Source organism: Anas acuta, chromosome Z (assembly GCF_963932015.1).
Source record: "Anas acuta chromosome Z, bAnaAcu1.1, whole genome shotgun sequence".
NCBI lineage: Eukaryota > Metazoa > Chordata > Aves > Anseriformes > Anatidae > Anas > Anas acuta.
The window spans coordinates 44,615,461-44,671,137 of record NC_089017.1 but is presented as its reverse complement, the minus strand read 5'-3'; the positions used below and the strand labels follow the sequence as shown (position 1 = coordinate 44,671,137).

The window sequence follows — 55,677 nt, the reverse complement described above, 5'->3', positions numbered from 1 at the left end:
TTAAAAAAAAAAAAAAAATGTACCCTGAGATCTACAGTAACTTCTTAAATCTTGTAATAGAATAAAACTTAGTATATTGAAATCAAATACTCAACTTTGTTGTTATATTTACCACTTTTTATTTGTTCTGCTTTAAAATGTTTGATACTGCTTATGACTAGTGAAAAGGCTCTACATCAAAAGAAAGGAGAAAAAAAAGAAATATGAAAAAAAAATACAAGCAGACAAGTAAATACTTTTCCATTAAAAAAAAAAAAAAAAGTTTGGGACTATCACTATTTGGTGGCTTAATTTGTAATGTACCTAAGATGGAGAAGACTGTTTCTGCATGGGAAGGTTAAGACAGAAACAGAATTACAGATGGGAAAATTCAGGTGTCTAACTTGCATGTGGCAGTACTGCCAATGGTGTCTCTGAGCTCTGAGGTGCTTTACAGCAGTAGCAGTACTCTTCTAACTCAGCTGGTTTGAATAGTCTACGTGAATTGGTTTCCTAGCTGTGACCACTAGAGAAGACAGAATTCCAGCAACTCCCCTGTATTTATGTATCATGACAGTCTGATTGTTTCCAAAGACTTGCAAAAGAGCTCTTCTATCCCTGTGATGGTTATGTGATCAAGAATGAAAAACAGGAAAAACTACATAGCCACAGGCTTTGTATTTCCTAGGGGAAAAACAATATTTTTGCCATGCTGTTGTTTGCTTTTTTTTTAGCTAGTAGGTTAGGTGTCAGCATGCACTGAAGCATGTTACTGCAAAATGTTGTATTTCCCACAGTTAACGTAAGTTGTTGAATTGGTACTGATATTAGGCCGAATTATAATGAGGTTTATGTAAGACACTGTGAAAGCCCTCCTTTCAGAATGAGAAAGCTGAGGTATTTTGACCAACCTGTTCATTTCCTGCCCTCATGCTCAGATCAACAGGTGGAGTGGGCTGGGGGCTGAAGTGTTACTGCAAAATTGTGCCTGGGAAGTTTTATTTTGTGCAGTGAGGGTAGAGCAGCAACAGGGTGGCAGGGGTGTGGATGGAGAGCTGCTCTGCTAAGGTCACTTATTAGAAAAAAGAAGGAAAAAAAAAAGGGGGGGGGATTAAAATAAATACAAGTAATTACTTTTGAGCTTTAGAGTATTATTTGCAAGTTGGGATGGTCAATGGTGAAAGAAGCATTTATTAAAAAAAATTAAAGACCTGCATTTGGAATGCTTATTTAGGGAGTGTAAAATGCTAAGGGTCAACACTACCCACTCTCTTTGTCCTAGAAGACCTGGTATAGTTAATACAGCTGCAGTCTGGGTAAGTTTCACAAGTCTCTCTCAGAATCCTCAAGAAATGGCAAAAAATTCAAAGTTATAAGCAGATCACAGCCTGAATTTTTTTCCCCTCCAGTAACTCAGGTGGATATAGCTTTTCAAGAGATGAGGAGGCATCTAAACTGCCCCTGTTTATGATTCTTCAAGCTCCTCCCCACAGCAAATGGTGCACTAGGATGGGGAACGGGGGCTGTGGTCAGTTCATAAGGATTTATCTCTGCGGCTCTTTCTTCCTCATGCTCTTCCCATGCTCCCTGTGGGGTCTCTCCCATGGATGCCGTCCTTCCCCAACTGAGCCTGCGGGGGCTGCCCACAGGCAGCAGCTCCTCAAGCACTGCTCCCACACGGCTCTGTCCCATGGGGTCCATCCATCCCCCAGGAGCAAACTGCTCCAGCACGGGTCCCCCACGGGTGGGGGCAGCTCCCCCCAGACCCCCTGCTCCTGCGGGGGCTCCTCTCCATGGGCTGCAGCTCCGGCCCGGGGCCTGCTCCTGCGGGGGCTCTCCATGGGCCGCAGCCTCCTCCAGGCCACATCCACCTGCTCCAGCGGGGGCTCCTCCACCCATGGGGGGGCTGCAGCGTGGAGATCTGCTCCATGGGGGACCCATGGGCTGCAGGGGGACAGCCTGCTCCACCAGGGGCCTCTCCCTGCACAGCCCGCAGGGGAACTGCTGCTGCCTGCCTGCAGCACCTCCTGCCCTCCTGCGGCACTCACCTGGGGGCTGCAGGGCTGCTTCTCTCACACTGCCTTGTTCCCCTCTCTCACCTGCTCTTGTGCAATGTTTTCCCCTCTTTCTTAAATCTTCTCTCTCAGAGTGCAACCAGCATTGCTGATGAGCCCAGCTTTGGCAAGCAGCAGGTCGCTTTTGGAGCCAGCTGGAACAAGCACAGGACAGTCCTGGCCTCTCCCAACAGGAGATGGCCCTGCAGCTCCCTCTCGCTCTGACAAAATCTTGCCAGGTGAATCCAGTACACCCTCACATGCCCATCAGCATTCCTGTGTCCATATCAGCCACCACAGAGAAATTACTTCAATTGTTCTACAAACTCCCTGTAGATGACAAAGTAAATGGTTTCGATGGTTTTGATTTTTCATTTATTTTGTGTGTGTGTAAGACAAAAAGAGGTAGAGAGAAGCAGTCCTGCTTACATTTTTTTTTAGTTGAAAATGCTAGACAGATATGCAGGGAAAAACAAACAAACTAAAAAGACCCTTTGCTTCTAAAAAATAAGTAAATAAATATTCATTTTCTGTTAACTATGAAACTGGTTACTTGAACTGCATTCTCACTCATGGCAGAAATTATGACACATACTAATTTCTATGGAAATTATTCATTAAGTCAAAACCGATTTTAAGTGAGTAATTTCCATCTGTTTAAAATTTGCTATCTTCAAAAAGTATTTAATGTAAAATTAGGTGCAAAGATTCAGCAGACAGCCAAAGAATGTTCTAAATGAATATCAGTAATTTTAGGAATAAATTTAGTGAGATCTTATATAATTAGCAGTGCTGTCAATAACTGACAGCATAGTCTGGTAATTAACTGCACTACAAGGGTAACATCAGAAAATCATCACATTATGTCCTGGGGTTCGGGACGTAACTCCTGACGCATCATATACACCCTTAATGATAGATTATATTATCTAGATGGCAATGGTAGTTTAAAATAAACTAGGTCATTACCAGAGGGGAATGAAATTCCGGTATCACAAACAAATCCACAACTTCTCCATGGTCTGAGAATCTCCTACTGAAATAGTCTTCATTCAGTATCTCCAAACACTGCACCAGATATGGTTCAAATCTGGCAGTCAAGAGTTGCTTTTACTGACATAGTTAAAGGAGAGAGGGATTTAGCAAATCAGTCTTCATTGCTGCCTTGCAGCAGGAGATACACTGACCTACTTCCATCTGGAATTGTTCTGGCACTATGAGGTTTGCACAGTTCCCATTATTAAATATTCCCATATTGGAAATGTTTTCTCACATAAGATCTCCTGTCCCATATATATTTTTACTATTATTACTCCATAATTATTACTCATAAGAAGGACACTTATGCTGGCAAAAAATAAAATAAAAACAAAACCACATATATATATATATATATATATATATATATATATATATATATTTGTTGTGCCTCCTTTTCTTCAAGTAACTGGTACTGATATACTGAAGAAATTAATAGTTCTTTCAAGTATGCATTACTGGTAAGTAATAGGACTGGCCAAGCCTGAGAAATTGTGGTGGTTCTCGGTTTAGAACTCAACTACATAGCTAATAAATAAATAAATAAAAGGAAAAAAGAACATCATAACAAATTGAGTTCTGAGCACCTTTAACTATCTGAAGTACATTTTTGCAAGAGAGGAGTGAATGCCTTGATTAGAATTCTAATCTGAAGAATGCTGACTAATTATGCACTTTCATTCAGTACAGCCTGCTGTGTGCAGATAAAGAGTTTTCATTCTTTTACAGCACTTAATGTATGGAAGGACATACCTTTGCTTTTAAAATACCATTGAAAAAAATAGGTTCAATCCAAAACCTGACATCTTTTTTTGTTATTCAGTCATTTGTCTAGTAATTGTCATCACTCATCTGCTTTTGACAGGTATTTGTTCATCTTTGTTAAGAGTATGTGGACAAAATATACTCACAGGTTTCCAAATCAGACAAGTTCACTTAATCTAACATGCATGGAAGGTGTCTGTAATTGCCAAACTCTGGCATCAACACTATTTATGCTTATAATAGTTAATTAGACAGTTAAATAGCTGCATATCTTTTCAATTTTAGAAATGAAACTTTTAATAGGCATTGAGATAATATTTTCTGATTGAAGTTTCTCAACCTAAAAAAATACAAATGTAAAGAGGAAAAGGTCTGTGTACATTCTTGATTTGCATTCCAGCTGTGGGATGATGGATGGCAGAGAAACTAACTGGTGACTTCACGAGTAATGCCAACTAGAAATTTGCTTGTGATTCAAGAAAAACATGTTTTAGTTGTGATCACAGTTTCAAGTCAGTTCTCTTTTTATGCTTCATTTCTCATTTATTCTTTTCTCCTCACAATTATTAAAAAAATAAATAAATAAAATGTAATCATAACAGAATATACTAATGCTGAAATTGTCACTTTGTGAGAAGTCTGTTGGACCTCTGATATTTACCTCTGATTTTTACCTCTGATATTTACCTCTGATACTTACTCTGATTTTACCTCTGATATTTATTTTAATATTTATTAAACCTCTGAGATTATTAAACATTTCCCTATCTACGTACATGTCTCCAAAGTGTTCTTTTGGAAGTGAATGTTACTAGGTTCTTTACAGTACTTTTCTAACAATGTATTAGCATGCCTAAATTCTATTATATTCTAATAGTTTTCTCCATTGACTGTAACACCCTGTTAAAATTACAGGCAGGATATGACCCCTTCTCTCTCCCCCTCCTTCCCCTGGACACAGCTTGTCAAGCTCAGGCAGAAACGTATATGCTATACCAGTCTTAGTTCATGAGCAAAACAGTAAAGAGGGATTAATTTGTGCCAAACTGTGCTTTCCATGTAATAGGATTCTGGCTGGTACATTCAGTTTTACTGATCTCTGGAGAGACAAGCCTGAGCATTAGTTCACTCTGCCTGCTTCTTGTCCTAAAGGTATGTAAGAACAGCATGCCCCACATGAATATTTACGTTAGTAAGTAAGAGCCCTCTCAGATGTCTATTTTATTGACATTTGAATTATAAGACTTCTTAGTAAGTTCATAATAGTCACAGAAAGCAAAACTAACATGAAAGGTATGAACATTAAAATTGTATTCTGACATTTAACTTTTTTTTTTTTTTGTCAAGGAAAACTACCAGCTATATTTAGTGGATGCATAAAAAGCTAATGAAGTCATTGATTCAAATGTCAGAGTTTTAAACTTGAAAAGTATTTATGTCTGTCAGTTTCTAAAAAACAGCACGCTCTTAGGTTTAGATGGAGTATCAGGAACTGTAGTTTGTTTTTCATGTCATTGCAGTGAAATTTAATACTTGTAGATTATAATTCTATTATTGTTCTCATGAAATGAACACAATTTATATATCTAAAAAGCATCTTAAATATTTCCATTAGCTGCATTTTATTATGCAAGTTTTTGATATATTTTCTCAGTTTTTAAAATAAAGTTGTCAAAGAAATTGTCAGTTGCCAGTAAGAATGGTAAACCCCAAATTAACCACTGAAATGTAAAGAATGGGAGGTGATTAAGTCAGTCACAGAGAGTGATAGACAAGGAAGAAAGACATTTTTTCCACCACTTGCTATCTTCTCATAGAGACTAGCACTTACTCCTGGGTATGTAAGGCTTCATAAGCAAGCAGGATGAAGTCCTCAGTCTATGAAAAAAATATTTTAAAAGCCCCAAATAAAAACAGCTCATTAGCTATATAGATTTGCACTGCACTAAGCATATCTATGTCCATCTATCTATCTATATATCTTTGTATGTATTTATATATATATTTTATCATATTGTATCGTGTATATGTATATATATATCTATCTTATGGATATATCTATAAGAGATCTAAGTTCTTGCTTCATTTGAAACCAATATGCTTGATTCAAATATTACTCATCCTTGAAGCTAAGTGGCTGAAAGAACCCAAGTAGCTACAGGCATTGTTCCAGTGCTTGGATGTTCAACAGCTTGGATGCTTAGCAGAATTCATAGCTATTAAGCAGAGTAACAGCTCCTTATAAAAAGTAAAGGCAGAACTACATGTATATGCCTGAGAACAGGATACATAAAACTCAACTTGAAGAGCAAGAACTGCTTAAATTGAGTAATGGGGAACAGTGAGAAGAGGATTATATAGTAAATCCTCCTGGCAGCCTTTAGGAATATAATTCTGATTTGCTGGGGGCACAGAGTACTCTCCTGGAATTATACAAAAACAAACAAACTTTTCTTTTTTTTTTTTCCAAATGCTTATAATTCTACAGATTGTCAGTAAGAGTTGGCCATGTGCATTCATCTCAGTCTCTATACAAGCATTTCACTAGAATTAAAAATTAAAGGTAGGAGAGGAAATTATTTATTGATGGTTATGTGAAAGCACTCTAATCAGTCATACATCACTGCACTAACAAAACCGTGTTCTGTAATAAGATGAGGAAAACCTCTTTTGGAGTGTAAGCTATATTACTCCATTTCCATTTTGCTATCCAAATCCAATTTTTGTGAAGAGAAGCTTACATCTACCCAAATACCTGTAATCTGCCATTAACAAAGTGGTTTTATTGGGAAATTCATACTTTTGAACCAACAAGTATGACTCACCATTGTTTACAATAACGAGTCCCTATGCTGTTTGCCAGGTACATTCTGAACTACCTCGAGGTTGTACATCTCCAAATGTACAGATTGTTTAAAACACCTTTTGGTTTCCTCTTGTGCTATATTAAAATTCTTTAGAGAAATATGTCATTTAAGAAAGCAAAATGCAGTCAAAACAGTAGCCTAAGATCTCTCAGTTTGTTCAGCTATCTTGTAACAGGAAATGAAAATAAACCCTCCCTAACCAAAATGTTGATCCTATGGTCTCTATTTTCCTTGAATTTCTCTACACAATGTTCAGTACAAGTGTTTTTCTTCAGAAACACATGACCTAGTTAAGATAATCTCTGCTTTGCTTTGGTAGACAAAGACCATAAAAGGAGTTCTCTAGAAACAGTTTCCAGGATTTAATGAGGACCGTCAGTGAATTATTAGTAGCTTTGTCAGGTGAGCCTTTCTTTACACAGGCAGGCAGTGGGTGACAATTACACTTGTGTTAGCTGCCCTGTACATGTTCTGTTGGCAATTCCCACAGAATTTCAGTGGAAACTATTCTTTCCACATCTCATAAATCATAGTATCTCACCTTGTGTCACCATCACCCTGACTCTGCTTAATAAAGCTGTTAAGCATTCTCAGTACAGAAGCCTACAGAACCTTGAAACTGTACAGAGTGAAATCAACACACTAGGTAGCACAGGGTCTGCTGCATTTAAGAAAAAAAAAAAAAAAAAAAAAAAAAAAAAAAAAAAGTATGACTCATTTTGATGTCATTTTGTTGAAAAAATAATACAATTTAAATGTTCCTTAAAAACAATAGAATTACATATTTACTGTGACATTAAGACTAGAGTCACCCAGAAGCAGTCATTTGAAAAAGTTATGGCTGGTTCTCAAGATTATATTTAAAAAAAAAAAAAAAAAAAAAAGGTTTCTTCCTGAACAGTGAAAATGTGTATGACAAGAGCTAATTTACACATCTGATATCTGTGGTCATAGCTGAGCTTCTCTCACTGTAAATTCTTAAAGAGAACAAGACATTGCACCTCATAGTATGGATGGCTGAAAGTCATAATCCTATGGTCAGCACTGGAGTTTTGCTTTCCCTTTCCTTTCCTTTTCTAAAGCATAAATATCGCATGTGATCATTCTGCTTTGAAGTAACACCCCCAAGGATTACTAGGAAAAAGAAAAAGGATTTCAGCTACTAGAATTCTTAGTAACACTGCCAATGCCAATCAGTTGAACTCACTGAAAAAACACAAGGAATAACTTTGGCCCTATATATTTCAGTGCATCATTCTTAATTTATAAAGCCCTGTTAATATTACTGATTTTTAAGCTCTAGTTGTGAAAAAATATTCATTTTACAGCCCACAGTCACACAATCTCTACTCCTAGCAGAAGAAACCCCCCAAGGAGAAAAAAAAAAAATCAGAAAAAGGAAAAGCACTTGTATATTTGTCTCATTTTTTATTATTTTATTTTATTTTATTTTATTTTATTTTATTTTATTTTATTTTATTTTATTTTATTTTATTTTATTTTATTTTATTTTATTTTATTTTATTTTATTTTTATGTTTTGCCTTTCTTTGGGTGCTACAGCACTAAAACACACCTCAAGAAAAAGTACATATTCTTACAAAAAGCCTCAGACATATTTATATATGTTACCTGCAAAAATTGGTCAATTCCCACTCAGCCCTGCTGTTATGAATACGTTTAATTAATTGTGCTGGTGTTGCCAGACCTGGTGTGACTATGAGAGTATTCATTCTGTTCTTTCGAAGATACTAACTGCAGATTACAGCTAAAAAAGATCTCTGGACCTCTTTTTTTCCCCTATATTGTTTCTCCATGAAAAGGAAAGGAAATGGAGAGGAGAGGAGAGGAGAGGAGAGGAGAGGAGAGGAGAGGAGAGGAGAGGAGAGGAGAGGAGAGGAGAGGAGAGGAGAGGAGAGGAGAGGAGAGGAGAGGAGAGGAGAGGAGAGGAGAGGAGAGGAGAGGAGAGGAGAGGAGAGGAGAGGAGAGGAGAGGAGAGGAGAGGAGAGGAGAGGAGAGGAGAGGAGAGGAGAGGAGAGCAAAGAAAAGAAAAGAAAAGAAAAGAAAAGAAAAGAAAAGAAAAGAAAAGAAAAGAAAAGAAAAGAAAAGAAAAGAAAAGAAAAGAAAAGAAAAGAAAAGAAAAGAAAAGAAAAGAAAAGAAAAGAAAAGAAAAGAAAAGAAAAGAAAAGAAAAGAAAAGAAAAGAAAAGAAAAGAAAAGAAAAGAAAAGAAAAGAAAAGAAAAGAAAAGAAAAGAAAAGAAAATGTCAGTTTTATGGAAAAAGGAAGCAAGGGATAATTCTTTCTTTAATGTAAAATCACTCATGGATTAAGGATTCCTGGAATTAAACTTATGAATCTCCTGAGGAATGAAAACCACATGTCATTCAATGGTTGCTAATGCAGAAGTTTATCAGGCAGATGTTCCAAATGACAGTAATCAAGTTAGAAAGCTTTTGAAAGAGCTCTTGAGTTAGTAAATTACATCCTCAAAATAAAATATTTAGAACTGGGAAACTGAGGGCTAGAGTGACTGATTTAAAAATAAATGGAGATGAATGCTGACATTCGAAGAGCAGGAAGAAGATATTTCTCTTCTTAAAAATCTCTATCATTTTCCTTTGTGTTACAGATTGCTGATACAACTTTTTTAACAGTGGAACTATACCCACCATTATAGGACAGAATATATTCTGAAAAGAAAAGCATGTCTAGAGAAAATGCAAGAATAAAATGTGATAGAAGAACCTTCTTGGTTTGGGTAGCTATATACATGGAGAAGGGAGCACAGAGTGCAAGAACTTGGTTGTTTTTAAATGGACACTGCAGAGTTTAGCTCAGAATAATCTATTTGTATTTTCAAAGGATGAAGGCTAACCTGTACACTTTACCCTATCTGCCAAAGCTAGGACTCATACCTCATGTTACAAGACTACAGGCCTTGCATTGAGACCCTGCATGCACCAACAGGTTCATCCATCTTCTGCTCCTCGGGGTTCGGAAGGCCATGCTGGAGCAATCACCTGACCGTGGGCTGCTGGCAAAGTGCTTTGTGTTCCTGGTCTGACCAGAGTGGGACCCTGTCCTTGCTGGTGCTGCCTTTTGCTTTCCCTAGTGGATCAGCCCTCTCCTACGGGGAAAAAAAAAAAAAAAAAAAAAAAAAAAAAAAAAAACCACAACCCTTTGCACACTTTCAGTTATTTCTAGGGTCCAGAGACAGACATCTTAGAGGGTTTTGCAGCCCATAAAGTCAGGTGCATTAGAGAATGATAATAGCTACTATTCCTTGAGACCTCTTTTAATGTAAATATCACCACTGGCTGTATTTAATGTCTTCAGGTAGCTGACTAAGATGATTTATGTAAAACTGGAGAGAAAAATGACAGTTACTGCAAACTCAGTTCAGTAGACAGAATGTGACTGCAGGGATGGCTTCAACTTATCTTTGAGGGCTGCAGTTTTTAATTGTCCTGACTATTCAAATAGACCAAATGCTTTCTTTTTTCACCAGTAAATGCAATCTACTGCTGTAGGTACTACAAAAAGGTCATGCAGTTTATAAATGGAAGCAAAGTAGGCCTCAACATAACAAAATAATGATCAGTTGAGAAAATAAATAGTTTTTGTGACTTTGTGCACAGCAGCTACCAAGAACAAAACAGACTGTACAGTTCAGAAAAATGCACTGCTCCCATTTGTGGAAGAAGCATCACGCCCCACCAAAAGTTGTACAGCACAAAACACACCTTTCACTATACAGAGTATTAATGGAGGGACACCAGTAAAGCGTCAAAGAACCAGGCACCACACCCTACCTCTTATTTTCCACCCCTGAATATGACTTGTGATCTCTGTGATCCTTTCTCCTGCCTGAAGAACCACTGGCTCCAAGGTGATGCTTTAACATCCTGGCCATACAGCCCACAAGTATGACTTGTACAGGCCACAAAGCTGCTCAGAAAATCTTGCCTGCCCTACCACAGTTACAATCAGCTGCCTCACATATAATGCTGCATCCAGGGGGTACTACCAGGCCTTGGTAATGTCAACATTTATTACAGCTTTTGTTCAAACACCAAACGCCACAATAGCTGGGGATAAAGACAAAGCAGAGAGTAAGAGTACAGATGACAAATCTGAAAAGCAAGCTGAACTCGTAGGCACTGGTTTGTGAATGAACAACTCATTTGGGAACAAAACTACTCAAAGTTTGAAAATCCTGTTTAGCTGGGGAGTCTGATAGCTTCCCAGGTGTCTGTCCAACCAATTAGACAAACTAGAACAATCTGTAAAGAGGATGAAGGAAGAGAGAAAGGTACCATTTTAGAGATGTGACAGCACTAGAAAATATTACCTCCTGGGTAGCATGCAAACTCCTTCAGGGATGAATGAAAGAGGCTTGTTGAAACTACGAAAACTCTGCAGAATCAACAGTCCCCCAGATATGACTGTTTATACATTTTTGCCTTATAAACAAAACAAACCCAGATGAATTGAATTGTGAACTTATGAGAGGATTCAATGAACTAGAAGAGCTGTGCTGAATTGGAGAAAATTATACAACCCAGTGGAGGACTTGCACAGAGAATTTTTTCAAGAGTAGCTTGTGACTAATGTTCATTCGATCCAATAACATGCACGTCATCAAAGAAACGAAAATAAACTGTGGGTCAGGCAAAAGACACAGTACAGACAACACTCCAAACAGTGGCTAAAGATCCTTAATTCCAAGTAAAAAAATAAGTAGAAACTCAAAAAAGTCCCAAATCAAACCAAAACAAACCTAATAACACAAAAACTAATACATGTAAAGATAATGGAGGAGTGACTGCAAGACATGTAGATCAATTATATCATAAAGGAAATGTTACATGTGTTCAGATTCACCAACCTACAGTCAAAAAAATGGATTCCATCAAGTATGAGTTTACATATCCACCTTTGGCGTTAGCCAGCTTGAAACCAGGAAGAAAGAAAGCCCTCTTCCATTTGATGGCATTTAGTGTGACCAGCAAAGTATATAATGTTTGTACACTTACATTAGCTCATTAGCTTTTTTTTTTTTTTTTTAAATAATTAATCTGTCTCAGAAGAAAATGGATGAAATTTTGGAACAGCAGCTGGTGCAATGCTTTGTACCAAGTAATTCTCTGACCTCAAAAGAAGTGGCAGAAATGCTTGATCTTGAAGAAATAAATATTGACAACTATGTCTGTTGTAGTTTCTTGTTCAGAGCTAGATAAATGATAATCACAACACTTGAAATGTGCTTTAATAGATTGACTCTAGCACATTTAATGTCAATAATGAAGAAGGATGTAGTTATTCATAGAAATAGAAATGTAAGGGTTACCATTATCATATTTGAAAAAGACATAGCATTTTTTTTACGTAGCACAGAGAAAATAATCATATAATTATTTTGTGAGTAAATGCTTTAAAAATTATAATTAAATATTTTATCAATATGGTCACTACTGCCACATTTACTATGCTCTTCCAACTGCCATTATACATGAACGCAATTTGGAATATGAAAATATAGCCTAAATGACATGGTATTGAATTGGTTATTAAATATGGAGCTTTAAAACACCTATGAAGCTACAAAACAGGTGAACAGTGCTTTGTTCTTCCAGGAAAATGCAGAATCTTTTTAACAATCACACCTCCTACCATCTACGCTGCTGCAAAAACATGTCTGCCATTTGAACAGCATCAACGCAGTTGCAGGACGTGTTTAGCTCACTTACATAGGCAATCAAAGCTTACCTCTACACTACACCTGAACTATTCAATCTTTTGGTTGATTTGACATGCAGGATCCCCAAAGACACAACCATTCCATACAAAAATTACCATTACAGGCAATTGCAGCCACCATACAGACATCTCTTAGCAAGGATCTTGCATGATGTTAATACAATATTCCTGCAGATGAGGTAAATGGAAGTGGCTATGCCAGGTATAGGCTGCTGAGGCAAGTCCATGTCACAGTTTGCACGACTTTGAAGTACAGAGTACACACCTACAATGTCCTCTCTCCAGCAGTATCAGCAGAATTGCCCCACAGCCAGTGCAAGGGACACTATCTCAGGTATGTAGCACAGATAGCAACTAAATCTGGCTGTAAGCCCAGTTTCAAGGGTACTTCAAAATGCAATGCAGATCTAGCCAGATATATTGAAGTCGCAGAGAGGTTCAGTTGGGACTGCAAAGCCAGAACTGCAAAGCCAGGACTGCAAAACTTCAGCTCTGTCTGTTGAGCAGTATGCTAATGTTACATTGCTGCAACAAGATAACCTAACACAGGTTTGCAGCACAAGTTTTGAGACCTAACAAAGGTCTTTGTGGTAATGCTACTGCTGTAACAACATAATCTGTGACATGCCCTCATGCAGACTAAAATGATTAATTTGGATTTGTGAAAAAAAAATAAATAAATCTTAAATATCACAGGGGAACTGAGTAACACCAAAATAATAGAAAATCAATGAAACTGTGCAGAAAGGCAGTTTATTTATGCATGCCAGTTTATAAAGTATAGTAGTATGCCTGTTCCCTTTTCCTTGACTTCCTTCCTATTGTATCTGCTGTGTCAATTTCAAGTAGCTGCTATGTCAAAGAAAATTTTAATTGTAGGAAATTTTCAGCTCTCTTTGATTTTAAAACCACCTGCTCACTTTGGTGTTTAAAAGCACAAAAGTGCTATCTGCATGACACACCATTCACATTTTTCTCAGTGATAGAGGGCATCATAAGAGCAGTAAACAATTTTCTCTAGGACTTATTCTGTTACATGATTTTGCTGTAGTTTGCAACAGAATGTTTTGGGGACCGTACAATTTTAGTAGATTCACTTTGACATTTGTCCGTTCTACACAAAATGACTGTAAAATAGGTTTTCAGGCAGAGTGAAATAAACAAATAAAATAAATCAAGCAGAAAATATATTTTTGAAACTTTGGATTGTGAAACAGATAGACCCACATCTAACAGTCAGAACTCTGTATTGCTTTTTTCTTATAAAAATGTAGATATATAGCTTTTTTTTACTTACTAAGAAGCTTACATTTTAATACTCTGAACTCTAACCTTCAATCTGAAATCCAGTGCATGGCTGTATTTTGAAAGTGGACTGCCACGAGCTGCTATTTTTCTCACCCACCCTTGCTCTTGATGGAAGTTCTCTTTAACTGCTGAAAATGGGACATACAAAAAAAAGGCTTTCCAGAGACTTCAAATCAGATGACCTTGTATAGTTCTGCTGGAGGAAAAGGAGATCCCATGTGGTGGGCAGAGCCTTGCATCTGAGCAGAATACCGATGGCATTGTTAGTAGGAAGATTTGATACAAATATTTCAGAATTAGACTAAGAAAATTTGGCCTTCAATTAAAATCTTTAACGCTTCGTTTTCAATTTCTTCACAATTTTTTCATAGCATGTAGACACAACCCAAGATGTGTATTTTCTGTGATTATACCCCTTCTTATGACTTTGCATATGCTGAACTTCTAAGAGTAAGGTTGGCAGTGTCTTAAAAAATGGGGTACATAGATCAGTATAAGTGACTTTCTAGTTGAATATATTTTTCTCTTAAATGTGTACAAGGATTTATCACACATTACTTGCAATGTGAAGTGTCAGAAGGGCATTTTACAAATTCTCTTAACACTTCTGTTGTTCAACCTGAGTAAAAGTTACATGGTTGCTTTGGTCATGTTTGGTCAGTTACATGGTCAAAACAAGGTTGGCCACTGGACATTTTCCATATGTAGTCCATTTTAGTCTTATTTTCTTTCTGTGCTGGATTTTCCAGGTGGGGTAGAATATCCAGCATCATGAATCCATATTCATGATGGTGCCATACTTCTGCAACTTATAGGCAACCCGATTTGCCAGTGCCAGAGGAAATGTGTGATTAAAAGACATAGGAAAAGTCAGTAAAACCAGGTGATCATACTTGGAAAGCATACCTTCCTGAGTTGCACTGTCTTGGGGTGATCCTTTGAAACCTGAAGATGAACACAGCCTGAGAGGAAAAGTCCACAGTTTGAGATCAGCCTCCGTCAGAAGTGTCTTCTTCTGTGGGTCAGTGTGGTCCAAGCATAGAAGACTACTAAAAAGTAGCATGGTCTTTTCAGAAGAAAAACTGCATTAATGGAAAGACTGATGGTGGCACTGCTGGGGGAAGAGAGGATTTGAAATGTAAAAAGATCCAGGGCAATCCAGTAAGACATGAGAAGAGTTAAGAGGCAGATAAAGGCCAAGGTTTGGTGTCCTCTGGTAGAGACATGTGGGTCGTGTTGTGAGAAAGGCAGCTGCCAGCTTTTACCTCCATGTGTGCAGGGATCTGGCTGTTGTGCCCCTTTGCCTATAAAACCTTGGACAGTCCCTGCTGGCTCTGGGCCCAGATGCCTGCTTGCTTCTGGGCCCGGGAGAGGGGAGTGACCAACAGCAGCTGCAGAGGAGTCTCTCCCCATGCAGTTTCTAGATGAATCTGAGTACTGTTTCCTTGCCATTGCACAATCCTAGCCTTGATAACAAGAAGTTTTTTGCTATTTAAATAAGCTCAAATCTTGCCAACATACCGAGATATCGGTTATGTATTCTGCATAAAAACTGAGTAATTTCTATTCAAATATATTCATTGTAGACTGTAATTGTAGAAAGGTAAGAACTTGCTATGGCATATTTTCTTAATACAGATAGCCTCGTGTTGCTATAATGGAAAAAAGAAACAGATTTAAGACATCATTAATCAACAAAACCACTACCCGTGTGATGTTGCAAAAATATATTGAATTTTAGAAATGTACTCAATTAAAACAAAGTACAAATTAAAAACTAGAAACCAATTTAAGTCACATAAAACAAATAAGATTCCATGAGTTTTCAATTTGTCACCTTTTCATTTAGAAAACTGGAACTTATTCAAGCCAGCTGGGCCATAAAGGACTGGGACATAAAATTGTTTACCTTCTATGGCTCCACTGTAATAGCATTAAGCGACTGGTTGTATTCATAAATTAAATCAGCAGAATGGTACGCATGGACAAATAATTAAAATAAGTCATGAACTCAGGCTACTGGATATTTTTATGGCCAGCAGACTAGGTGTAACATAATTAGCCATATGTACAGACTAGCTATAGTACAGACTTCATCGAAGGCTCCAATGTATGTATTTCTGGAGGTGAAAACTGCTCTTTTTTCAGCTAAATATTATCACACACAGAACTGTATCAGATGTTTAAACAGAACCCAGATGGACTGGATCTCTTATGTTTTCACCATTTAAAAATATTTTTTATCAAAGGGATGGATCCAGTTAGACTGAATGCTCTTTGACCAACACTATCTGCTTTGGCAAGAAGATTGAAACTGTGTATAAATCCTCTGATTTTACTGACAGTAAAAGACGGTATCAATGCATATGTTAGATTTGCAAATGAATTCTCTTAAATTTTTACTTTGTACAATTTATGCCTAGAAAAAATACCGTTTGCATGTTTTTCCTGTAACGTGCAAAAGCCATTGCACGTTTGCTTTTTGGATGGAGTGTAAAATATTCTCTTCAAGCTGCTCCAGTGCATAGTCAGCTTATCAGTGTGTAAACGTGTAATTCTGAAAGGTTCCTTATGCTTGCAGTTTTTAAATCAATTCATATAAGTGATGTATTTTGTAAAAAACAAACAAACAAACAAACAAAAAACTTCAAGCTTCAGATTGCCAGGCAGACTGGCATTAACCGTGATGGTGGTGCGACTACATTGGGCAATGCATAAGAACATTCATGTGGTATTAACTGAGAGCATTTTCTTTCCACGAGCTGCTTGGAGCCTGTTCCCCAAGCACACTGAGGAGGAACAGAAGACCTGGCAGTTACAGGGAAGATGTGGGCAACATTTCTAGTGGCTGATCAGTTCCTGATGAGAACGAGAACGGAGAGAAGGTTAATTAATCTGGGACTTTATTGTAGAGAAGCTGCAGATGACAAAAACGTGCGGCTGCACTGCATCCTCCTCACACCTCCGTGGATCTGGGGAGCCCAGCATGGAGCAGGCGGGACGCTCCGCAGCCACCTGCCTGCCAGCACCACGCCGTGCCGCACCCCGCCACCGCTTACCACGGGTGGCCGAGGGCAGCCCGAGGGAGCCGACCCGTCCCCGGCCCGCAGCAACAGGTCCCTGCCCACTGCGAGGCGGAGAAGGGCGGCCCCACAGGGCGGCCCCACAGAGCCGCCCCACAGCCCCTTCCCGCCCAGCCCCGGCGCCCCGGCGGCATGCCCTGCCTCGAGGGCCGGGCCGGGCCCCACGGCGGGGAGGAGGAGCCGCAGCCGGGATTGGGGGCCGCCGGCGCCGCCCGCCTGGCCGAGGGGAGGAGGCGGCAGCAGCAGCAGCAGGAGGAGGAGGAAGAGGAGGAGGAGCGGGCCGCAGCGAGCTGGCTCGGCTGCCCCTGAAGATGGCGGCGGCGGAGGCAGCCGCTCCTCCGGGCGGGGGCTGCCCGGCGGCGGGCGGCGGCTCCGTGCCCGTCCTCTTCTGCTTCTCCGTCTTCGCGCGGCCCTCCACCGTGCCGCACGGCGCCGGCTACGAGCTGCTGATCCAGAAGTTCCTCAGCCTCTACGGGGACCAGATCGACATGCACCGCAAGTTCGTGGTGCAGCTCTTCGCCGAGGAGTGGAGCCAGTACATAGACCTGCCCAAGGGCTTCCTGGTCAGCGAGCGCTGCAAGGTGCGCCTGGTGCCGCTGCAGATCCAGGTGAGACCCGCCACAGGTGTGGGACCGGGACCGGGACCGGGACTGGGGCCGGGGGGGGCGGCCGCGACGGCGCCGGAGGGGACGCGGAGGAGCGGCGGGGAGCTGCGGGAGCGCTGCCGGGGGCACGGCACGGCACAGCCCGGCACAGCCGTCCGAGTGCCCCAGCCCTCGGTGCCCGGGGAGCACGGCGCCGGGGACAGCCCCGAGGGAGCGGCCCGTCCCCGCGGCGTTTCCGCGTGGAAACTTTAATTTCGCTCGGCTGGGGAGGCGTCTGAGCGCCAGCCACGTGTGTGCGGCGAGTGAGAACTTGTTTCACCCGTCGGGAGGGAAGCGGAGCGGTGGCTGGGGTAATAAACGCTTCTCCTTTAAAAGAGGCAGCTGGAGTTAGCCGGCTTTGGGTAGCGATAATGTTATTAGGTGGAAACTCAGAGGTTGCTCTTTCCAGAGCTTGGTTTCGCAGCTCTAGGATTTCTGTATCCATTCTTGCCTAAAGAGCTCTTTACAATTTACAGGTTCATAACTCACTAGTTTCGTGGCCATAAACCAGGAGACCAGACTGCCAGACAGATACAGTACGTGTGTTTCATACTAAGATGTCCTTATGCATACTGGAGATTCGTGCCAGTCATGCTGTAGTAGTTGCACTCGAAGCAAAATTGCTTTTTTTTTCTTTTTCCAATGTTAAAGAATTCAACCTTTTTAAAATGGTTTTTATTCAGGGCGTTCTTCTTAATTTGTAACTAAGAAGTATTAGTTTGGTGAGCTAAAATTACAAGCAAGTTGAAAAAACGATGTCATAAACACTGAAGCATTGCTAGTCTTTGCTTTGTTTCCAGAAACGGTCTAATTCACAGTGTTTGTAAACTCTGCTTAATCATAGTGTCTTGAACTCGTAAACTCTCAAGGTGGCCTGTTTGCTTAGCCTGTATATCAAGGATGCCTTTGAAGTCCTTTTCCTTTCCTTAACCCTGTGTATGGAAATAAAAATAAGGACTTAACTCATTGAAAAACTTGTTTGGTCATTCATTATTCATTTTACCATTTGTCACTCATCAGATTTAGCTTAAAGCCTTCCTTCTTTCTGTGTTGGAGACAGAATGGATGGGAGTCCAGCCATAGAAACTGCAAAGGACAGTCTCCCCAACTTGCAAAGAGTCGGTACGAGTGATGTTAAGTCAAGTAAGGATTTCAAAAACACCTTGTGTAATCTGAGGCTATGACAGCAGCAATGCAGGTCAGAATTCTGTTTCTTCTGTGTGCAGGTCTCTGCAGAGACCCTTTCGCAGATGGCTGTCTGTACTGAAACTATAAATGCAACACAAGCATTTGTAGCAGCACACGCACCATGGTGTAAAAGGTCAGTATTGGGACGTGGAAGAATACATCATTCCCGGAGTGCATACAACAACGCAGCTTTAACTTGACTGCAAGGATTCAGGATGAGCCACAGTGTAAATACAATGTCTAACTGATTACCTGCTTTCACTGGTACTGTTACAATTCTGACAATACCAACTGTTGATATGAAAAGGATAGTACTTTAATATTATTTTAGTTACCTCTGTGATGTGCTTCAGCAGCTGAGAATGAGATGGAGACATCAGTGATGTCAGTCTGCTCTCCTTAAGCCACCGGCAGGTGCTCACAGATCACTTGTTTTGGGAACACTTGGTCTGATGCAGACACAGCTGTGCTTTTTAAGACCTTAGATTCTGCAGGATGCACGAGATTTAGAGATGGGAAGATTATACTTTCTTTCCCTGTGTTGATTCATACAGTGCCAGTATTGTTTGCCTTCATTTTTATGGTGTTTTTTGGCAGCTATATGTGTAACACAGATTCGGCAACTCTGCAATTAGCATAGTCAATAAAAATACCATTTTGAACATGTCTTTCAAAGGAGATACCCTTTACTCAATGATATTAGTTGACTTGCTTTTTCAGAAAGACATTTGCTTTAAAATTGAGACTCATAGATAGTAGAATCCATATTTCTAGATATTAATTTTAGTATTTTTGTGGGGGTGTTTCATAATTAAGTGCACACGTGTATTTTATAATGTTTTTTTAACCCGTGTTGTAGTTGTGTCCCCATTTGTAACGATTCCTCTTCTGTGCAGACCTGTTGTGAAAAGACATGTTTCGTTGCAGTATCTCAAGAAATACCAGCACTGAGTGATATTTGACTGGACTATTTCAATTTCCTGTCTCTGCAGTTGAGGAAGGTAGTAATCTTGCTGAGGAATCACCATATGCTCCCCTCTGAAACCCACTCCACACAGTTCAGTATAAGACTTGATCTGTACAGGGATGTTTTTACTGTATGTTTCTTCTCCAGTTATATTTGTGCCTTTTTACTGTGCTCTTATAGCTACATTTGTTCTCTTTAGCTGTACTGCCACAAAACTCTCACTTGAACTTCTAATTTCCGTCTGGTGTTGTGGAGAGGTTATAATAGAGCCAGCTGTTCAGCTTGGCTACTGGTCTTGAAACTTCTCAGCCATAGACTTGCAACAAAAAGGAACTTCTCTGACCCCTGTGAGGAGGGTATTTGCTTACACCTTGAGGGACTAACAGAAGGGAAATGGTTACTTTTAATGGAATTTACATGTTTTAAAACATTTAGCAGAATAATAGTTATAGTCTAGGAAAGGTGCAGGACTGCATTAACCTTTTCTAACTGTAAATACATCTGAATAGTACTGCTAGAACTATTGTTTTTGCTGTAAATGTAGCCTTTGGAGAGAGAAGAGGAGCAGTAAGGAAAAACACTGCAAATATCAGAAGAGAAAACAGCTATGCTTATTATAGCTATGTAATAGAGGAGTTCACTGTTGCTGTCATAACTTCAAGGTGACTTCTCATTGGTAATACTTGTTCTACATCTATAAACTTGTAACCTTAAGATTCTGTAGGTAAGAGGGTAAGATTATTATTGAAATAAGAGCGTAAAGGGCCTCTGCTTTAAGCTCTTTTCGAAAGACATGTTGACATCTCATGCATATCGTTTCTTGTGTGGAAAAGCTTGGAGAATGATGCTTAATTGTTGCTGAGATGCAAACTAAATAAAAATAAAACAATTTATACACAAATGTATTTATATGTATTGAGTACATCTGTCTAGCATTCGGATGCTTTGGAAATAGAAGGAATCCTAACGCAGGAGCCTGAGTATTTCTGAAGACCAGGAAAATCCTGGCCAAACTACAGATTACAATATGTGAGTTAGGTGAGAGGAATTATTTTTACTTTAAACTTTTAATGGTGCAGTTTTAAATTCTGTTACTACTGCAATTAAGAAACAGTATTTCAAGATGGAAGAAAGGAACACTTGGAAACGAGGAGCTAAAAAAAAAAAAAGAAAGGTTTCTTCTAATTGAGACACTTTTGTTTATGTATCATTAATCCACAGCAGGCATTTTGATCACTTCAGGTTGTTATCAAGAATTTCATATTGTCTTAATTATATGAACATGATATGCTTATCTTGATAAATCTTTACTTTTAAGTATTGAATTGCATGTAAAAGGATGCACTTCAGCTTAGCATGAAATAAATGTAATCATAAACTGAGATACTTACAACTAATTTTTCCATTGGACTGTATGCAGATGAATTTCTTCAGTTTGTTTTCTCTTTGAAAGATAAACAACAATCTTACAGATTTCCTTTTAAAAACAAAGGATCAGAAAATATGATACTCAACTTCTTTTCATTGTCTTTCTATGAAGTTTTTGAAATACCATATCTGCAAGGTCCTCTCTTCTGCCCTACTAGCGCATAACCTTGGCAAGACATCTATAAGTGATGTCACATGGGACACTCTCTGCTTCAGTTCTCATCCACTACAAATACTGGGGGAAAATTGCATTTTTTGTGTAATGGTTCCCTGAAGTTTGATAGGGAAAGTACAGATAAAGGGCTAGTATACATGAATATTTTTGTCAATTTGATTCTGTAATTACAGTCCTTCATCACAGTCACACTTTGTATGATTAATAATGATCAGCAGAGATGAAATAGATGTGAAAAAACACCTGTCCTTTCTCACCTGGGCCTTTTCTAGAGTAGGATTTAAAGCTGTGTGTAACTCCCGGCAACATACCTTTAAATCCTGGTCTGGATAAGGTCCTAGAGATGACTTCTCTAGCTGGGTAAAAGAACTGCATCAGGTTACGTTGCCATCTGACATACCTATTCTTGTTTTGCTGTGGATAACTTCCAGCTGGAAGGAAGAAAGCCCTGATAACTTAACTAGGAGGACTAAAACAAAACAAATGCAAAAGTTTGCATACAGTTTAGGGGAACTTCAGCTGATACAAATAAAATAAATAAAAACGCTGTTTAATGGTATTGTAGCCGAGCAGATTTCTGCTTGGGGTGGATTTTGACAGAGAATGTGTGGCTGCAGTGGAGTACCATTTTTGGTTTGTCCAACCTGCCTTTCTACTTCTTGATGCTCTTTGTTTTTTCAAATGTCCTCTTCTGAGGAAAACAAGCAAGTATGGGTTTTGATCTCACCATCAACTTCTTCCTATTTCTTGTCCTGCCACATGTTGCATAGTTTGTTGCAGATTGCAAGTTAATAGAAAATAGAAATCAGTAGAAAATAAATAGGAGAATGAATTTAAGAATTGTGTTAGATTTTGTAAGAGTTGTTATATAGCAAATATATACTGTCAACACAACTTTGTTTTAATGTTTCTGATATTAAACTGAAGTACAGAAATTAAATCATATTAAACCAACGTGATAATAAAGAAAAGCAAAAGGCTTTTGCTTCTGCTACATGTAATGCTTGTCATAAACACATGGGATTTAGTGGAAGTCTGGGACAAGGACACTCTGGCTGGAAAGGCAGTCAGTTATCTTTAGTGCTTTAATGTCAAATGGGACAGAATAAAATCTGTTCTGAGTCTGCTGCTTGGAAATAGTCATGCAAATCACTACTGTAACTCTGGATAAATACTGTTCTTGCAATAGGGTCTAAGCTGTGAGGAAATGCAAACATCTGAAAGAAATAGAATGGAAATCTGCATTTTTCTGAAAAGTTGGAGAAACAAGGTGAAATACAATGCCGTTCAAACGGGAAAGAAGCAAGTAAGGTAAAAATAATTAACTATGCAAATAAAAGATGAGGGAGGGTTCAGGTAATGATTTAGAGGTTAAAATGGACCTCAGGAGTCAAAGTATCATCGATCACTCACACACACACACACACACACACACACAAAAGAGGCAAATAGAATAATGGAAAATATAAGCTGAATGGAGTCCACAAGGCCTGTGAATTGATCCATTTTATCAGAGGCTTTACTGATATTGAAAAGTCGTGTGGGCTGAGAAGTACTACTGCTACAGTAGTTGGTGGCCTCACTGTATAGACTGTAGCTGGAAAAGGCCCTCAAGGAGAGCAATGAAAATTATTACAGTAGTAGGAGGAAAGACCGAAAACGTTAGATACATTTTAGAGTATGGGCAAAAAAAAACAAAAACAAAACTAAACTGAGACCTGATCCGAGTCTTGAGATGTGGTAATAGATGTTTGTATATAACTGTACATGCGGAAGAGGAAGGTAATGCTGTTGTTTTTTCAAATCCACCATGGACAGACCTGGAAATAATGCTCTTGGGTTGCAACAGGTGCTGTGGGTGAGGAAAGAGATGAAAGGTAAAGATACAGCTTTGGAATGGATTGTGTAGGAGTTATATAAATTGTGTATCACTGTTTTTTTGTTTGTTTGTTTACACGTCAGACCAGGTAGGTCTTTGCAGAGAAAATCTTGGTGCAGTTGATCCTTCTGTAAGGATAGACTCTTAAACTTCTTTCTGACTTGTCTTTTTCTTTTATACTCATTTTTGTTCCTCTGCTGAGGAAGCTAGTGCCATCTGTTGCCCTGGCGTAGGAAGGTGTTCCATAAGGCAGCAGATTAACTCCATGTAGATCAATCAAAAATCCCATGATGATTTGCCTAGTTGAAAGTGATCCTAAAATTTTTGAAGTGGTGAATAGATTTATAGGAGAAAATAATGATCTTTGCTTGTCATATAAATGCTGAGACAAAATGACACATTTTTGGAGTAGGAGACACACTGCTGAGCATTTTCAATTCCAGTTGCTCTCCTGAGCAGTAGGGAAGCTAAATGTCGTGGCTGAATAGTCTGATGCTGGTAAGGGCCAGAGTTAGAATGGGTTACAAGAGGCGCTCACTGTGTTCAGTTGTACTTTACTACTTGCCGGCAAGTGACTTCTGTATTGTGCAAGTATGTAGAGGGACAGTGTTCAAGAACGAGACAGTTGCTCAATATTTACTTCTGTTTTCAAACATTCTTGGTCCCAGGCCTCATTTACTACATGGTGTATGATTGCAGAAGAATTTTGGAGATTTCTGGAGGCTGTTTTCCCTAACTCATGTGCAAAGCCAGCACTTGACCAAAGCAGCTATTATTTTGTCTTACTGACTGATGAAAACATCCATGATCCTACCACCTGCAGTAACCTGTTTATGTGCTGCTGTGCCCTCCTGGTGAAAAGAGATTTCCCTGATGTCTTTTGTGATGCGTTTCCATCTTCCCATGGCATCTGTGGGTCTGGTGTTAGAGCATCTGCTCTGCAGTTATTACTGAATTTGTGTTCATAACTGCTTGTGGTTATAGTGTTGCCATTTCATGGATAAGAATTAGAGGAATGACAGTTACAGACATTTGACATTTTGAGAGTAGCGGCATACTGAATCTGATAGGTGTGGGAATTTGCTGTTTACAGTACAACACACATGGACTTTTCACAGTAACTTGAACAGGTCATTTCATATATGTGAGCATAGCTACTGCTATACTTTTTTTCTTTTTTTTTTTTTGTAGCCTTGCAATTGAGATTAAAAGTGACTTACTTAAGAGACATGAGATAAATCAGTGAAAAATTTGGGACTAATATGTAAGTTTTCCTGATTCCCTGTTCTTCCAAAATAAAATATTTTACTGACATTTTTAATTTTAGTTTAGTTTAAAATACCTCAACCTCTATTTGCAGAAAATGAAGTGTAGAAAATTAATGGGTGCTTGCCAGGAGGAGTTTATTCAATTTGATTTATCAGTCTGCTGAAAAGCTTTTGAATGGAAGTAATTTCTCTTTAGATGCCTTATAACTAAGAATAGTATGTAGTTCCTTTCTTTCCCTGTAGTCTATAGCTGGAGCCTTATCTTTTGCTTCTGCAGGTAATGCAAGCAATTTCATACAAATAAAAAGCACTCCTTCAAACTGTGTGAAAATGCTATCTTTGATTTCTTGTCTTTTTTTTTTTTTTTTCTTAGCCCCCTTTCACTACACTCTGGCATCCTCAAGGGAAACTCTGGGAGATTATTTTCATCATTAATATGCATTCAGTTCAGTTTCTGGTAGTAATGCGGACAAGCTTTTCTGCTTTTGTTTTAGCCTTTGGACTTCATCAGCATTGTGCTACAAGATCTCATAGACAAAAGAAACTGACTACACAATGAAGCTGTGTGTATGTGCACTATTTATAAATAAAGTGAAGGTCTTTTAAAACCTTTATAATTAATTTAAGTATAAAGTGAAGGTCTTTTTAAATCTTTAATTCATTCTGATTTTGTGCTAGTTTTAAGAGATGGAGATACAGATATAAATTTTAGGAACGTAATTTTGTTGTTATATTTTTTTTTAACAGCACTATAAGCAGTGTGCTCCTTTGTCCCATTTCAGAGCTCAGAAGTTTCCGTGTACATCTAAAGTGACTTAGGTGTCCCACCTAATAAAATCTTGATTCCCTATTTGTGGCTATACTGTGCTGCTCAGTATCACTGCCATTCATTTTGTTTCAGAAACATAAAAAAAAAAATCAGACTTATGAAACCTTTATATTTTGGCTCAAAGTACCATGTATCTAACTTGAAAACTTGAAGTAGCGTAAGTCTTACCCTTGAAAAGTGCAGGGCCAAGACAAAAGATGCTCAAATCAAAGTAGAGAGGCTGTGCAAGAGCAGAAGGCCAGGCCCCATCCCATGTCTGCTGATCCGTCAGGGAGAAGGAGGTCCTCTGAGAGTGGAGTGCAAGGACTCCCCTTTGCTTTGAACAGGACTTACAGACCCTGTGCGTTATTGCACATGAGCATGCATGGCAATTGACTCAGGGAGGGAAAAGAGTACCCACAAGCCCAAGTGGCCAGTCTCAGTGACACTAAAAGCAGCATAAAGATGCCCTTTACAAGTCCATTAGGCCAAGACCTATGGACCTCAAATGAAGGGAAGGAAGCCCTGCAACTGCAGTTGGCCAGGCCCTGTTGTGCATCACCTGCTCAGGGCACCGTGGATTTTTAGCACAAGCAAACACGAGGTGACCTTCAGGACTTTATCTCTCTTCTTCCTTTTTTTTTTTTTTTTTTTTTTTTTGGACAGTTTTCTGCCCAGCAGAAGTCATTAAGGAAGGTTTCTTTCTGGGAGAGTGCAGACAACAGGACGTGCCTCCCTCCTCTATGTCGCCAGGCCATAGGCAGCAGGGCAGGCTGGCGGGAGGGCAGAGCCTCGAGCCCCGGGGGCAGAGGGGGCGGTGAGCTGGAGGCCAGGCCTGGGGCGATGGAGATGGGCGCACGCTGGCCCCGGGCACCCCAGGCTGGAAGCTTCTCCCTGGGAGCAGCTCTGCGGAGCTGCAGGCCTGCAGCTGGGCAGCACGCGCTGTCAGGGGGAGCACAGCAGTGGGGCCGGGCACCTGGGGAAGGAAGCGCTGAGACAAAAACCCCAGCCCTGCTGGGAAGGGGCGGCATCGCCGCGCCCCAATCCCACCAGACCGACCCCATCGGCCTTCGGGCCCCACAGCCCTGGGAGGAAGCGGTGGGCACAGCAGTAGGAAGAGGGGCAGATGGCAGCAGGGGTGGGGACAGCAGTGCCAACCGTGTTGTTAGCAATACAGAGACTTTTTCGATAGCTTTCATAGTTTTATTTCTTTTGTCCAATAGCTTCAGACTGCTGTGAGCCTTCTGGTCCCCCCCGAATGCCGGCATGTGCCCCAGTTGCTGGCCCAGCCCCAGCTAGGCCAGCTCCTGGGGCACTGTCCTAGTGTCGTCGGCAGGGTGGCCTCTTTGCAGGTGGGGCAGAGTCCTGGGAAGTGGGGGCCTTCCTCTTCGCAGCTCGCCATGGTCCCCTGCGTGGCTGGTTCCTGCCCTGGCCGGCAGTGGAGGGACCGGCCTCAGCCTCCTGTGGTTCCTGCTGGGGCACTTCCTGATCACCAGGGTTGGGAACTGGGATGGATGGGGGGTGGCTGGGCCCCTCCCGGAGGGCAGCAGTTGAGGGTCCAGGGAGCTCTTCTGTGTTGGTTCCCTCGGAGTGCTCTGCTCCAGGAGCTGGTGTCCCCGCTGAGGTGGCAGCGTGGCTGGGGACTGCTGCAGGGCTGCCCTCTGGTCTTCCGGCAGCACGGGAGGCCCCCCGACCCAGCAGATTTTGGGCTTCCCCGCTGCAGCGCTGCACAGCAGTGGCAATGAGTCGCTGCACGAAGCCAGCCGTGTGTCTTCCCAGGGACGTCCGTAGCAGCACCATCAGAGCTGCCTCATTCAGGCCGAAGAAGCGCAGTCTAGAGATGACGTGGTTTTGCGCTGCAGAGGCTGCCCTTCTGTCATGCCGAAAGAGCTGCCTCAGCTCCTGGCGCAGCCACGGCATCAGGGGCTGGAGCATAGCTGGATGCCGTCGGAAGAGGGATGCCCAGATATGGGGTTGGAGGCTGCCCACAGGATCCCTTTGCACTGGTCCAGCTGCCTGTGGCCGGAAGACATGGTGTGCAGGTGCTGTCCCTGGCTGCTGGGCGCTGGCTGATGTCCCTGCAGGTGGTGCAATGACAAGCTCCTCAAAGCTGTTGTCTGCCCTCACTGAATGTAGAATGGAGCTCACCCTGCGCTTGCAGAGGGGGCACTGGGGCGTGGTCTCAGCCCACCGCTGGATGCAGACAAAGCAGAAGCGGTGGAGGCATGGCACCACGTAGCTGGCATTGACCCAGCTGTCCAGACAGATGGGACAGCGGGTGTCCAGCTCCGTGGCCATGCTCTCCACCTGCTGAGGTGAGCCGGGGAGAACTGACGATGACGAGCCGCTCCCTCTCACCGGCGCTGCAGCAGCAGGAGTCACGCTGCAAAAGGCAGACAAGAGGCCATGGGCATGGGCTGAGCCGGGGGTGGCTTGAAGAGTTGTGCAGCTCCCTCAAAGAGGAAACCCTTCCAGCTGCCCAGGGAAAGATGTTTCCATAGCACTCACCTCTGCTGCTGCGAGCACTCCTCCTGGATTTCCCGATGGCCCAAACGAGGCAGGGCCACGGAAGGATCTCTGATGGCTCTGGGAAGGGCACTGAGAGCTACTGCAGCAACTCCCAGGGCACGACACCAGCACCAAGGCCAACCTCGCTCCTCACTCCAGACCTCACGTAACCGCTCAGCCGGAGTGCGGGCACTAGCCGGCGCGGTGGGACTCTGCGCCCGCATATGAGCAGCCAGGGCCACGCTGTCACAATGCGTCGCTCACGGCTCTCACAGTGCATCGCTCAGAGCCATCACAATGGGCCGTCCTGCCCCGCAGCGCTCGCTCTGGCAGAGCTCTGGCCCCAGCACATGCGTCTGTGCCTAGCACAATGCCATTACCACTCTGTCCCACAAACTGTTTGTCTTCTCGGCATCGGTGTCATGCACCAGTCACTGCAACCTTGGCCAGGTCTTTCCAGAGCACCATCAGCTCACCCTGGCCACAGCAGACATCTCCAAGTCCATTCAGCAAGTGTATTTGTTCAATAATACATCGCACCTGCCTTTGAGGCAGCATGACAGTCCCACAAGCTCTCCCCACCCTCCAGCTCTGTTTGCCAGTTATCTGAGTTCATAGAACCATAGAATTGTAGAATGGCTTGGGTTGTAACGGACCTTAAAGAACTCAGATTCACAGAGTTGTAGGGAATGGAAAGCACCTCAAGAGATCATCAAGTCCAACCCCCCTTCCAAAGCAGATCCCCTAGAGCAGGTTGCCCAGATAGACATCCAGATGGACCTTGAATATCTCCAGAGAAAGAGACTCCACAACCTCCCTGTGCAGCCTGTTCCAGTGCTCTCGCACCCTCACCATGAAGAAGTTCTTTTGCATGTTGGTGCAGTACTTTCTGTGCTCAATTTTTTGACCATTGCCCCTTGTCCTATCCCAACAAACAACTGAAAAGAGTTTGGCCAAATCCCACTGTCTCCCACACTTAAGGTATTTGTAAACATTGATAAGATCCCCTCCCAGTTTTCTCAAGGCTGAACAGACCCATGTCTCTCAGTCTTTCCTCATAGGGAAGATGCTCCAGGTCCTGTATCATCTTTGTTGCCCTCCGCTGGACTCTTTCCAGAAAATCCCTGTCTTTCTTGTACTGGGGACAACAGTACCCCAGATGAGGCCTGGACCAGGGCAGAGTAGAAGGGGAGGATCATCTCCCTTGACCTGCTGGTCACGATTCTTTTTATGCACACCAGGATCCCATTGGCCCTCTTGGCCACCAGGGCACGCTGCTGGCTCATGGTCAACCTGTCATCCACCAGGACCCCCAGATCCTTCTCCACAGAGCTTCTCTCCAGCAGGTCATGCCCCAGTCTGTACTGATACGTGCAGTTGTTCCTTCCCAGGTGCAGGATTCTACACGTGCTCATGTTAAACCTCGTTTGGTTACTTTCCACCCATCTCTCCAGCCTGTCCAGGTCTCGCTGAATGGCAGCACAGCCTTCTGGCTTGTTGGCAGCTCCTCCCAGCTTTGTATCATTGGCATACTTGCTGAGGGCAGACAGTGTTCCCTAATGAAGGTTGTCGATGAAGATGTTGAACAAGACCGGACCCAGCACCAACCCCTGGGGAACACTACTAATCACAGGTCTCCAGCCGGACTCTGCGCTGCCAATCCCTAGCCTCTGAGCAAAGCCAGTCAGCCAGTTCTCAATCCACCTTACTGTCCACTCCTCTATCCCACACTTTCTCAGCTTTGCTACCAGGATGTCATAGGAGACAGTATGAAAAGCCTTGCTAAAGATCATCTAGTTTCAACCCCCCTGCCGTAGGCAGGGATGCCACCTACTAGATCATGTTTGCCAGGGCCCTGTCCAGCCTGGCTTTGAATACCATGCAGAGATGGGGCATCCTAAACCTTTCCGGGTTGCCATGGTTTTCCGATTAGGTTGCAGAGCCTTGCACCTGCTGCTGAGGGACAGGCCCCATAGCCCTTAGCAGAGGAAAGAGTTCTGTAGGGCAGTCCCCATGGTCCTCAAGTGAAGCAAAGGAAGCCCTCAAAGACCAGGGACAAAGGCCCATGGGGTTTGTATTGTAAGGATAGAGGGCTAGGTGCCGTGGTACCTAAGACAGACAAAGGAAGCCCTGCGAAGCCATAGTGCCAGGAATCCTGGGGCTTGAGAGATGGGAAAGTCCCCTGCAGGACCGGAGGCCCAGGCAGCATGGGACTGCTCTGGGAAAGATGCCCTGTATGAGCAGAAGACTAAATGCCATAATACTTCAATGAGGGGAACGAGGTTCAGCAAGGCCAGTCAGCCGGTCTCAACAGTGAGCAAATCAACACAGGGAGGCTGACAGGAGCACACGGCCAGATCCCATGGCTCCCTGCTCATAGCAATGGGATTTTGCAAGGCCATAATGCTCCGGTTACAGCAAAGAAGCATTACATGAGAAATAGGGAAGGCCTCATGGTGCTTCCAGGCCCTTTGGTGCTCCAAGCTCCCACAGTGTTCCAAGGTCCCTTGATGCTCAAATGCCCTGTACTCTTGCAGGTGCCATGATGGAAGTTTTCCAGACTCTTTGTTGTTCCACTGCTGTTTGGGAAAGGTCCTCACTGACATTAAAAATACGATTTTGTTTTTCAGATGACTACTTTGGGCAACCTGACACCTTCAAGCACTGTGTTTTTTTGTTGTGATATGCAGGAGAGATTCCGGCCTGCCATCAAATACTTTGGTGATATCATCAGTGTAGGTCAACGTCTGGTATGTTCATTCATTGCTTTTTCCATTTTGATCACAAACGTAAATTATTATATATAGCTAGCTTACTGATTATTCGGTTTCAGATAATAACAGTATCTTTGCTATTACTATTCTCTAATAATTTATTTTTGTACACTTTCCTCCGCATTCCTCTTACAGCTCCAAGGTGCACGGCTCTTAGGAATTCCAGTCATTGTAACTGAACAGTATCCCAAAGGTCTTGGCAGCACTGTACAAGAAATTGATTTAACAGGAGCAAAACTCGTGCTTCCTAAAACAAAATTTTCAATGGTATTGCCAGAAGTTGAAGCAGCATTAGCAGATATTCCTGGAGTCCGCAGTGTTGTCCTGTTTGGAGTAGAAGTATGTGCCTTGCCATTCTTGCAGTTTTATTGATATTATCTATTGGCCCACAAATTATCATTGCTTTCTGTAATTAAAAAAGGTCAGTTTATATTTCTTAGAACTTAAAGTTCAGATATCTTCTACAGATTAAATTATTTGCATGCTCTTTTTCTTTGATACTTTCTCATAAAATTTGAAATTAGATATTTTTAAGCTACAGTCTCTTGTCTCAAACTTAGTTGGCATTTTAAAATCCACATTGAGTTCCCTATTATTGTAACGCTTAGAAAAGTACATGTTTGAACCCTGATTAATTATGTACTTTAACTTTGCATTGTGGTACTCATGTTTTGCAGTAATGATTTATTACATTTTTTTGTGGGCCTTCATTTTCTCCCCTGTAGACTCATGTCTGCATCCAGCAAACAGCACTGGAATTAATTGGCAGAGGTCTGGAAGTTCATATTGTAGCTGATGCCACCTCATCAAGAAGTATGATGGACAGAATGTTTGCTCTTGAGGTAATGTTTCCTAATTAAGGTTTTCTACCCCTTGGGTCTGTATGCTAATTTCTGCATTTGCTAACAAGGACAGTAACCAGTGGACAAATGCAGACTTAAGGAGAGGAGAATGCTGTGATTCTCACAATAGCTTCCACAGTACAGAAGAAATAGCTTTTTATTTTTCCTCCCTAAGTCATGATTTAATATGTAGAACACAGTTCAGGACATTAGGATTAAAAAAGTAATTGGTTTTTGCAGGCTAAGTTACCCTTACTAACCATTAGCATTTTCTGATATTTTGTTAAGGAGTATTATGTCTACAGCAGAGTAAAAGTACTACAGAGCTTTTGTTTTCATTTTTCCAAACAGTATTTATTCTGATGTTGAAATTCCCTGAAATGAAATGTGATACAGCAAGTCGAAAAGTCATTCTTGTCTGTCCCTCCCTCTGGTCTTCCTCATCAGAGCAAATTAAAGCTTAATCTCAAGACTCTGTGATTATAGTAGACTTTGTTTTTCTTTTTTTTTTTTTTTTCTTTCTTTTTTTTTTTTAAAGAGCTTAGTCAGACATTTATGTTAACATTTAGTACCTTAACATTTATGTCAAGAAAGTGGAGATAAATATAACACAAAAATTTCAAAGCAGGTACAACTATGTGGTAGCAAGTTCATGCAAATGATACTTCTATGCTGTACTCTAACTTGCCTACAGGCATCATTGTTGCGAGTCAAAAACTGATATATGCATTAAGCATTGCAATTTTTGCCCTGGGCCCTTATAGTTATTTGGAAATTGAAGCTAGTAATAACTGTAGCATTTTATACTTTTTTCACGGATGTGAAGAAGTTTTAATTTCTCCTTTTTCATGAATGGGAGAATTAGGGGCTAAAGACAAATCACTAGCCTATAGCAGCTGATGAAATCCATGACTTGTATGAAGTGGAAGCTTGATGTCTGTAAAGTACTGCATTGTGACATGCACAGTGTGAGATCTACTGAAATCATGGACTTCGTAAGTCAGTGTGGTGTTGTAGTAGTGGCCATAGACAAAATAAACAAAACCCAAACTGTAACCTATTTGCCTTATTTTGTATGTCTTTGTACATTTGATTATCACTTAAACTGTGTCTGCAAGCATAGAAATTAGTTCAGTGCAACAGAGGTTGAGGTAACGAACAGCTAGCTTTGTTTTTCTTGCTGTGGTGAGCCATCAAGCTGCATAGTGATAACTCCTCCTCCTTCTCTATGGCTGCCCCTGCCAACTCTGTCTTCTTTTTGTGCCATAGAACCTCTGTTAAAAATGACAGTGAGGGCTGTGGGCTAGAAAAGGCATGAACTGGGCACATCAGGGTATGGGAGACCAGGAGAAACAGTCACATGGTGGGAGTGTCAATGATCCTGATTAACCATGGCAATGTGTTTCTTAAGAAAGTTGGTAAAATACCAAAGCACTGGATAATTCTGCCTTAGTCTCAACATACCGCTGACAGTTCCTGGTCACAGTCTTTTAGTTGGTGAGCCTTACTTTGTCTTACATGAGAACTTGCTCTATACCTGATTGGCCGAGGTAAGGTTCATTGATCCAAGTTTATTGGATCCTTCTTCCTTTCTGTGAAGATGAGGGTAACATTTGCCTTTTCCCTGAAGAGAGCCCTCTTCTGTTCACAGTGACCTTTCACAGACGGTAAAGAATGATCTTGCCATGATTCCAATTAAATTCCTCAGCAGCCTCAAATAAATCCTGTTTGGTCTCACATATCCCTTTACTTTTTCACATTTCCCCTCCCGTATCACATATGTTTTGATGGTGCTGGTGAAGAATATATGAATATTTGAACAGATGTTGTGTGCTTAAGAATGTGAGCAGGCAAAACCTTGCAATCAAGAAGTTCAAATTTTCCATTACTAAAATAATCCAGCCCAGCTGGTAAAGGTTGTGGCTGTTCTTGATCTCTGCCCTATCTGCAGAAGAGGCCTTGTGTCACTTTTAATCTTAGATTGAGCCAGCTGAATCTGTTCCTGCTGAATTTTACTCTTCTTCATCTATTCTAATGGCTTCGTGTGATGTAGACACAGTGCATGCTTGTTTCTTTCCTTTGTCTGCAGGGCAATCTTCTAAGAAAACATTTCCTTTCCTTGAGGAAATATATGTACACTTTACTGGTCCCCTAAATTAATAATTTTTCCTTATCAAGTGTTGTGTAATTGAAGAACTAAACAGCAGTGGCCTTTGTGTGCCCTAGAAAGTCTGGAGCATCTCTTTCCTTTAGTAATTACAGTAGAAACCAGGCTGAAAAAGTACTTATTTGCGTATTTCCCACCTCTTTCCTTCCCTTGGTAAATTCAGAACCTTGTAGATGCACTAGATTTGGTGGATCATACAGCTAGGCAGAGGATGATGGAAGGAAAGATAGATTCATTAAGAGTTTTACTGCCAAAACATCTGTTCAATTGCTGTGAAGCTTGGGGGTAGGGGGGTGGGGTGGGTAGAAGTAGCCCATACTTAAGGATAATTCTGCTGTATAGATAGGCAGCAACCGCAGTTTTAAGAAGTGTAAAAACTGCAGTATGTCACATGGTTTGGACTACTCAAAGAATTGCTTTGTTTAGTAGCACACTTAAAACATCTAGCAGACCTCTCTCAGTTTTGCTTTTTATACAGCTATTCTTTCAGAGCTAGCCTGGGGGTTACTTAGGCTATAATGAGAAGTCAGTTAAAAGCAACCACTGTTTTACTAGTGTGATATATACATTCTGTAGAAGAGCTTCTCTCTCTGTCTCCTGGGGTTTTTAGTATGACTGTGCAGTGTAGTCTAAAGATTAAAATGCAAGACATAACAAGCCCTGAAAAAGAAAGTGTTACAATTATGTTTCTTGCTTAACACCTTTTGCTCCAATTTAGCTATATTCTTTTTTCCTAAGGCCTTTCAAATCTGCATGAAAATTAAGAAAGCTATCCTCATCAGTATATAGGGGAAAAGGGGTGTTAATAGAAGAGGGCATGGGTCTTCTTTTTAATTAATCTGACTTGGAGAAAAAAATCTAGTCCAACTATAAAGCCTTATTTGTAACCCAAGGCAGCTTTTTTCCTATATAAAGTCTAACAAGTCACTTTCCATCATAGTTTTAGAAATGGCACTGTTAAGAAGTTCTGTAATTGAATTGGCAATACCTTACTAATAGGAGCTGTTTTTAAAAAACACCATCCATCTTTTTTACAAAGTGTATGCTCATTCACACTTTAAAACATCTCACATTTGTCTCTTTCTGCTCTTCTCTATTTCAGCGTCTTGCTCGTACTGGAATTATAGTTACTACTAGTGAAGCTATTTTGCTGCAGCTGGTAGCTGATAAAGAACATCCAAAATTCAAAGAAATCCAAAATCTCATTAAGGCAAGTGCCCCTGAGTCAGGGCTCCTCTCCAAAGTTTAAAGAGGATGTGGAGGAAGCAAATGTCATTGTCATCTTTAAATATTATGGAAAGCTGTAAGTGCACATGTCAACCTTTTTTCACACTAAGTTTGGCAGCAGTGTAAAATTAAAAATTGACATCCTTGTGCTTGCCTTAGCAAAAATTGTCTGGTTATATTTCTGGGTGCCAGTATGTTCTGTTTAGTCACAGCTGTCAGAGGCTTTGGGTACCATAGGACCCTTTTGTTGTCAGATTTCAATATTTATTGAAAACAAATAAGCAAACACAAATCAACAGAGGTGCCTGCTAGTCTATCCTATACACTGATTGTAACAGCTAAAAAAAGTGCATATTTATGTGAAACTTCTTGATCGTGCACTTTGTAGAAACATTCTGTGATATTCTGTTTTACTTTTGTATTAATAGAAGATAAATACATGCTGGATAAATGTGATGCAATATGCTTTAATGTTCTACCTAAATCAAATATTTTAATAGGACTTAAATTAAAAAGGACTAAGTTATCTGGAATACCTGTGTGCATTTGTTCTTTAGGATACAATTTAAGTGCTTTACTTAGTAGACAAGATGCATAGATCAAGCAGCTGCTGATGTTTGATTGCTTTCAATAGCTGAAGCTTGTGTCATAATTTTCAATTATTCTGAAACTGACTGCCCAAACCTGTACTTCATTTAAGTAGATACATACAGAAAATTGTCATTTAATGAGATCTTTATAAACAACTGGTTTAAATCATTCAGAACTAACAGATTACCAAAACTTTAAATAATTTGGCAATGTTAAGAATTTAAAGAACAAAAACTTTTCAGCTCTGACTGCTGATTCTACTACTGTATTTAGAGGGTTTTTTTTTTGTTTGTTTGTTTGTTTTACCCCATTTTGGTTACATTTCGTAATTCCATTGGATTTACTCATTTGGCCAAGCAAGCTTTGAAACAAACCTCAGCTTCTCTAGGTTTGTGCTTATTTTTGTAGGCTGCAGTTGGGTGGAGTTTGAATGAAACCTGGCCTAAAAGCATAATTCAGAAAAATGCATCTGTAACTTATTGATATATATATTTTCTATCTTAAACCAAACTTTTAACACACAATTGTTCATAAAGGCACTTCCTTCATGTTCCAATAGTTTAAACAATGTTATATAAAGTTTACAGTGTAAGTGAGACATTTATTTTTTTAAAAGAATACTAGAAGATGTCATACTGAACATTTATCTTTTTGGTAGAAAAGTAATTACAGTACGTGTATGTTTTTAAATTGCTTATTTTCCCCACAAGATGGCTCTAAAAGAATTGTTTCAGAGTTACAACCTTTATATGTTCAAAACAAATAAAATGTTAACATTTGCTGTCTCTCTTATGCTTGTGATATTTATTGAAGAGCAAATCCTAAAAGCTTTGTTTGCCATAGACGTTATTCTATTTTGTGCAGCTGTGGAATTTCTATAGATGTCATGGGAATTTTGTGTAAAGATCAAGGATGGATAATGTCTAATAATTCATGCTTTCTGTGTCATGTTGCAGTGTTATTCAGAGCTCCAAAATTTGAGGAATGAACATTATGCTTCATGTCAGAGGCAGGGGAGGGGAGTTAAGTTGAAGAACCATTGTCCTATATCACTGACCTACTTTTTACCTTCTTTTCTGGTATATTAATGATGTCGCCTAGCAGTGTAAAGTCCACTTACATAAATCAGCATCTGTGCACAAAAATACTATAAATTTCTTATGAAATATGGTTTTATTGCTTTTTTACTATGTGTTGATCATACATAGTCAGTAATAGAAGGAATAGTGACAAAAAAAAAAAGTGTTTATTTTTAAAACAGTATTAGTTTCATCAATGCCAGATACTTCTTTTCAAGAGGTAACTATATTTGTTTCTAAAAAATGACCAGTTTTAATGCAAACATAAATTGGAGGCCAGATGTCACAAGTTCCTTTGCACACTGTCCTTTCTTTGTATTGGCTTTTACCACAGGAGGAATTAGTTTGTAACAAGATGACATTAGAAAAGAATCTTTAAAATAAATTTATACTCTCTGTGATGATTTTGCTATTACATTTTTTTTTTTTTTTTGGCGGGGGGGTATTTGCATGGTCTTCCGTGGCAAACTATATTTTTTTTTCAATGTTCTCTATTTGTGTTTTTTCCATAAACTTAAAAAAGCATCACAGGAATAGCTAGTGTTTTGACATAAAACTAAATTCTTCAATAGAATTTAAGGTGCAGAATAAATTAATTCTGTTCCATTCAGTGGTTTAATCAGCATCATGTGGATTATCAAATAAGATTTTAAGATCATTTATTTAAAATGAAGAAGAGAAAAAGTGTTGCTATATTTCTTTTTCTACACTAAGTTTGTTCAACAGAGGACATTTACTTCTTCATATTCTTACTCAACTGTATTTTTTGTTCTCTGACAAGTGCAAAATTTCATGCCATAAAACACCAAAACTGAGTTGTGTAAGAAGGCCTGTCTTTAACAGTGCTTCTGGTGTACATCATCTCTGAAGATTAACAGTGACCTTTTGCTGTGAATTCTGGAAGCAAATGGCATTTGATTTATGTTGACATGAAAACCTAGAAAATGAATGTTAAGATGATTATATTTTCTACCCTTCTCAACACAATACCTTCATGATTTCTTCTCGTTGAAGAAATAAAAGGGTGAGTTGGCTTGTTCATTGTAATAAAATTCTTAAATGAGCTGTACTGTTCACAAAATGATAGTTGTGTTACCTAGTGTAAGTACTGTTTTATCCTGGAAGGATGAACTAAGTTAATAAAAGAACCAGGAGAATTGCTTAGGGGGTACTCTGATGTGATTTTGAAGAAGTGATTCCTCGTTATCTAAGTGCCTAGCTATCCTTTATATAAGCATTCACCACTCTTACCAGTAAGCAACACACGTTACCCGCTGTAGCTGGCTTCACCATAATTTCTCTTTCCCTGGGGAAGCAGAAATATAATCCTCAATGGAGATGACTGTTTTATTTTCCTCGTTAAGTGGTCTGCATCAGTGTGAAACTCCTGATATGTTGTTACCCTCACTTGAATAAGTGGTGTATAAGTTCTATACAAAATAAAAGAAGAGCGTGTGATAGTTTTTGTCTACTTGATCCTTATAAAGATGAGAGGTAGGTTTTTTGTTTGTTTGTTTGTTTGTTTTGTGTGTGTGTTTTCTTTTGGGGACAGGTATGGTTTTGACTTTAAAAATATGATAAAACTATGATCCTATTTATTCACAGAACTGTGTTCCTTATTTTTTTTTCCACCTCTGAAATAACTGCATGAATAAACAAGTAAGGTCAGCAGTACCATTTGTAAAACCCTAAAATGGAGAATGAATAAATAATTAGCAGTCACTAACCAATCTTTGTTATTGTGATCATCACAAATGGCTGGAGAAATGATGTGATAGGACTGCTCCACCCTCATTTCTGCACTTGCCTGACAATAGCTGTCAGGTAAATCTGCACTTAAATAAATCATGCTGCTTATTGATTATGTTTCCTGTCAGACATTAGGGTTCCTTCCCCCACCCCAATATTTACTACATTACCTAAACAATAGCATTAATCTTTCAGGAGGCAAGAATTAAGATCATTTCTTTTTTTGAAATGAGCACTTTAGAAGCCTTATAGATTTTTTTTTTAAGATCTTTATCAAACGATAACACATCTACTGCTACAAATTTGTTCTCTTGTGTAGGAGATGAATGTTCAATGCTTTCTTGCTTTAAAAGCCTTGTTTCAATTACAGAATGGCAAATGCTACTAGGGAGGATAAAAGCTTTTACTTGGATGGTGCAGACTGTTATATATTTCACTTATGAATATCACTCTTCAGAGTATCTTCTACCATATTAAGTGCTATTGCAATGACAGCAAATGTCACTGATTTGTAGAATCTGTTTCTTCCCTTTGGATAAACTGGAGATAAACTATACTAGACGGGTATAACAGATGTTATTTAGATAGGTTCGGAACATCTGTTCTGCAAAAGGGCTATAGCAGGAAATCCTTAGAAAAATTAAAAAAATAAAAAAATAAAGGTCGTTTTTGATTGTCCAGTTCTCCTCTCTCTCTCTCTCTCTCTCTCTCTTTCTTTCTTTCTTTCTTCCTTTCTTTCTTTCTTTCTTTCTTTCTTTCTTTCTTTTCTTTCTTTCTTTCTTTCTTTCTTTCTTTCTTTCTTTCTTTCTTTCTTTCTTTCTTTCTTTCTTTCTTTCCTTCTTTCCTTCTTTCCTTCTTTCTTTTTCTTTTTCTCTCTTTCTCTCTTTTTTTCTCTCTCTCTCTTTCTCACCTTTTCTAATAGTGTCTGAAATTGAGTACTGTCATGAAACTGATGTTAGATCTTTCTGTAATCTCAGGAAGTGCTTCTGGTACAAGTGATAATAATGCTGTTGCTGCTTCTTTTAGGACAGAACTATATGTAAAGCAGGAGGGGTCTGCTTTTTTATTACTCATTAGAATTGCATAACTTAGTTTCTTGTAGATGTATGAAATATGCAAATGATGCTTGCAAAGTACTGCTCTGAATAGAGGCAATTTAGAAAATATTAGCATGCTTAGGCCAGCTTAATAGACTTGCCAAAACTGCCAGGGTTGTCAGCTCTCCTGCCACTGACAGCATTAGACTTTACTTTAATGAATCCTTTTTATCTGCTCAAGAGAGAAGACTGAGCAAACAAATTAAGAGAACAGTTAATAGAGAATAGATGGTAAAGTGCAATGGCAAAATGTGAAAAAAAAGCTTTTTTGTCGTATTTGTAACTGGGTATTATTATTATTATTATTATTATTATTATTATTATTATTATTATTATTATTATTATTATTAATAATAATAATAATAATAATAATAATAATAATAATAATAATAATAATAATAATAATAATAATAATAATAATAATAATAATAATAATTTTATGGTGTTATTCGGAAACTGGAACAGTTAAGAACATGGAATTATACAACTGAAGTTCCCAAAACCAATAGGTCACAGCACCCTATTTTCATTACCTTGTAGCTGTCTGTAAAAGAGACTGTCCTGACCTTTCTGCCTCTGAGTATCATAAAATTTGCTGGCTACAACTAGAAAGGTAGTTATTTTGCCATCAAATGCAAAAAGAAAGTGCAGATATTGGAGCGAAGACTGAAGAACATCACATACTCAGCACTGACATCCCTAAGGCAAGTGTAAACTATTACCTGCTGTGGATTCAAAAGCAGGGATATATACAAATGAGACTTAGAGAAAATACAGCATTCTGGAGGAAAAAAAAAAAAAAAGAGTAATCAAAATTGGAATTATTTTACCTGTCTAGGACATGGATTTTTACAACAAAAAGATCTTTGTGCACTTTAAAAGAAGTGAGTTAGATCTCAATGTCCATATATCCTGCACACTAAAAAGTGGGCTGGATTGTTAGTTGGATCAAAATTGTTAGTTGGGCCTCTCATGCTGCCCTAGGGAAGCAGACATTTGGAGTTAATCCTACTGAGGATATTTGGAATATTTATTTGAGAAAATTTACAGGATCAGTTTCACAAACCTTTTCATAAAACCTTAGCTCAATTGAAGTCTTGAAGCTGGATTTAAACAAAAAATAATAAAAATGTTCAAGCATCAAGAAAGGCAGACAACTGGCTAGCAGATTGTTTCCACATTTTTTAAAAGCTTATTAAAAATAAGTGTACTGCGACAATAATTTTGAAGTTCTATTGTCTACCTGCATGCGTTAGTAGTGTCCCTGCAAAGCACAGTAGACCATCTGATTGTCAGAGGGCTGGAACACCTCTACTACGAAGAAAGGCTGAGAGAGCTGGGGATGTTCAGCCTGGAGAAGAGAAGTCTCCAGGGAGACCTCATTGTGATCTTTTAGTACTTAAAAGGGTCTTATAAAAAAGATGGAGAAGGACTCTTTACTTGGGTAGATAATGATAGGACAAGGGGTAATGGTCCTAAACTAAAAGAGGATAGATTTAGACTAGACATTAGGAGGAAATTCTTCACTGTAAGGGTAGTGAGGCACTGGAACAGGTTGTGGATGTCCCATCTCTGAAGGTGTTCAAGGACAGGTTGAGTGGAGTCTTGGCCAACCTGATGTAGTGGGTGGCATCCCTTTAAGGTCCCTTCCAACCTGAACTATTCTAAGATTCAATGATTGTGTGATTCTATGATTATACGATAGGCTTTTGACACAGTTCCCCACAACATTCTCCTCAAAAAACTGGCTGCTCATGGCTTGGGCTGGCATATGCTTTGTTGGGTTAAAAACTGGCTGGGTAGCTGGGCCCAAAGAGTTGTGGTGAATGGAGTCAAATCCAGTTGGAGGCCAGTCACTAGTGGCATTCCCCAGGGCTCAGTACTGGGGCCAGTTCTCTTTAATATCTTCATCGATGATCTGGATGAGGGAATCGAGTGCACCGTCAGTAAGTTTGCAGACGACACTAAGTTAGGTGCGTGTGACAATCTGCTCGAGGGTAGGAAGGCTCTGCAGGAGGATCTGGATAGGCTGCACTGATGGGCTGAGGTCAACTGCATGAAGTTCAACAAGGCCAAGTGCCGGGTCCTGCACCTGGGGCACAATAACCCCAAGCAGAGCTACAGGCTGGGAGAGGAGTGGTTGGAGAGCTGCCAGGCAGAGAAGGACCTGGGAGTGATGGTGGACAGTCGGCTGAATATGAGCCAGCAGTGTGCTCAGGTGGCCAAGAAGGCCAACAGCATCCTGGCTTGCATAAGAAGCAGTGTGGCCAGCAGGGCTAGGGAAATGATTGTTCCCCTATACTCAGCTCTGGTGAGGCTGCACTCGAGTACTGTGTTCAGTTTTGGGCCCCTCGCTACAAGAAAGGCATCGTGGTGCTCAAGTGAGTCCAGAGAAGGGCAATGAAGCTGCTGGAGGGTCTGGAGAACAATTCTTATGAGGAGTGGCTGAGGGAGCTGGGCTTGTTCGGCCTGGAGAAAAGGAGGCTCAGGGGCGACCTTATCGCTCTCTACAGGTACCTTAAAGGAGGCTGTAGTGAGGTGGGGATTGGTCCCATGTGCCTGGTGACAGGATGAGGGGGAATGAGCTAAAGTTGCACCAGGGAAGGTTTAGGTTGGATATTAGGCAAAATGACTTTACTGAAAGGGTTGTTAGGCATTGGAATGGGCTGCCCAGGGAAGTGGTTGAGTCACCATCCCTGAAGGTCTTTAAAAGACGTTTACATCTAGAGCTTAGTGATATGGTTTAGTGGAGGACTTGCTAGTGTTATGTCAGAGGTTGAACTCGGTGATCTTGGAGGTCTCTTCCAACCTAGATGATTCTGTGATGATCTGGTCTTTAGATTTTGATCCAGAGCCTAATAATTCCATTGGGTATCTTAGTGATGTCTGTGGAGTTTGAATCAAAGTGTTACACACAGAGAAGACTCAATCTGGATTTCTTTCCAGGTCATAAAGTCACATTGCTGATTGGACGTATCAGGGAATAAGTTGTCACACTGTTCACCAGTGTGCTTAGCCAACTTACAGTATCAGTATTTCCAGTTCACATCTCTGGCTAACCTAAATACCCCAGACTTAATTTCAGTATTTTCAGACATCTTAAGTGAGGTGTGGCAGGGAGGGAAGTTGGAGGAGAAGGTGTTATCTGCTACCAACTTTCAGGCTACTTCAAGACCCTTACTGGGAAAAGAAAAATAGCCTAAAATTGGGTGAACAGAAGTACTTGCAGAGTTCTATTACTGCTTAGTAGCCATATTTGACTAATAAATATGATTAAAAATAGTGGTTTCACTAAAATTGCTAAAATCACTAGAAATGACACATAACAGGAGATGTGTTACTCATAATCTTGTAAAACCCTACTAATCAGGATTAGTAGCCTACTAGATTGTTATGTTGTCGTGTAGTTTACATAAGTTTTTTTCTAAAAAGAACACATGGTTGTCAAGATTGCAAACCTTATTTCTGCATTTTTTTTTGTGCAAGGATTAATAGATTAAAATTCTCAAGATGCAGAAGTAGTTGTATGGGCAAAATCTCACTCCAGTGAATTACATGGGAGTTTTACTGTTGAACTTGGTGTGCCAGGCTATCAGTCCCTGTTAGACTGAAAGAGAGTAGCTGACTGAGCTCTGACTTAGCTGCGTGGAGCCAAAGCCCAGCACATGGTTGTGCACTTGCTGGGACCAATGCATTTGGTTCTGATGGTGCTGCTACTTCCTCCCTAGTCTGTTTCCTCTGGCAAATTCTGACTTACAGCCAAGGCCCTAGGTAAGCTGCTGTCTAGAGAGCCCATTAGCTGTGGTCCTGCAACAGGCTGGGTTCCAAATGGCCTGCAATGAATGGATATTACATGGAATAAGTTTTAAGCTTTCAAACAGTTAAAAGGAATTCAGTGTCCTGCCATGTCTGACAGGTAGCATTTTTATTGCTAAAATAAGTGGGATACACTTCTAGGTATATCTTTAAAGTTAAGAATCATCCTTTATATCTTTTTTTTTTTTTTTTTTTTTTTTTTTAATCCCTTCTCTCTCAGACAATCTCTCTCCCTCTCCTGAATTAAGAAGTAGATGAGTTTTACTTAATGCATGTCAGGAATGTAAGGACAATCTGATCTAATCTACGTCACGGTCAGATTCAGGGCATGAATCCAGTACACTGCTGTTACCACTGGTCTATCTACAGTGTAAATCCACTCCACCATAGTGAGTTACTCAGTGTCATTCCTGTATGGCCATGACAGGAGGTGACAAGAAATAGTAGTGATAGGACCATCTGAAAGCCTGGAGCAGGCTTTGCTAGCTCCAGAAGACAATGCAGAGTGTCAGTCATTTTGCAATGCACAGCATCAGTCACTCTAGGGAAACACTGCAAGCAGCCTCTGAGAGTGAAATAGCAGATTTCCTCCTAGGAGTCAGAAGTAGTTGAATGTTTAGATGCATCTCTCACTACTGGGGTGACATTAAAGGGAAGAGAGCCTAAAGACTGCCAAGGAACCACTATTCCCTGCTCTGTGGTAAACATCTCTCACAATTATGTGGAGGTCAAGCAAAGGGCTGAAGCTGAAAAGCTAAAGAAGACCAGTTGTATTGTTTCAGACAGTTATTTTATTTTAATGAGTACCCAGGAGGATACTCAGCCAGTCTACAGAATGGACTGAGACCAGCAATGCGTGACAATTCAGTCCTACACTAGAGAAATTCTGAAGATTTACCAAGATGCATTCTGTAAAATAAGATAGATATACAATTTTCCTGAAAAGTCATAACTTACAGGAATCCAGATGTATTCTAATAAATGATTGTCCTTAACTGTAAATCCAGGAAACATGACTTCTCCTATGAATTCAGTGTCATTTCTTTCAGAATGACTTTTTTTTTTTTTTAATTTAATTTCTGAAAATGATGTTCCTATTACTATTAATTAAAAAAAAAAAAAAAAAAAAAAAGAATGGTTAATATATAGCAGGTTTATGTAATGGATTTTCTGGTCAGGATAGCTAATGTGGTTAGAAAACCTACATTTTATATTTTGCATGTGGCTTCTGTCTTTGAAAGAATAGTGGCAGTAGCTGTGTTCCACATTACTCACAAAGAAAAGCCATATATTCACCGAGGAAAACTTACTAAAAGAAATTGAAGTGATGTGCTAAAGTAATTTCCTCTGAAAAACCTTTATGCAAAGAGTAATGTCAGAAAACATTTCTTGAAATGCATTGTATTAGAAGCAGTGCAGGGTGTGTAAAAACAACTGCACAGATTTGTATCTGCAATAAATTAATTGAAAGATGATTTAAATTACCCTTTTATGCGACTGTTTTATCTCTAAGCCAGGCAAGCTCAAGAAGACAATCTATGCCTCCATTGCCAATCATCAATACTTTCCACCATTTAGGAAATAACTCCTGCATTGTGTATAGTGTGTGCTCAAACAAGAACTTAGGTTGTATTATTTAACATCACCAATCTCAAAGGGAAAATTTGGATTTTCTCAGAATGTGCCTAGAGCACACTTTTATGCTAGCCTAGTGACTAGAGCCACAAAGGTCACCTGGGACATAAGACAGAAAGATGGCCGAATCCCTTCTTGCTTCAGCCTGGGCTTTAGTTCTTACCTTCTCTATACCAGAGTGAGGTAGATGCAGGCTCTCACAGTACATGTGATGTACTTCTTGACTGCGCTTCAGGTGGGCCCACGTGGACACTGCGCATTTGCACCAGGGAGATCTGAGGCAGCTCTAGATGAGCTGATGGCATAGAAGCATGCCCGTAACAGAGGCCACAGAAAGCAGACTAAGCTACATGGTCCGAGCAGCTTCTGAAATGACACTGCTCCTACCCCGCTCCTACAGATCACACTGCAGGACCCAACTGAATTACATGCATATAGAAAAAGACAGTTAGGAGTTGAATTTTTTTCCTCTTCTTGTTCTAGAAGTTCTTGTGTTGTCTGTTTTCCCTAGCTAATATCCAGGGGATGCCTACTAAATGCATTGATTACATTTTGACATTATACATTTGAAACAGTATGTTCGGTTCCCAAATAAGATCTGATGGTAAACGGAATTTTGTGGGCCAAGAGGGTGTAGAACTGGAGTTTTTTTGTGTTGTGCTGATCTAAGGTGCTCCTTCAAAACTTCCGTGATACACCTCAAGGAATTCTTTGTCATTTGTGATCACACGGAACAAGTACTCACAGTAAAGCTGTTGTAGCCAAAACATATATATGTATATTGGCATAGAAACGGTAAGTGTTTCTGGCATCATATACGTCTTTATTTCACATTTTAAATCTTAACTGGAATTTTGACATTGAATCTAGGAAATCCAGAATATGCAAGTATGCCTCAAATGTCATAGAATATGGCAATATAGGATTTAAATTCAAGTACAGGTAGTTCTTACAGGCATTAGCAATATAAAGCGCTGTATACTTATTTGACCAGCTTGCCCAGAGAAAGAGATGGATGTGGAGCGTAAGTGAGGAAAAAGGGTGTTAAGGGTGACTTTACAGTGACATTAACATAAAATAAAGGTTGCTAGTGAAATTTCACTCTAATATTGTTTGGTATGTGATGTAGGTCCCATACCCCATAAATTCTTTCAGTGCATATGTTCTCTCTTCTGTATGTGTAAAGGCAGCAACGTGAGATGATTCTTTTCTGGAATGAAATCACAGAAAACAAATATAAAAGGTCATGCAAAAGTAGTTCGGAAACAAAATGCGAATGTCCATAGAAACTAATTCTTCCCATCACGGTTTTTACTTTTAGGTAAAGTATTATCACTGTATTGCTTTACCACAAACCACAAGCTATTTCTGAAAACCAGTGGAATACATACAGTGACAGACAATTAGTGTAGTATTTTCAAATGCAACTGGAGCCCAAGTACGTATTGGAATTATTGAAAACCTCCAGCTTACAGATGAGAAAAGTCACTTCACATTAAGATCGTTAAAAAAATTCAGTCATAGGGGGGATTTCAAACTGTTCAGTTTTCGACTGAATCTGTCTAAGTCATCAATATTATAAGTATTACCAGCACATGCACACAGGTGATTTTTTTTTTTATACATAATCTTTGGCCTTTCACAACAGTATGCCTGTGTTGTTAAGGTAGACTTATTTTCATGTCATGTTTTGTTCTACAATTATCAGACAATTAAGATGTCTGCATGTTGGCCACTTACCTCCTGTTGAAGCTACCAGAGATGGGCTGGTTTCTCTGCAGGTTATGATCCCTGTTTATTTAGGTTAATGATCTGATAAACTCATGAGTAATTCCATTGTTACAAAGAGAATAACAATTTCATGGGGTGTTATAGCTTCACCATATGTTCCAAAGAGCAAACCAAGATACACTGTATTACTGCTGCAGCTACACCTCTCTTATTATCACAGATTCACAAGATCTTCCACTGTTTTCCACTGTTTCCACAGCTTTTAGCTTTTTTTTTTTTTTTCCTTTCTTTTATTTATTTTTACTAGGGAGAGTAAATAGTTTTATGTGCCTGAAAATATGTAGGAGAAAGAGAAGTAAGCACATTCTCATCAATATATAAATTAACAATTAATGCTTAACTATTATTATTAGCACAAGAAGCATTTTTTCCTTAACATGTCAGTTGTACTCTTTTACTCTTTTAATTGATGCATGCAGCCCTGCAAAGAATTGATTATATTTTGTCTTTTCAATACCTAATGGAGTAAACTCTTCTGTACAGAATACTACCTGTGGTATAAGACAGAAAGGTCATGTCTGCATTTGGTCCCATCCTTAAAAAAAAATGAAGGCATCCAAGGACCAGAGTGATGAGTACACAGGAAGTTGGTTACCAGTCATTATCTATGTCTTGTCTGCAGCAGTGTAAAGAAGTCTGGCTAAGTTTAACTGCATAAAGATGGAGAGCTCAGGCAGGCAGCCACAGCTAAGAGGCAGCTTAGAAAGCTGTTTCTTACTGCTTCTCACTTGTTAGCTATTGTTTTCAAACTGAGAGACTGGTGCCTCACTGTGTGTTATTGCAATAAAAGTTTAGGAGTCTCAGGCATAGCCCAAATATGCAATGTGAACATAATTTTCAAATGGTTAGCTTAAACTACTGGAATGGTGCTCTATATTAGCACTGGCAGATAAATACTAGGCAAGGAGAATAAACAAACAAACAAACAAACAAACAAACAAACAAATAAATAATAAATAAATCCACAATTACCAGAGTTTAAGAGTTGTAATCACAGTATCAAGGTAGATCAGTCAGGAGTGGCTTCAGGGTTAAAATTAAAGACAATTGCAAAGCATTATATGAATGTGTTACTGAAGTATTCCTGAAGTGGAAATCATGGCAGAAAACACAAATAAGTTTCACAGGGAATCTGCATGCAAAACCTGCACATCAATTCCTGCTAATAAACAGGATTATAAGTTATCGTTGTTTCCAACAGCAGGGAGTTGGTGAAAATGTAAATGGTGAGCCAAACTGAGTATTTGTCACTTCACGTTGACAACCACTTTGTGCAAGAATAGAGCAGCAGCCGGTGGCCCTCCCTGCACTTGCACTGAGATCATTGGTGGGTCAAGACCTAAGCAGAGCCATTTCAAACAAAACTGCCTACACAGTAAGAAAGAAAGAAAAAAAAGTCAGTTCGGGAGCTACATGTCCCCATATAGCAGATGCTGCCCCCATATAGCAGATGCTGCCAGCCGCTGTGCTCTCTGCTCCTTGTCATGCAGGCCTCAGGCAGGCCACTGACCCCTGGGCTGGCCTGGGGGCAGCTGGGGCAGGGTGTGTGGTGAGCTCCCCTCCAGCCACAGGCTCTGCAAGCTGCCCTGTGGCTCTCGAGGCCTGCTTTGCCACAGGACATAATGAAACCAGTTCTGTAACTAGGCTTTTACAACATGCCATGGAAAAAAAAGAAGCAAGTAACAAGCAGGGAATTTGGTGAGAAATTGTCTTTCTCGTACCAACCAACTCACATGGGCATGGACACCACTAAGGTAGTGCTGGCAAATGACAGCTTGCCTTGTGACCTCTCACCTTTGCTGGAGAGCAAGTGGTCATGGTGAAAGCAGGAGGCAACACTTTCATTTCCCCAGTTTGGTTAACTTCAGGAAGTCTACTGTAGTTCCCCCTTTACTGATTTTTAATGACCAAGGCTCTTGCCATCACTTACTATTATCTGAGAAGAAGAATGTGGAAGTTAATTACTATACAACCTGGGGAAACGTGTCTGCATAACAACAAATTTTAAACTGGAAAAACTGGATTAAGCAGCGAAGTTTAACAAAAACTGAAGTATATTTTTAAAATACAAAGGCATTTGACAAATTCGTCATATTTCTACCTGTATGCCTATACAAACAGGTACCAGTTCTGTTCCATCCAATTTTTTCCTTAATTTTATAAGCAGTTGATGTAAAAAGCAAAAGAAAAAAATTGCTTACAGCTTGACTGCTTTGTAATGAAGACTTTTAATTAAGGTTTAAATTATAACCTTTAAATAATGTTAAACAGTGTCATCTTTGAAAGTGAAGGTGTAGTTCAACAAAAATAATAACGAGCTATATTGAAATGTTATTTGCCACAAATTACAGTGATGGTGTCTCTGAGGTTTATTTTTTATTTTTTGTAGAGTTATGTATCTGTGATTTATTCATATGTAAATAGAAATGTCTTAGGTGTAAACATAAAATCAAGGTATCATATTTCAAGACTTCATAAAAATAGACTTCAGCTAAAATATTTTATGTGAACGTGATTTGCAGCACAGTATGTCTTCAGACATATTAAAGCAAGTCTTTTTTTTTTTTTTTTTTTGCTTTTCAGTCTTTTTTTCTTGTTCCAAGTGTATGTGCCCTCTTGAACACTTCCAGTAAGTACTAGAGTTTCTTCAGGAAATGTCATGAAAAGTGTGGTTTATCACACAGGAAAGTGTAAATTCAAAGAGCCTAATTCAGTTCTCAAACTATTTGCTACAGAAGTCCTGAATCAAATACTATTTAAGATTAAAAATAAAATTTATCTATTTTTAACTACCCCCCTGTCAAACATGCACACACTCAGGCACACACACACACATGCTATAACTGTAGGCTTCTGCTCACATTTCTTAACATTATATTAATTCTAGAATATGCCAGCAACAGAAACCGGTGTTTCTCCACAGTATGCTGGTGGTATATAGATTAGTCATTCAATTTAGTAGCTCTTTGCACAAAGAACTTGATGTTTCTAATCCCTGGTGTAATTGCTCTTAACTTGCATGACTGATGGTCTCATTAGCATTGCTTAGCTTTCAATTACAGTATCTCAAGAGTGGTAACAATTATTTCTTAGCAACTTAAATGTATTGCATTTGGTACCTTTTAAAAGTAGACTCAATGTATATTATCATAGAATCACAGAAGGGTTTGGGTTGGAAGGGACCTTAAACACCACCTCATTCCAACTCCCCCTGCCATGGGCAGGGACACCTCCCACCAGACCAGGTTGCCCAAAGCCCCATCCAACCTGGCCTTGAACACTTCTAGGTATGGGGCATCCACAGCTTCTCTGGGCAGCCTGCTCCAGTGCCTCACCACCCTCTGAGTTAAGAATTTCATCCTTATAGTTAATCTAAACTCTTTTATTTCAAAGCCATTACTCTTTGTCCCATCACTGCGATCCCTGGCAGTCCCTTTTCAGCTTTCCTGTAGCCCCCCATTAGGTACAGGAAGGCTCTACAAGGTCTCCCTGAAGCCTCCTTTTCTCCAGGCTGAAAAACCCAAACTTCCTCAGTTTGTCTTCATAGGGGTGGTGTTCTAACCCTCTGATAATCTTTGTAGCCCTCCTCTGGACTTGCTGTAATATATCCATGCCTTTCTTGTGCCTGGGGACCCCAGAGCTGAACGCAAGGCTCCAGGTAAGGTCTCACAAGAGCAAAGCAAATGGGGAAAATCACCTTCCTCACCCCGCTGGCCATGCTGCTTTTGATTATAACCATTTGTGTTTAAATACACACACATTCTGTTTCTTCCATCCTGTTCAAGTTCACAATGTCTTTGTTCTGCTTTAACATGGCATTACACTGCCTTTGTCACTACCACCACAAACAATCTAGGGAAAATTTACAGCTTGGTGATTCACAGTGCTTCACGTACTGTGCAGACTTGTAGCCTGCAGCCTCCACACTAATACATCTTTTGTGGTCTTGCAAAAGATGACAGTATTTTCCACTGGCTTTGCAGAGGCACAACTGATTGGAAAATGTGACAGCAAGGAAAATGTAAGTCCACATAGCCTCATTTTAACAATAGTTCATTCTGACTTTCTTCACCAGGGAAAATCATAAGGGAGATACTGGTGACTCAGTTGCGTACCAGCTGGAAGACATAGATATGCACCAGGCTACATGAGGTCTGCTTTGGGACTGACTCTGAAGAAAACATGATCTTTTAAGGGCATTGGATAGCAAAAGCAAGAAAAGGAATGTACAGTTGCCCCAGTTGCCAGTTTCCAGAGCACACTGCCCTGGTAACTCAGCAGCTAGCTAGAGAGAGTGTGTAAGGAGTTAATACTGAAGAGGCAGCAGTTGTGTTTAATTCACAGTTTAGCAGACTAGTAGCCATGGAGTTACCGCTTCATGAAAAATAAAGTGAGAAAAATAAACTGAGACTGTCATGATCTCAGTTTTGTTCCTGTGCTCATTACTTCATAAACACAGTTGCTTGTATTTGCTGTTGAAAGACTATGTTAATTCTCTAGTTAGTCATCACAACTCACCTATCATAACATTTTTAATTTATTTTATTTTTTAATCAATATATTTGGCAGTGCTCTTAGGGATTTCAAAAACACTGATTAATAGACGTTCAACAACCTGTGAAGTAATATTATGCATCCAAATTCAAACAGTGGTCATAAACAACAATTTAAGAAACATTCTTTACTTGTAGTATTGTGTGTGCTGTCTGTAATGCATGGGGTTTGACATTAAGATTTAGTGAGCACCTGATGTTCCCTTCATCAAGAAAATCTAGGCTGCCCACATGTCTGAAAAGCAGGTGTTATATGCTTTAAATTAATATAGCAGCAGTTGCTTCAACAAATTTTTGCTGTGATACAGTGAAATCAATATATATAGCGGACAATCAGAAAGCAATTCCTCACACTTTTACTGAAGTAAAAACAAATACTCAAAACTTCATAATTAACTTGGACTTGTCAAAGGACTAATTCAGGTGCTTAAAAAAAAAAGAGCAACACAAGTGCTTTGAAAGTCTCTTGTGTCGGGATAATCCATTATCTCCATGTAGAGGTTAATCAGTAACCATGCAAATGCTAGTGCAATCATTGTGGAAACAGATACATGCAGTGCTTTACAGCATGCTGAAAAGATGAGGAGATGGAGCAAAGTGCAAGACAGTTAAATTGGTCAATGTCTCAGTGTTACATTTTGATTCAGAGGAAAAGGCTTTAATAGGATATATTTAACTCTCAAAGGTAGCACTGGCTTAGACTTAAAAAGCATACACTTTGCATATGAAAAATGTGTGATTTCTGGATATTCTCATTACGAGCCTAGCTGAAGTCTCTTTATAGCTGACCTTTCCAAAAATGCCACATTTGAAGCTCTGACATGTAACTAATGTAAACTACAATAATCAAAAAAAAAAAAAAAATGGTTTTGATGTAATAGTATGATTTCTAATATTCTGTGATTAAGGAACTATGAATCCATAATCACACAGTGACTACAAATGCAGAAGGCAAGTCCTTAAACTATGTCCTGTAATATTAGATTATTATTTTTTTTTCCCCTGAGACTAGTTGAAGAACTTAGTCTTGCTTAGATTTGTAGATACAGGACTTGTATTATCTTTGGAGAACTTGATAATTTAATTTATTTATTTATGTTTTTTTTTTTTTTTAAAAGTGCTCTAAGTATCTAGTACCTTGAGCTGGTTAGGTTTTATGTGACCTTTTCCCCTTCCCCTTCCCCTTCTCTTTTCCCTCTCCCTTCCCCTCTCTCTTCTTCCTCTTCTTCTTTAATTAAACAAACAAATGTACAGTCTTTTTGTATAATGAAAATAAACCCAGAATTACTTTTTTTTTTTTTTTCCTACAATGCTAGACCTTCACTAGAAAATTGCTGAAGTTCTCTATGGAAAAATTTTAATAAGGAAATATAGTCAAGAGAAATTTAACTTTTAACCTAGGGAAGAAATGCTGGTAGAAAACAGTACATTCATTGCTAAGATGAAGTCATTCTATATTGTGTTGGTAAACACTCTGGGTTGGTAAACTGCTGCAAAAATGTAAAGCACCTTGATTTCTCTCTGTATTGCAGAAACCATAAAAGCATAATAACAATTTAAAATAAATGTTATGCTTGTATACCATGGATTAGTATCCCTATAGAGACATCCCCTAAAGACAAATCTAGTATATAAAAACAAGTGTGTCTTATAAGACTATCCTGATGATTACTTCCTCTGTGATCTCAAAGTAAGTTTCAAAGGTCTTAAGTAAAAAAGTTTTTCCATTTGGGTAGTGGCTGAGTTTATACACTGGTGCCAACTATGCTTATGTATTTATGAAAATAATAAAGGTATGCAGGAAACAATCAGGTATTATGAATCCTTTCAGGTATTACATTATTAATGTATGCTCTGCAATTACTGTTTATGTATCTAGTCTCTGTTGAATGGAAGACCTGACTAGGAGTGTACTTTGTCCTGCCATCCACACATCTTCCAAGGTGCTGACTTCTGGGAATTAGATCCCAGCTATTTCCTTTGGAATCACTGCCAAGGGTCAGGTCATCTGCACTGCTATTGCAATTACTCTTCAGATGCTGTCTAGGGAAAAAAAAATAAAATAAAAGACTTAGCCACACTTTTATGGTGACACAGATAAGTCAGACATAAGCCTAAGAAGGTTTTCTAACAGAGGAAGAGGGAAGGGAAATGGTACAAGGAGGTGTCTGGGTGATGTTGCAGAATCACAGAATCACATAATATTCCAATTTGGAAGGGACCCACAAGGATCGTTGAGTCCAACTCCTGGTTCCACACAGCACCACCTAAATCAGACCACACGTCTTAGAACATTGTCCAAACTCTTCTTGAACTCCGTCAGGCTTGGTGCTGTGACCACCGCCCTGGGGGGCCTTTTTCAGTACCCGACCACCCTCTGGGTGCAGAACCTTTCCCTAACCCCCAGCCTGACCCTCCCCGGTCCCAGCTCCATGCCGTTCTCTCTGGTCCTGTCGCTGTCCCCAGAGAGCAGGTCTCATTGCCTGCCTCTCCACTCCCCTTGTGAGGGAGATGCAGGGCGCCATGAGGTTGCTCCCTAGAATCCTTCTCTGTAGGCTGAAGGGTCTCTGAGAATGTCTCCAAGAGATGATCAAAAGGGATGGCTCGAACCTTTTCCCATTTTGGTAAAAGTGCAGTTTGAGGCAAAATTTTGTCTGCAAACTTTACTAGAAAAAAATAAAATCACTTTTACATTTAAAGAGGTTTTATTTTAAATATATATTGTATATATATTTAAATACTGAAATGCATTTATTATCCCCCCAAATTAACAGTCAAAGGATATTAAGTGTACTTAATGTGCAGTTTCAAAGAGTACTGCATTGTTTGCTTTTCTGAATCAGCGCTTGCACTCTTGGCTGGAGTGGCTTCATCCAGAAAGGAGCTTAAATGAGACTTCAGGACACAACCCTCCAACCACTGTATTTCTAGCTGCCAGCACAACTGTGTTGTGTAACAAAACTCCACAAACAAAACTTCTTAATATTCAACTTTTTATTTTGGCAACCAAAAACTTACCCCTAATATCATGTCTTTCAGAATTTTCTCAGCAACTGGAATGAAATCTTCCTGGGCAATTCCACCTGTAATTCTTTAGGGGATGGTCCTTTGCTTCTGGCTATCAGAGTCACTCAGATACATCTCACTGCATCATTAAGTGCTTTGTCTTCTCCCTTCTCTGGTGTGACTTCTTGACACAGGTTAAGTAAAATATCCAAAAGTTTTGAGCATGAGAGACCTGGAGATCTGTGTAAACCAAAGGCACATGTGACAAAGTGGTGGTGCTATGAGGGACTGATACATATCACATGTTCTTCAATGGCTAAACCATGGAATATATCAATATCAATATATTTCTGCCAATACAAGATAACAGAACATTGAAACATTTGTGCACGAATCAGTACTGATTTGTATTATTGATGTTTTTAACAGTAACTAGTAAAGACTAATTTAAATAAAGTTATCTAAACATCACATGGGTTTGTTTTTTGAATCATTTCTAATAAACTTGATGCATAATTTTCCAGTAATATTCTGATACTTTTGTTTCAGGAGAAATATATATATATATAAAATATATATTATTATATATATATAGGTATTCACAAACTGTCTAAATATAGTATAGTAACTACTAATTGTAATAAGTGGCTCTAATTTTCACTGAAATAAGGACATTTTTCAGGGGAGTTTCAAGGCATGTTAGGGAAAGCACTAAAAAGAAAGGTCTTAGGGGCTTATTTCAAATTCTGCACTTTTCAGTTTCTTTCTATCTTCTTTAGAGAACTGTTTTTTCTTCATTTGTAAGCCAAGATCCAATTTTAATACCTCCATTATTGTAACCTGTCAAAAAAGGAGATGATCTGGTAGAGAATCTGATAATAAACTTCCTTTAAATGGAAAACTGGAAGATGTGTGCTGCTCTTCAGAAAAAGTAGGTCACCTGCCAGTGGAGGTTTCTGGCAAAATTGTGTACTTGCAAGAATATAAGAATAAAATCATTCAAGTTGCACAATGCACAATACTAGTATGAGGAATATAATTCTGCTATCTAAAAAAGTATCTATCTAAAGAAATATCTTTGCTATTAAGCTTGAGCTTACTGTAAGGTGAACTGTCTGTATTAAGAGAGTTAACTGCAACCTCAACCAAAGTGCTGAGAGGGTGAGTGAGTATACCAGAGTCTGACTCCTTACCAGATTCCTCCACCCCACTGAAAAATAAACAAAAAACAAACAAACAAAATTTAATTGTAGTTTACTGTATGCATCATTTTTTATTCTCTTGGACTGCATATGAGCAGAGTGCTGATTTAAATTCTCAGTCTTTGCTAAGATCTTTCACTGTTGCTGGTTTATCAGCAAGAGTGAATCACCAGAAGAGACTAGAAAGGCTGCTTAGTCCATACTGTTCACATGCTGTATCAAAGCTTTGGTGATTTAGTATCCTAAGGACAAATTTAATCTCTCTTTTTCTTATGAGAAGACTCTTTCTGTGTATTTTAAATATATTAAATTTTGAAAAATGCAGAAAATGTAAGCAGACCCATCTATTTGATGAGTATAAAATAAGCTGCTTTCCTACTTTTTCTAATCTTAAAACATGCCTCATTATGATATACTTCTGCTTAGTTT

The 55,677-nt window shown here is 39.7% G+C and overlaps 1 protein-coding gene across 1 annotated transcript; it reads left to right on the top strand.

The window, feature by feature from the left end:
• The first annotated feature begins 17,062 nt into the window (after nt 1-17,062).
• Nucleotides 17,063-36,105, top strand: ISOC1 (isochorismatase domain containing 1). The gene is made up of 5 exons (XM_068666782.1): nt 17,063-17,462; nt 30,350-30,469; nt 30,629-30,832; nt 31,219-31,335; nt 34,605-36,105. The coding sequence occupies exons 1-5, from the start codon at nt 17,166-17,168 to the stop codon at nt 34,749-34,751; spliced, it is 885 nt and encodes a 294-aa protein (XP_068522883.1). The 5' UTR covers nt 17,063-17,165; the 3' UTR covers nt 34,752-36,105.
• The last annotated feature ends 19,572 nt before the right edge of the window (nt 36,106-55,677 follow it).

Bases quoted from the DNA above. Each gene is read 5' to 3' on its own strand.
- ISOC1 (XM_068666782.1), top strand. From the start codon at position 17,166: ATGGCGGCGGCGGAGGCAGCCGCTCCTCCGGGCGGGGGCTGCCCGGCG. The intron at 30,833-31,218 runs GTATGTGCCTTG...TCTCCCCTGTAG, and splicing joins TTGTCCTGTTTGGAGTAGAA to ACTCATGTCTGCATCCAGCA. The intron at 31,336-34,604 runs GTAATGTTTCCT...TCTCTATTTCAG, and splicing joins ACAGAATGTTTGCTCTTGAG to CGTCTTGCTCGTACTGGAAT.